General features: G+C 32.2%; 8 protein-coding genes across 10 annotated transcripts in view; 5 read left to right on the forward strand and 3 right to left on the reverse strand.

The window, feature by feature from the left end:
• LOC140834140 (ABC transporter B family member 11-like) overlaps positions 1 to 2498 on the forward strand; it is a 5605-nt gene extending 3107 nt beyond the window's left edge. For both annotated transcript variants that reach the window (XM_073198809.1, XM_073198810.1), the window contains 5 exons: positions 1 to 609; positions 691 to 957; positions 1049 to 1312; positions 1398 to 1691; positions 2013 to 2498. The exon at positions 1 to 609 is cut by the window's left edge and continues 281 nt beyond it. In XM_073198809.1, coding sequence (XP_073054910.1) covers positions 1 to 609; positions 691 to 957; positions 1049 to 1312; positions 1398 to 1691; positions 2013 to 2363 — 1785 coding nt within the window. In that variant the 3' untranslated portion in view covers positions 2364 to 2498. The remainder of the gene's footprint in view (positions 610 to 690; positions 958 to 1048; positions 1313 to 1397; positions 1692 to 2012) is intronic.
• A 3873-nt stretch (positions 2499 to 6371) lies between these two features.
• LOC140833449 (glucan endo-1,3-beta-glucosidase-like) lies at positions 6372 to 7829 on the reverse strand. Its single transcript, XM_073197782.1, has 2 exons — positions 7561 to 7829; positions 6372 to 7430 (listed from the first exon to the last, which is right to left on the reverse strand). The coding sequence occupies exons 1-2, from the start codon at positions 7652 to 7654 to the stop codon at positions 6484 to 6486; spliced, it is 1041 nt and encodes a 346-aa protein (XP_073053883.1). The 5' UTR covers positions 7655 to 7829; the 3' UTR covers positions 6372 to 6483.
• Positions 7830 to 15086: 7257 nt separating this feature from the next.
• LOC140834141 (ABC transporter G family member 12-like) lies at positions 15087 to 24670 on the forward strand. Its single transcript, XM_073198811.1, has 9 exons — positions 15087 to 15496; positions 20989 to 21071; positions 22016 to 22477; positions 22573 to 22695; positions 22925 to 23044; positions 23296 to 23580; positions 23683 to 23955; positions 24051 to 24158; positions 24241 to 24670. The coding sequence occupies exons 1-9, from the start codon at positions 15247 to 15249 to the stop codon at positions 24601 to 24603; spliced, it is 2067 nt and encodes a 688-aa protein (XP_073054912.1). The 5' UTR covers positions 15087 to 15246; the 3' UTR covers positions 24604 to 24670.
• Positions 24671 to 30012: 5342 nt separating this feature from the next.
• Positions 30013 to 34709, forward strand: LOC140833450 (uncharacterized). The gene is made up of 3 exons (XM_073197783.1): positions 30013 to 30983; positions 33730 to 34272; positions 34556 to 34709. The coding sequence occupies exons 1-3, from the start codon at positions 30168 to 30170 to the stop codon at positions 34649 to 34651; spliced, it is 1455 nt and encodes a 484-aa protein (XP_073053884.1). The 5' UTR covers positions 30013 to 30167; the 3' UTR covers positions 34652 to 34709.
• A 6588-nt stretch (positions 34710 to 41297) lies between these two features.
• Positions 41298 to 44609, forward strand: LOC140833452 (uncharacterized). 2 transcript variants are annotated; one of them, XM_073197785.1, is made up of 3 exons: positions 41298 to 42284; positions 43180 to 43326; positions 44364 to 44609. In XM_073197785.1, the coding sequence occupies exons 1-3, from the start codon at positions 41439 to 41441 to the stop codon at positions 44457 to 44459; spliced, it is 1089 nt and encodes a 362-aa protein (XP_073053886.1). In that variant the 5' UTR covers positions 41298 to 41438; the 3' UTR covers positions 44460 to 44609. The 2 variants fall into 2 exon arrangements, with proteins under 2 accessions (XP_073053886.1, XP_073053885.1); XM_073197784.1 differs by having other exon boundaries at positions 41306 to 42284; positions 42787 to 43326; positions 44364 to 44595.
• Positions 44610 to 52658: 8049 nt separating this feature from the next.
• LOC140833453 (uncharacterized) lies at positions 52659 to 56247 on the forward strand. The gene is made up of 3 exons (XM_073197786.1): positions 52659 to 53649; positions 55076 to 55615; positions 55943 to 56247. Exons 1-3 carry the CDS (start codon positions 52831 to 52833, stop codon positions 56036 to 56038), a joined length of 1455 nt encoding a protein of 484 aa, XP_073053887.1. The 5' UTR covers positions 52659 to 52830; the 3' UTR covers positions 56039 to 56247.
• A 6012-nt stretch (positions 56248 to 62259) lies between these two features.
• Positions 62260 to 66074, reverse strand: LOC140834142 (protein RETICULATA-RELATED 4, chloroplastic-like). The gene is made up of 8 exons (XM_073198812.1): positions 65340 to 66074; positions 64272 to 64340; positions 63700 to 63831; positions 63561 to 63614; positions 63424 to 63468; positions 62928 to 63067; positions 62624 to 62749; positions 62260 to 62538 (listed from the first exon to the last, which is right to left on the reverse strand). The coding sequence occupies exons 1-8, from the start codon at positions 65916 to 65918 to the stop codon at positions 62481 to 62483; spliced, it is 1203 nt and encodes a 400-aa protein (XP_073054913.1). The 5' UTR covers positions 65919 to 66074; the 3' UTR covers positions 62260 to 62480.
• A 5710-nt stretch (positions 66075 to 71784) lies between these two features.
• The window catches only part of LOC140834143 (sulfite reductase 1 [ferredoxin], chloroplastic-like), a 4396-nt gene continuing 4091 nt past the window's right edge, over positions 71785 to 72089 (reverse strand). The window contains exon 8 of the mRNA XM_073198813.1: positions 71785 to 72089. This exon is cut by the window's right edge and continues 212 nt beyond it. The gene's annotated coding sequence lies outside the window, so the exon portion shown is untranslated.

Raw genomic sequence — 72089 nt, forward strand, 5'->3', positions numbered from 1 at the left:
AATCTAACTTCATCACAACACAAAGTGGAGCATAAAATCCCACTATGCCGGTTGGCTCGTCTTAATAAACCCGAAATTCCGGAGTTACTACTTGGTTCTTTAGCTGCAGGTGTCAATGGTGCCATATTACCACTCTTTGGGTTCCTATTCTCCAGTGTGGTAACAACATTCTATGAGCCGGCTCACAAGCTTCGGAAGGAATCTAAATTTTGGGCTTTCATGTTTGTTCTTCTCGGTTTGGTGTCTCTTCTGGCGACCCCTCTAAAGACGTACTTCTTCTCCGTGGCAGGGTGTAAGTTGATTAAACGAATAAGACTAATGTGCTTTGAAAAAGTCGTTCACATGGAAATAAGTTGGTTCGATAAAATGGAGAACTCGAGCAGTTTAATAAGCTCACGGCTCTCAACAGACGCAACATCTGTTAGAAGTTTAGTTGGGGATTCGCTTGGATTACTTGTACAAAATATTGCAACAGCTGCAGTTGGTTTGATCATTAGTTTCACGGCGAGCTGGCAACTGTCTCTCATAGTTTTGTTCCTGCTACCTCTTATTGGGCTCAATGGATATTTTCACATGAAATTTATTGCAGGATTTAGTGCTGATGCTAAGGTCAATGTTCTGCCAGAACTTTTGAACCTTGAAATTTTTAATCCAAAAACTACTCATTCAAGTCATTCATTCTTTCCACAGAAATCGTACGAGGAAGCGACTCAAGTTGCAGGTGATGCTATTGGAAGTATACGGACTGTTGCTTCATTTTGTGCAGAAGTAAAAATACTAGAGCTACACAAGGAAAAATGTGAAGTTCCCTTGAGACTAGGAACCCAACAAGGCCTATTAAGTGGAGCAGGTTTGGGGATATCCTTGTTTTTTCTTTATTCAGTTTATGCTGTAAGTTACTATGCTGGAGCTCGATTAGTTGACGCTGGAAAGATAACGTTTGGTCACGTTTTTCGGGTAAGTGGAGGTTTTTTTTTTTTTTTTTTTTTTTTTCATTATATGCAATTTTTTTGGTTCGAAGCAGATACTGATTTTTAATAGTTGGCAGGTTTTTCTTGGTCTTAGTATGACAGCTGTGGCAATATCTCAGTCAGGGGCCCTCGCACCGGACTCCGGCAAAGCCAGGGCTGGTGCTGCTTCTATATTTACATTTCTCGACCAGCAATTGAAAATAGACTCTTTGGACAACTCTGGGATGATTTTGGAAAATGTGAAGGGTGACATTGAGTTTCGTAATGTTAGTTTTAAGTATCCAAGCAGACCTGATGTTCAGATTTTCAAAGATTTGTGCTTGGCAATTCACTCAGGCAAGGTAAGTAGGAAAACAAGCCCATTTTTGTATCCAACAGAAAGTATTATCAAAATAAAGGCTATCAAGCTGATATTTTTTTTATCAGACTGTTGCGCTCGTCGGTGAAAGTGGTTGCGGAAAATCGACCATCCTATCTTTGCTGCAACGATTTTATGATCCAGATGCAGGACAAATCACTCTAGATGGCGTCGAAGTTCAAACTCTGAAGTTGAAGTGGTTAAGAAAACAGATGGGGCTAGTAAGCCAAGAGCCTGTTCTATTCAATGACACAATTCGGGCCAACATTGCCTATGGAAAGGAAGGCAGCGCCACGGAGACTGAAATTTTTGCTGCTGCGGAGTTGGCTAATGCACATAAATTCATCAGTAGTTTACAAGAGGTATGTTATCTATTTGAAATCTATACGAAAATCGAATAGCTTTCATCTGTGCGGATGATAAGACAATAATTGATCGCAAATCATTATTTGATCCAAAGTTTGACTCAAATTCTACCAAATATTAAAGCCATAAATCATTCTTCATCGTCCCATCCTTCGAACCAAATGGTCATATGCAGGATGCTGATCAGTTATAGATCACCACATGTTCATGATCTAAATGAGACCATATTTACATGTAGTATTAAACCTGAATCGTTATTACAAATTATTACAACTCAAAGTGTTGCATAACATGTTTCCTAAATCTTGAAATAATAGGGATACAACACGATGGTCGGAGAGAGGGGGATTCAATTATCCGGAGGACAGAAGCAACGAGTGGCCATTGCACGAGCTATGCTAAAGGGACCACGGATATTGCTACTCGATGAAGCCACGAGTGCCCTTGATGCCGAATCAGAGAGAGTGGTTCAAGATGCTTTAGACCGAGTCATACTGAACCGAACCACTATTATCGTTGCACACAGGCTATCCACAATAACGAATGCTGATGTTATAGCGGTTTTGAACGACGGAGTCATCGCTGAGGAGGGGAAACACGAAGATTTGATCCATAAGAAAGATGGCATTTATGCCTCTTTAGTTGCATTACAGGCTGCTGGTGCTTAAGGAAGCGCATATATTATGTTAATTTGAAAGGAGAAATAATTACGTGACCATGTTTTATTATGTCATGTAAAACTGATTGAATTGTACGAGTATTGCTTTCAAAATAATTAAGTCACCATTTCTCTCTTTATCTTCAAAAAAACCATTACTAAAACATACCCAAATTTATTGCTTTCAAAATCTATATCTTTCAATAAATTTTGTCCGTATATTTCGATGGAAAAATTGCAATTTTAGTCATGTAAGATGAATTGTTTTGAATTTTAGTTTTATAACTTATTAAAATTTGGTTTTCATCTCGTAACTTAGATTTTCTTTTAATTTTTGTTTTTTTTTTAATTTTTTTTTCGATACCACTAAATCCATCGAATGTGATTTATTTGTGTTCGATGCTCTAGACTTGGCACACATATATGTGGCGAGAGTAATGTCACGTCCCGAGACCAAGACATATGACATCGGCGTATTTTCACAATCAAATAATTGTAAAACAACAAGCTCCAGAAGTACATAATTTCCAAACCAATCTATTTATTCATAAATAGAAAACATTGTCTTTACAAGTTCGAATAATCACAGAATGTTTTATAGAAGCAGAGGTAAAACATTAACTATGGTACAGAAGCATATAACTTGAAATAAACTGATAACAAAATGAAAATTAAACATTGACATCAGTCTTCTCTTTCCTAATAACCCGAAACAATAGTTGATCAATTTATTTTGAATTTAAATTAATAGACAATTCACAACATATAATTATTCACATATAAGCTCATATAAATAAAAATGATTCAAGAGTGAAGACATCGATAACCTTTGTGCATCTCACTGTATACCAAAAGACACGAGAGAAGGAGCGAGCATGAAATTTGTTAGTTGTATACCTGCAAAGATATGGATAGAAACAAGAGCCAAGTGCTCGAAGAATGTGGTAATAATGAATTATATCATAAACATCCTGATTCAGAAAACGGCCTTCTTCTGGAAATCCATGTTGTCACTACCACAATCATTGGGGGACTCATTCAACAATTCCCCATCCATTCGAACATAGGACCAGCTGCTGATTTGACATCCTTCTACTCTGTCCTACACAAACTTGCCATTCGCAACTGGATGCCGTCGATGAACTCCATAGTTGTGACGAGACAATAGGCCACAACTCTCTACTCCATTGGCAATAATCGAGCCTTTAACTTTGGGAAGCTGGTCTTCCACACGGTAATGCAATTTGCCGAAGGGGGACTCAAATCCTCAAAGCTTCCTTTTTCCTCGTTGCTGTATGGGATTCTCGAATCTCAAGGTTTTGTGCGAGATGTTAATTAACTATAGGGACCCATTGTGCAGCCACGCAGGACCGGGCCCGAGCTCAGGGCGTGACAGAATGGTATCAGAGACGGTCACGGGCAAGGAACACCGTGAAAATAAGTGCTATGTGGAGCAAAGTGATACGTTCATGGGAGCCACCTCTTGAACCTACGGGGCAAAGTGCTACATGACGAGAGCCACCTCTTGAACCTGTAGGAGTCACCTTTAGATTCTCGACGCTGGTGAATCAAGGGGTCAGGGGGAGACGAGGATGTCGCATTCTGAAGCAGAGGTGATTGTGATATTCCTTGTCCGATATTGTAAAAATTTAAGATTTAAAATGATTTTTTTATGGGATTACAATGGACTTTTATAGCAACTTGGGTTAATCATTTTCGTAAAGTGAGAACGCATACGAAGTATTTGCTATAGAGACCCATTGTCCAGTCATGCAGGTGCGGGCCTGGGCTCGGGGCATGACCTCTTGGTATCAAAGTCGGTCAACAGCAAGGAACACCGGGAAATAAGTGCTATGTGGGGCAGAGTTCTACGTGCATAGGAGTCATCTCTTAAACCTGTCGGGGCAAAGTGCTACATGACGAGAGCTATCTCTTGAACCTGTAGAAGCCATCTCTAGATTCTCAGTGATGGTGGATCAAAGGATCAGTCCGCGACGAGGACGTCGTGTTCCAAAGGAGGTGTGATTGTGATACCCATTGTCCCGCATCTTAAAAATTAAATATTTAAAATAAGTATATAATGAACTGCTATATAAACTTGGGCTAGTCATTTTCGTAAAGTGAGGATGAATACGAAGTAGTTTCTATAGGATCCCATTGTGCAGTCACGCAGGCGCGGGCCGGGCTCGGGTCATGACATATATGATATCAATGAGGTGTTTAAGATTGCACCTACCCTTTTCAAAGTAAACAGGAAAATCGACCTATGTTGGTCTGAGTCTCGTGCTACATCTACTATCTTTGATGTCCCTCAAGACACTCCTGATATTAACGCACCCACATGATATGTGATGATTTTCACTGCTGCCATCCAAGCACAGATAGATCATGCCCTTGCAAAGATTCTTCAAGCCAAGGATGATCTGGCCTACTATGAGAATCTCATTGAAGACTATAAGCTGTCATTGGAGGTAGTTGTCCATTCTAGACAAAAAGAAGGAGATCACATTGGAGCACAAACTGAGGAGGCCAGTCCATCTGGAACAAGAGAAGGAGATGACACTAATATAGCTGACATTGATAGTGATCATGATTAGTCACAGTTTTGTCATGTCAATATGAAGAACTCATGAAGTCTAAGGGTTTCTTCTACTAGATCAGAGCACTTCATGAGAGTAGAAAACTATGAAATAACAAAAGATCAATTGAAGAAATCAGAGAAGAGTTTCAGATGTATTGTGTCAGATAGACTGACTCAACAGAGCACCTAATCAGATATGCAACTAGCTAGTCTCTCAAGTCTTCAGAAGATCAAGAGTTCTGTGATTCCAAATCAGAACAATGAAGTCATCAGATCAAAGCACTAGAGTTAAGAAAAGTTAGAAGATTGCTTCTGTTCAAGATCTCTCAAGACAGACAAGAGTACTAGATCAGAATGCAGAAGGGTTGCAGATAAGAAAAGTCTCTCAGAAGACTCGTTATATAGCTTGAAGATATATTATTGAGTGAAAATTGGCCTAAAGCTTAGAATTTTTCTTTTCAAGATCAGATCAGATCAGAGCAAATCATGATCATCGAAGATTCCTTAGAGATGATTGTGCTTAGAATGAGACTTGCAACGTCTCTAAGCTATAAGAAGATGATCAACATATCACTAGAATACAAAATTTGTCAGCCTTATGAAGTTACAATACGACACGAGGACGCCAACAACTACTTTTGCACTAATAATACGGGGAATTCATTGTTAGTTGTATGGTTGGAATATCGCTGATAATTGGAATGAATGCTATAAACACTCATCATCGGGAAGATTTTTGGAATTCAAGAGCATTAAAAGCACTTCAAGATAAACTCAATGTTTTGCTAATTTGTCCATTGTGCCGATCCAAAAGAAAAATACTTGGAATCTTTCTTTGTATTTGCCTAACTGCAAGCCATTTCTTACACAATCTTTTGCTGCAAATCTTGTGTTTTTCTCCTTGTAAATCGTCATGCTTAATAATCTGGACGTGTAGTTGAGTGAACTGTAGATCGTCATGTTGTGTGATCTGGATGTTGATTTTGTATTTTTGTTTCATGTAAATCGTCTAAATGATAATTGATAAGTACTTGTATTGTTTCCTGCTATGTGACTTGGACATGTGCTATTAATACCTTCCATGGAATTAGTAAGAAAGAAAGACGTAGAAGCTTTCTAACTGCGAAATTCAAAAAAAAAAAAAAAACAACAAAAAACTCTTTAACATTTACTGTTCCACACTCACATTTCAGCAACTTACATTAAGCATTTATTTACTGCATTTGGCTACATTGATTCTTTAACCCATATTTATTTTCACATTCTTTAAAATCTTTAACACTTCAATTTTATATCAAATAAATTCGAAGATATACAACGTTGAGCCAATTTAATTTGTGGTCAAAACAGCTTGTAAACTTAGTAAAATTCGACAATCTATTTCTTGCTTATTCGATCCTAACAAATCGTAAAAAAATTATTATAATGTACCCGATACCCAACCCGTGTTTGGTTATAAAATTAATCACATAAAGATAACATAAATTTTTATATTTGAGTCAACTAATAGCTAAATTCTGGTACATGCATTGTCCATCAGACCTAGGAATTAAAAGTCTACTTGATATTTGATCTGCATATTCGGATGGAACAGCCCAAAATGCTGCTCGCTCTGAGCTCCAGGCTTCTGATTCTCGTCAAACATGGCAAACAGGTACGTTTCTATCTCATTGCCTGGCCTCCTTGGCGTCCCATTCCCCACATGATTCACCAAATTCCGATAATAAACATCTGCATTCGCCATATTCGCCGCAACTCCCCCATCAGATGGCCACCCACTTTCCGAGACCACGATTTCGACATTCGGCCCTCCAGCTCTTTCCGTGGCATAATACATGGAATCAAGCATGGCATCGAAGAGATTCCGGTATCCATATACACCATCCTGGACAACAATTCCAGGAGCAGTGAACAAGGCGTAAGGGAGTGGAACGTTTCGAGTGTCACCAATGTGAGCAAAATATGGGTATATATTGGCAAGAAGTGGAGCATCCGTTTGCTCCAAGAACCGAACGATGGGCTCCATAAACGACATGTTCCTGAAGCTCGAACTCGACGGAGGACTAGTGTTCATCAAGAGGGCAGAAAATGTAGCTGTGGAGATCTTGATTCGGTCTTGTAAACTGAATACAGAGAGTGCATCGTAGATGTTTCGCATGGCGGGGAGAACAAGTGGGACGAAACGCGAGGTCTCGGGGTTCTCGGGGTCTACTTCGTTTCCAACCGCGATGTAGCGTATTCTTGTGTTGGGGAAGTGTGGGACGACATTGGTTCGAACCCAATCAGTTGCGTCGGATTGGAGGGATTGAAGGTCTACGTTGGGGACCCCGAGCATGAGTTCTATGCCGGATCCTTGAAGGGCTCGGAGGGTAGCCTGATTCGGTTCGTAAATTCGCATTCTTTGAATTCCATTGGCTCTGTAGAATTCCACGACCTGCTGTTCAGATGGTAGATTGGAACCAAGTCGCCCATTGCACACTCCAATGGCTCCTTCACCTGCAAATTTCCATGACAATATAGTTAGTCTTGGAATAATAGATTAAATTTAGTAAAAATTGTAAATATCATCTACTGCTCCATAAGTTATCTTGAATTAATATCAACTAATAAAATTATCCGCAATTACCTCTATCAAAGACCAATGTTCCCGACAGAAACAACAGAAATACGAAGAAACAATTCATGGGTGCTGCAGATAAAGAATATCTAATCGTAGACATGCCGACGACAACTATAACAGTATTTACGAAGTTTGGAGAAATGAAAATGGACCAAAAACTTGAAAAACTGCTGGAAAACAATGAGTTAATCAGAATTTATAGCCAGTGAGATAATCAAGATGCGCGTACGAGTAGCTCTCCACTAGTATTATTAGTTTAAACTAATTGACGACTTCCCAGAAAGCCAATAATTTAGAGTTGGGTTTGATGCTGTCAAAACATTTCAATATTGTTCATTTGAATAAAGGTTCATGCATTCGTACGTTTTTGGAATAATAATAATAATAATAATAATAATAATAATAATAATAATAATAATAATAATAATAATAATAATTTTAGAAGAACATATGCATGTAGTGGTGCGGTGGTGCCCAAATTGCTGAACTACTAATTTTAATATAGGATAAGATTAAACTCTACTGTTTGAAATAGTTTAGATATTTACAATATCAAGTTGGGTTGAAGAAAATACAAGTAGATGAAAAAACAAAGAATAAAATTGCCTTATTAATTTTACATATCTAATTTTTTTATATTCAGGACAATTGGGATGTCTCGTTCTGTGTCTCAACTGGGGCAAAAGACTCGGTTCACTGTGTCAATTTGACAATTTCAAATGGATAAATTTTTTCCCATCCTTAATATATATATATATATATATATATATATATATATATATATATATATATATATATATATATATATATATATATATAATATTTTATAATTGTTTAGCCCATAATAGAAATTCTTTTGTGCTTTGTATAGTTTTTAAACCCGATCCAGATATTGACCCAGTCAAACAATGGGTCACCCACGGGTTACTGGTTCCACCAATTAACCGGTGGTTCAACCAGTGAGTAAATTCCCATCAAATATAAAAATTAAATATATTGTTGTATAAGAAAATAGTCATGATAAGTAATACTTACCATGTCAAAAAACTAATGAGTAGGTCTCTTGTGAGGCAGTCTCACGAATCTTTATCTGTGAGTGGGTCTTATGTGAGATCGTCTCACGGATCATAATCTGTGAAACGGGTCAACCCTACGCATATTCACAATAAAAAGTAATAATCTTAGCATAAATAGTAATACTTTTGCATGAGTGACCCAAATAAGAGATCCGTCTCACAAATACGACCCGTGAGATCGTCTCACACAAATTTTTGCCCTATTTCTTTTACGATAAGTTTATATAACTGACATTAATAATAATAACTTGGACACACAATGTGTGTGGAAAATAAAATTTGATTTTTTATATAGTAAGAAATTTAAATAAATTTAAAAGATAATGAATTATTTAAATATAATTCTAAAAATAAATGTTAATGTTATATCCTTAAAATAATGATAGAGTTAAATGTTTTGATGGAAATAATTCTAATAAATCAGAATATCAGTATATAACATTAATCGGTTCAAATCACAAGATCAAACAATCCATAACCGATTAGCCAGTGATGTAGTTTTTGACACAAAATGACAAGTATTTAATGCAGCCATAGTCAATGACAAAGTAGATCAAGCTTTTTTAGACGATGGTACAAATTTTCATAAATATAAAAATATGATTGTCATAAGAAATGTATATAAAAGGGAGAATCCAATAAGAACAAAGAAGAAGGTGATTTGAAAGGAGCAGGGCCGATCCTAATAATATTTGGGTCTGAGTCTAACTTTTAAAAAGATGCTTCCGAATCATAATGTGTGTTTATATTTTTTTTCGTCTCATAGCTATTTTTCAAATTAAATCAATACGTCAAAAGATAATATAAAAAATTAAAAGAATAAATATATCAAATATGTCCAAAATGATCCCTAAAAAAACAACCCGCCTAATAGTTTTAGAACTAAAAATACTAATCAAGTCAGTATAATCAAGTTGTTCAGTAATTTCTTTCTCAATCGATAACATAGCCAATCCATTTAATCTTTCTCGTGACATAGTTGATCGGAAAAAAGTTTTGATGAGCTTTATCTTTGAGAAACTTCGCTCGGCACTTGCTACTATGACCGGGATAGTCAACAATATTTTATAAGCAATATGAGCATTTGAAAGCCGGATAAGCATTACATCCACCAAAATTTCAGTCAAAAAACGTAGATTATAGATACCACATAAAGCCCCGAAGAAAGTAAAAAACTACAATAAAAAATTAGAAGCTCGAACAAAGCAAACACAAGAAAATAGACTTACAGCTCCTCGTGGATCTTTCAATCAAACCTAGAGACGACGCAACGACTGGAGTCGATTAAGGCTTGTCTGCAGATGAATATTGGGGAAGATTGGAGAATAAATCGATAATATGCTAAGCAAGTTCTATTTAATAAATACTTGGTTTTGGACTATCTAATAACTAGTATTATATAATAATTTTTTAAAAAAAATTTTGGGCCCCAAAAAAGAGATGGGCCTGAGTCATTGGACTCATTTGCCTCCTAATAGGCACGGCCCTGGAAAGGAGCACAAGAATGTGTATGAACATCGTTTAAAAATATTCAAAGCTCTTGGAGCACCATGGATGTCCAACCTCTTAACATATTTATGCTCACACTTCACTGTCAGCTCAGTTCTGGAGGATCTTTTAGCATTAGAGCATAACTTCATCGCCACATCAAATCAATAAATGATCATATATAAGTGATCGCTTTGAAACAACTTGTTGCGTATCATATCAACTTCCACACCAGTTCTATTCATACAGATGAAGTAGAGTGATTGTAGAAGTTAGAGTGGAACTCTAGACTTGTCGTCTGGATGTTCAAGTGTAGATCAGTTGGGGATTGTTGTTTTGACTGATTGAGTAAGAGTTTCAATTGATATTCTGACTTCAATTGTGATTTGTTTGAAAAATATTCTAGTGAAATTTCCGACAATGGAATAATAAGAGACATAGAAGGATCTGGTTATCAAACTTCTAGAAATAAATTTTTGTGTTCATTTATCTGTTTTTACAAAATCATTCTAACGCACACCTTTATCGGTTCACATCATCTGTTATCAGTTTGGCAAAGATATTTGCTGCATCAATTAGAGTAGTTTTCGTACTTTTATATAAAGTTATTTGACTGATAAGTTTTAGTTCCAAAGTTGTTTCATCAGTTGCAAATCCAATCGTGAGACACTTTTTGGAAAAACTCACTACCAACAACAATTTATGAATTTGAATGCATATATACCAAAAAAACAAATAAAAGTCATTCATGGATTCACCAGGCTTCATGTTAATGTTGTCAAAATTTGGTATAGCCACATAAAATTTGTTTTGCTAGTTTGATCGTTCGTTTTGCAAAGTTAAATCATTCCAAATTTATTTGGCAGTCGAACACATATTGTTATTGCTAAAACTATTTTTGTATAAAATCTTGTAGAATATGTCATTTGCCACATTATCTAAGTTTGCTTTCTTCTTATATTGATTATTCTATTCCATTCTGGGTCAACCAAATGTGGTGCTTCTTATGATAGAGCTAAGGCTCCATTTGGCTTCATGATTTTTATTGGCCTATTCATTGTAACATACCACATTTCATCATCTTGACAGTTAGGTGAACTTGCATTCTAATCTTCTAGTAATCAAAATCTTCTTTTGAGAAAACAAAAAATTTGTTTATGGAATTTCAAAGGTGGTGTAACATTTCTATTTATCTTCTTCTTTTGTTTCCGAAAAGATATTACTAAAAGAGCTTTGGTAGTTACAAGAAATTTACAATAATTCATTTCTACAACACTTATCTATGTCCTAGTGTAACTCCTAGATATCACTCAACTTAACAATTTGATCATAAAGACTCTTTCTGTCGGTTATAAGTAGTTCTTAAAGAAATAATCTAGCACAAGTTGAATAAAAATTTAAGTGTGTGCTACAACAACTATAGATTAGTTGGACTTTCAATAACTTAGTAATTCAATAGCTTTTTAAGACTGAGATTGTCTAATATGATAAATTTTAAAAATAGTCATTTTATAAAAGAATTTCAACTTTCAAATCTGAGGACTCTTTTTTATAAAATCGGTCTTAGTCATTTTCAAAAATGGAATTTTTCAGCCGCGTGTCATCGTTCTTTATAAAAATAGTACATATAGATAATGTACATGGAATCTGACTATTAACGGTTCCAAAATTTTGTACCCACACCATTGACGATATATTTATTATTATATTTTGAATATTTTATATCAAAATTATTTTATTTTTTACAACGTGAATGTTTGAAACTTTATATAAGATTAATAAAATACACATGAAAAAAATTGTATAAATGCACAAAAATATGTTAAAAAAATTATGGAAATGCAAATTATTTTTACAAAAATAAATGCTTGTAATAAAATATGATTAGAATTTAGGAGTTCCATTTGAAACTCTTAAAAATTGATATATAAATAAAATTTAATATTTTACAAAATCTCCAAAAAAATTATAAATATTAAAAACAATTGTGGAATATGATAAATTTCTTAAGGATACAAATCAAATTGTAACTTTAAATCATTAACAAAAAATCGAAACATAAAAAAATATATGTCCATATTTTTTCTAGCTTTTGGTTAAAAATACAGAATTTGAAGCAGAAATGGACATTCACAAACATCCCAAAAAACTTTCACTCAACTAGAATATAAGAAGTGCTTCATAGAAGCTCCTCTAAACACTCTGTATAGCCCACTACAGACCTTGGGAAGATACGTCCCTGATTGCTAATGTGTCTAATACTTCGTTAGCATTATGACGAAAAATAATAAAATAAAAATAATGATCAACTTATCGTACTAATACCACATTTTGACGTAACAAAAAAACGAAAACATAGGACTAAGAGAATGTCTGGGAGAGCTTTTTGCTTATTTTAAAGTTATATTTCTAAAAGATTATATTGAAGTCGATTATAATACCTTTTGTCCCACATGAAAAAAATTAAAGATTTAAAATGAGTTTATTTTGTGCTACAATGAACTTCTATATCAACTTGGGTTGATCACTTCCGTAAAAGCGATGACGAATACGAAGTTAGGAGCCCATTGTGCAGTCATGCAGGCGTGGCCCGTGCTCGAAGCGTGACAGAATGATATCAAAAACGGTCACCAGAAAATAAGTGCTATTCGGGACAAAGTGATACATGCATGAGAGCTTTTTCTTGAACCTGCGAGACAAAGTGCTACATGATTGGATACCTCTTGAACCTATAGGAGCCACCTCTAGATTTTCGACGCTGGTGGATCGAGGGTGTAAAGATTATATTGTGTTGTTCGACAGATAATAAAATATATCTAATATAACCAAATCAGTATAAGATGCAAATTCGTGTTTTATTAGAACTAAATGTTGTGTCAGATGTTACAACATCTTGGACAATATGCAGCGGAAAATTGAAGTTTGTAACACAAATTCACTTAACATAAACAGATGGACGAGATTAAATTTGCACAAGTATAAATACTTGTGCGGTGTCTTATGACAAAAATTAATCACTAAAAAACCAAAAACGTTTACATAAAAATCAATCACTAGTGATTATCACCAAAATCAATTTCATCAAGAAGTTGAGAAAGTAAATGCTTTCTAAAAACAAATAACCAGAATAAAAACTAAAACAAGAAAGCAAAACTTGATGCCAAAAGGAGAGCCACAAAAAACAATCTTCAGCCAACTTCGTTACGGATGTTGTCTGTAGATGTCCCCAATATTCAAGGCAACACGCGATCACCACTCTTCAAAACAGCACGATCCTTGATGACTTATTTCTCTGATATTCACGTCGATTACAAGTGCGTATATATATGTTCGTGTGGGAAAAAAAAGCCTTTTACCAATGTCTTTGATCTCTTATTTATAGGTGTAGATTTTTTCTCTTCAAGAAAACCTATTGCACAAGGAAAATAAGAGTTTAATTAGAAATAAACTATTTTTAAACATTAATACCATATCTCATTAAGGCAAAAACTTGTGTAAGACGGTCTCACGGGTCGAATTTGTGAGACGGATATCTTATTTGGGTCATCCATGAAAAATTATTATTTTTTATGCCTAAAGTATTACTTTTTATTGTGAATATAGGTAAGGTTGACCCGTCTCACAGATTAGTATCTGTGAGACGGTCTCACATGAGACTCACTCTCTCATTAAATTATTATCATAAATATTATATCTTGAAGATCTTTATCATAAAGATAATATCTAGAACGGTAAAGCTCAATATTCCACATAATCTTATCAAGAAAGAAATTAAATTTAAGAAAGATATTATATCACAATAAAATCTTAACTATCTAGAAAGCAAAATCATAATTAAATATTATACTCAATCAAATCAACAAATAAAAGATAATATTAGGGAAATCAATTTACTATGGAAATTATATTTCCCTTCAGAGGGGTTAGACCGCGACGAGGACGTCGCGTTCTGAAGGAGAGGTGATTGTGATAACCCTTGTCCCATATGGTGAATATTAAAGATTTAAAATGAGTTTGTAATGGACAAAAATGGACTTCTATAGCAACTTGGGTTAATCATTTTTATAAAAGCGAGAACGAATACGAAGTAGTTATTATAGGAGCCCATTGTGCAGTCACGCAGGCACGATCCCGAGCTCGGGGCGTGACAGAATGATATCAGAGACGGTCAGCGGCAAGGAACACCGGGAAACAAGTGCTATGCAGGGCAAAGTGCTACGTGCATGTGAGCCACCTCTTGAACCTGTAAGAGTCACCTCTAGATTCTCGGTGCTGGTGGATCGAGGGGTCAGGCCTAGACGAGGACGTCGCATTTTGAAGGAGGGGTGATTGTGATACCCCTTGTCCCACATGCTAAAAATTAAGATTTAAAATGAATTCATAAATAGGTTATAATGGACTTCTATATCAACGTTGGTTAATAATTTTCGTAAAAACGAGGAAGAATACGAAGTAGTGATAAAAAATTAAATATTTAAAATGAGTTTATAATAGGCTACAATGAACTTCTATAACAATTTGAGTTAATCATTTTCGTAAAACAATTAAAAATACGAATTAGTTGCTATATGGACTCATTGTGCAGTTACACGCGCGGGCTCTGGGCGTGAGATCGATAAGAAGTAAAAGTATGAAGTGTTTGAAAATAAAATTCTAAAGCTAATATAAGCTAAAATTTGAGTGTTGGGAGAAAATTTATTCCGGGCTTAATTTTTAGTGAAGCAACAATAATATCCTTAATATATACATCATTTATCTTTTTGATTATTTAAATTTTGATACTCACACAATTGAAAATGCATTTATATAGTTATTATTACATTTTGAATATTATGTATCAAAATTATTAAAATCGAAGCACAAAGAAATCGAAGCAAATAACATTCACTGAACAAATTTTAGTAATTTATTTACCCACATGAAAGATTGCTGCATGTTATTAAAATCTCTGTTCACCCAACCCCCACACTGCGGCGCAATTTATGGCAGCATTCAAGTGTGCCCGCAGAACAGCATTTTTCCCCAGTTTAATTTTTGGAAAGTCTCTCGTTCCACTGCATTATATAAACAGCATAGCATCGAATTCGTTTTTCTGGTTCTTAACCATAAAACTAAACCAGATTATAACATGGACATAGAGATATCTCCGCCTCCTCCGCCCACGTTCAATGGCGGACAAGATCTTGAAAGCGGCGGAGTTGGAGGAGGAGAGACCTGTTTGGCATGGCAAGATTTAACAGTGATGCTCCCGAATTTCGGAAGCGGGCCGACGAAGAAGTTGCTGAATGGGTTGACGGGTTATGCTGTTTCGGGGAGGATCATGGCGGTCATGGGTCCTTCCGGTTCCGGCAAGTCTACGTTTCTTGATTCTTTAGCAGGTTAGGTGCATCTTCCCCTCTACTCGTGCTTTTTCTTGTCCTACAGTCCTAGTGCTTGCATACATTGTGTTACACCATTTCGGTGATTCCGACCAAAAAAGGATTAATTTTTTTCCCGAAAAAAGGTTGATTCGTTAAGATTTAATATTGACTAATTAGATAATAAAAATCAAATTTAGAGTTCGTAAATAATCGTTTCTTCTAAGTTTCCATGCATTTTTATTGAGATCTCACCTTTTTCCAACAAAAAAACTCTGATATTATCTCATCTCATAGATTAATTTTCTGAGACAGATTTCTGATCATATCAATACATGAAAAATATAAATTTTTTTATATCAAAATTATTATATAATTATAGATCAAATCAACTCATGTCACCAATAATAAGCTTTTGAATGAATTTGTCTCATGTATGTGGTTAGCAGATATGTTTTGTTATGTATATATATATATTAAGATAGTTTGTTAATAAAAATATAGAATTTATGTTAGTATCTCAAAAGTAATTCGTGTCGGTCTCAATAAAAGTCAATCCACAACTTTCCATCATATATAAATGGGAAAATTGCAAAGATTGTCATAGCATTAATCTGTCTTATTTGTTTTTGTCATCTAACTAATAAAAATTAGATTTTGATTATTTAATCCTTTTTTCATGTCTTTTGATATTTGTTTCGAGTGTTACTGTGATACTATACACATTAATATTTTTCAGTATCACGTACTTATTTACGGAGTCGTCTCATCATTCCGTGTACCTTTTCAACGTTTAAAATATTCGAAAATGTAAAATATTCTAAAAAATTATATATATGTAAAATATAAAATCTTAAATTTATACTTTATTTCGAATAAATTGACAATTAATGATTTTCACAACGCTCATTTCAAGAAAATGTTAAATTTATCAAAATCTCGAATCTCGTTAAAAAGCAAAAGACTAAAACACCACTCTTATCTTTTATAATATGAAATAATAAATAAACAATATATAAATAAAGATGAAGACATTAATTGCAGTATCCAACATAACATAAATTCTACCAATATAAAATTTAGAATAGTTCTCATGTGAGACTCTCACGAATCATAGTCTGTGAGACGAGTCAATTTTACCTATATTTACACTAAAAAGTAATACTTTTAGCATAAAAAGTAATACTTTTTCATGTGTAACTCAAATAAGAGACATGTATTACAAATACGACCCGTGAGACCGTCTCACACAAGTTTTTGCTTAAAATTTATACTCTCTCCATTTTAATTATATTCGTTCTTTTTCGGTTACCTATATATATATATATATATATAATATATATATATATTATACACACACACACACACTCTCCAATTTTTATATTTAGTATTTTTTTATTTTAATTTTTTACAATTCTAGGTGTGTATTTAATGCACGAACAAATTCCTTATTTGGTATCCAAACCTATATATATAGTAGACATCATAATTCATACACACATGGTCGATTTAAACTTATGTCAGAATAGATAGAGAAAATTGACAATAAATATAATACCAACTTTTGTTTATTCGATTCCATCAATAAATAAATAAATCTATTAATTTCATTTTCATTAATTTCATGTCTAACTCCCATTTTCATTTTCATCCTTTAAAATATATTATTTATTTTTATTTTTATCAATTTACTTTTATCATTAAACATATTAACTACTTCCAACAATTTTTTATCCTATTAAAACATTAATTAAATAAAGGTAAAATAGATTTTTTTTCTAAAATTTAATTTTTTAATAACTCTGTAAATGTGCTTGAAAACAAACACAAACTTAAACATACATATGAGACATAGAGAAACATTTTTTGATATATTGTCACTTTTCATATCTAGCCATCGTACCCACCGCTGATGTGATACTCACTTATTATATTGATAAATCATATCAAAATTATACATTCAATAGATTAATGTCATTTTAGTGGTGAGTACGTCAAAACTTCAGAGCAAATACCATAAGAAATCTCATCAATTAATTAAAAGCGAATGAGCAACCTCCAAGCTAGTACTGATTAATTATGTTTAGATATCAACCAAACAAAATTATCGAAAACCAATAATTTCATAAAACAGAAATTAACTTTAATTTTTTTTTTCTAAGACGAATTAATTTTCTGAAATCCGAATAAACCAAACGGATTTAAAATTAATTATTTCAATTGGGTCATCGAAACAATTGAAAATTTTGGCAAAGCATTTAAAATTAATTATTTCAATTGGGTCATCGAAACAATCCGAATAAATTCAAATTAAATAGATCGGTCCGTGTCATGTGTATTTATAAACAAAATTAAATGCTACAGCCCACTAGTTGGAATAATAGTCGCAACTGTGCTCTACGTATAGTGATGTTTCATCGCCATAATTAATGATATAAGATTTTGGCAAAGCATTTAAATTTCATACCGTATATAAATTATGTTATATGCTACATATAGTATGCGCAATATAGTCACAATGAGGTCCCAAGGGTATCCAAATTGATGGATTATATGCATGTTTAACCAGTGATAAGTAGTTTGATTTCTCTGCCAATATTTTTGTGGACGACTCTGTCACACAAGACTTGTCCAATGCCACGGAAAGGTAGCGACTGAGGGTTCTCACGACATAAAAAATATATAGCTACATTGAGCTCCCAAAAATTATAGCTATATTGAGCTCCCAAAGCAGTTTTAACATCCATCTGCTGAATCTCCAAGTAAAAATTGGCCGATAAACCAAGCACAACATAGATAGAGGACATTTTAACCACCAGAGAGAAAATATCCTCAAAATCAAAACATTTCTTTTGACTCGAACCCTTACCAACCAATCTAGCTTTGAACCCAATATTTATTCTCCAAAGCTCATATTAGGATTTCATCTCATTTTGCATGGCATCAATCCTTCATTTTTGTGCACATCTTCCATTGCTTCTTCATGCTATTTAATTAGGTTCTCCCCCATCATTCAATAAAACAAACTCAGTGGCAGGATAGGTGTTCGAAGGTATACGAATTCTGGAAGATATTCTAACTAGAACCCGAATTTCTGATCCTAGATCTGCCTCAACCTCTACATGAACATCAATAACAGTTGAGTCAATCTAATTAACACCTTCAGCTTATACCGGCACTCGGTTCTTAGGTACTGTGTCAAATCTCAATCAAATTATCACTAAGCTTGCTTGATGTTTTGTCTGCCTCTCAATATCCTTTAGATTCTCATGATTTTCAACAAATACAACATATCGAAATCTGATGAGTTTCTTTTCCTCTGGATCATAAAACATGTCACCATACTCATCATGGCTAGCTGTAGCCAAGAAATACAACCTCTCACGTCTTAGCGTCAAGCTTGGACCTTTCATCTTTGGGACTATGGAAGAAAACCTTGCATTCAAAAACACACAAGCGTTTATAAAAAAATATCTTTTTGGGACCAAACCCTGTCTAGAATGTCAAAACTTAAAAGGCACATAGACCCACAACTTCCTCGAGTGATCATCTATAAAAGTTGAAAAATAAAAGGCATCACCCAGAGTTTTTGTTTTCATAGAGCCACAAACATCAAAATGAATAAAATCAAGTACACCTGGCTTTCTTGATGGAGTAGACATCTTTAAAGCAACTCAGTTTTGTTTTTCGACCAAACAATGAGAGCACTTTTTCGAAGTCTCATTCTTTATTTCAGGAATCATATTTTTCTTGATCAAAATCACAAAGCTCTTCTCATCAATGTGACTAAGCCTGCAATGCTACAATTAGACATTATTTTCAACTTCCACTGCATTTATGGATCGATCAGCCTGCTTTGCTTGCACCAAATACAATGAATTTCACTTCTTTCCTCTAGTCACAACCGTAGTAAGCTTCCACTCATGACTATTAAAGAAGATATTGCAGAAACCCTCATCATCAATTTTTCGAACAGAAATCAGATTCAAGCGAAGATATGGTACATGTTTAACATATTTCAAAAGTAGTATTGTACCATTATTAGTCTCCAAACATACATCACCCACACCAATAGCTTTAGATAAGCCATTATCACCTATTCTAACATTTACACAGTCAAATGATGTATAGGATATAAAGAAATCTCTTTGTGATGTAACATGAATGGATGTACCATTGTCCACTACCCAAACTAGCTAGTCTCATCATATACAAAATTAACAGAATCATAATCATGAATGATAAGAAAATCATCAGTAATAGTAGAAACCTGATCGTCACCAAAATAATCTCCGCTATATTAATAAAGAGATTACAACCAGTCCACAACCAAAGTCAACCAATACACAATCACAAATAACTATATATCAAGATATCACAACCTTGAAACAACAAGACAATTAGAAAGATCTCACCCAAAAAGCCTATTGTCCAGAATCTATTCCCATCAATACAGAGCTCCAAATCCAATCTACACGGTCCTGAACGTACCCCACGAATTTCTAAATATTATGTCCAAACTTGAGCTAAATCCAATAGTTATATTTCCGCATTATGTGCGAGAAACCAACAACCTCTATTCATCCTCCAGAAACTGATCTTAACGACCATAAAACTCGATATCCACTGTTCACAATTTAGTTACTTCTTTATGAACAAGTTGACCAAATTTCAGCTTGATCCCAACGGTTTAATAAGTCGAAAATGCTTGTTGATTGATTTGCAGGGATATGTGCAAATCGAAAATTCTCTCTTTCTCTCTATATTTTGTGTATTATTTTTGACGGCTCATGTTTTTAACTAGGGTAAGACACATGCACTTTTTTATTCTTCGTATGAGCTAGATTTATTGGGTTTTGGCCATCTTTACATGAAGAAAACCATCCAACATTTAAAACTTCTAAAATACGAGTTTAAGCAGATTAATTTGTTGTTTGCAAATGTTTGAAAAAAACGATTATGAAAATTTTCTTGCAAATTTATAAAGGAATCATAATCAGTTTTTTTTTAAAAAAAATATTGCAAAACCCTACCTAATTACCAGAAGAGAATAAAACATAACAATCTGGTTAAAGAGAAAAAATAGATCGAATCCATGGTTGATTGTTTCAAATGTACTTCAATGCAAAATACAATTTCCATTTTTATTTACTAATCAGTTCGTGATAATAAAAAATTTTATTTTAAGAATTAAATTTTTCACGTCTATAATGCTTGACTTCGTTATTGATTTTTACATGATATTTAAATCTTTGCTAAATATAATTAACATTTTTTTAATATATGATTTATATTTAGAGACGGTCTCATTTCACGGATGTTACTACGGGTCAACCTTAACATTTTCACAATAAAAAATAATATTTTTCATGGATGACCCAAATAAGATATCTGTCTCACAAATACGACCCGTGAGATCTTATCACACAAGTTTTTGCCTTATATTTATGGAGACAACTAGGATTTCTTAATTTTCGTTTGCATTGTAATAATATAAAATGTTTGGCTCGCAGGCAGACTATCGGCGAATTTGGTGACGACGGGAAATGTTTATATTAATGGAAGCAAAAGGAGAACTCATGATTACGGTATTCTTGTAAGTATATACAAACTCAAACTTATTATAATTAATTTACTAAAATATACTATTAAAATTTTAATATTTTTAATTTTAATATAATCTTTATATATTGTTTTTACACAAAATTGTTTAATAGCATACTTTTTTAATATCACGTGCTAATTGATATCAGTACTGCCCGAGGATACGAGACACAATTTTGGTTCGATAGTATTGATATTCAAACAAATATTATTTTAAATATTAATAAAGTACTATAAACTTTCACACTTTGTTATTGTAATATATATAAACTGAATAAATTTATAAATAGCTCTTTTTTTATTGGACTTTTCTTTTTCAATTTTTATTTTTTAAAAAATAAAAAAATAAAATTTGATAAAGGCCATTTTTATTAACATAATAAATTTATCCACTCATTTTGTTTTTTTTTTTTAAAAATTTAATATGAAAATTATTGGAATGAGTTCTTTTGATAAAAAACGCAAAAACTCTTATAAGATCGTCTCTCGGGTCAATTTTTAAGATGAATCATCTATCTGATCCGACTCATGAAAATGTATTACTTAGTATGCCAAAAAAATTATTTTTGATTTCATATATGGATTAGGTCGATCTACCTCACAAATATAAATATTTTAGACCGTTTCAAAAAGAAAAATTGGTAGGACTCTTTACATCACTTGAGAGCAAAACATGTGTTTCCATCTCTTGACCTTGGTGGCCGTCTTCGGATTTCTCGAGTTTTTTCATTCAATCATGTGAACAGTGAACCTCTCGTATTTTATGAGTTCGAAATGCCATGATTATGCAAGAAAACCAGTGCTTGACATAGTAATATTTGATCAAATCCCAAAACAGTGAAATTTAATTTTTATTTTTCTTAAAAAAACTATGAATATTTATATAGTTTCTTAAAATATTCATCATCACAAGTACTCTGATGTGTTATCTGTCAGGCTTATGTAACTCAAGAAGATACATTCTTGGGGACACTTACAGTTCGAGAAACCATCACATACTCAGCTTTGTTAAGGCTGCCAAGAAACACAACAAAACAAGAGATCAATGAGACTATAGAAAACACAATCACAGAAACGGGACTTCAAGATTGTGCTGATCATACCATTGGAAACTGGTTTTCGCGAGGAATAAGCGGTGGGGAGAAGAAGAGGTTAAGCATCGCCTTAGAGCTCGTAACACAACCACGTCTCTTGGTTCTTGATGAACCAACAAGTGGCCTGGACAGTGCATCGGCTTTCTTTGTGATTCAGGCGCTTAAGAACACTGCCTGCAATGACAGAACGGTTTTGTCGTCGATTCATCAGCCTAGCAGTGAAGTTTTTGCACTTTTTGATGATCTTTTACTGCTGTCAAACGGAGAAACGGTTTACTTTGGAGAAGCTAAAATGGCGGTAAAGGTATATATGAATAAAGGATGAAGTAAAATTTGTGTGTTATTTTACTTGAATTTTCAATTGTTCCTGATATGGGATTCTTGAATATCATTTTACAGTTCTTTGCTGATGCTGGATTCCCTTGTCCCAGTAAAAGGAACCCGTCGGATCATTTTCTTCAATGCATTAATTCGGACTTTGATTGTATAAACAACATTACAAAGAAATCTGGAGAAGAAAGTGTGAGTAAATTATATATGAATGTTTCACTGTCCTAATAGTAAGTATGATCCAGGCTCATAAGAAATCAGAGGACTCTCCTTTGAGGAAACTTTTTAGTGATGTATCGGTAGAGTCTAAGCTGAATTACTGTTGATAGGCGGATCATATTTTTCCTTTTTTTTTGTGATGCAATATGAAAAAAAAACACAGAAACTGACATTATTTAAGGTTTTTTTTTTCCCTTAACAGGACACAAAGAAAGTTCCTTGTTTAATGTCAGCAGAGATCAGAGCAAAGCTCCTTCACAACTATCAAAGATCGACAATCGCATCAAGAACACGAGCCACAATTCGAGAGATCCCAATCACTGTGAGAATTTTGTCCATATTTCTTGCAGAGAGTGAGTATTGATTATCTGGTTATGATTAGCTCGATAGGAACAACAGATCCATGTAAAGATTTGGAACTATTGTGAGTTGATTTATGAGAGTTTTTTTTTTCTAATAAGAAAGAAAGAAGCATGCATTACGCCGGTAACGTCTCTGCAAAGTCTAGTATGTACATGCTCTTGTAAGAAACATGTTTTTTTCCCTCTGATCCTGAGTTTTTGGTTCATGCAGGAAAGACATTTCTTGTGGAAAACTAGTGAGAGCAAAGCAAGCTGGTGGAAGCAACTTTCAACGCTAACAAAGCGATCTTTCACAAACATGTCCAGGGATTTTGGATACTATTGGCTAAGAATCATAGTGTATATTGTAGTATCGATTTGTGTTGGTTCAGTCTTCCACAACCTGGGGAACGGCTACAATTCACTCTTAGCACGGGGATCTTGTGGTGGATTTGTATCAGGTTTCATGACATTCATGACCATTGGAGGCCTCCCATCATTCATTGAAGAAATGAAGGTAAATCAAAATCCCAGTTTGAAATATAAGTAATAAAGATTACATTAGAACAAGTATAAAATCAAGATTTTGATGTATAATTTCTGTTATTAAATGGAACAGGTATTTTACAAAGAAAGGCAGAATGGACACTATGGAGTTGGAGTATTTATTCTTTCAAACTTCATCTCGTCATTCCCTTTCTTAGTAACATTGTCTTTTAGCTCAGTATCCATCACATATCTGATGGTGAAGTACCATCCCGGCATCTCACATTTCATGTACGCTGCACTCGACCTACTTTTAGCCATGGCAGTGGTCGAGAGCTGCATGATGGTCGTGGCTGCCGTCGTTCCTAATTTCCTGATGGGAGTCATGATCGGGGCTGGTTTTCTAGTAAGTCATTTACCTGCCCATAAACACTTTAAAAGAGATGTAGACCTGCAGAAGGTCACACATAACCTTCATGATTATGTTGTATGTTACTGCAGGGGATTATGATGGCTACAGCTGGTTTTTTCCGATTCATTTACGACCTTCCAAAACCATTTTGGAGATACCCGATTTCATACATAAACTACATGGCATGGAGCCTGCAGGTAAAAGTTCAATACTCATAATCTTGAACTCCTACAAAGAAGTAATAATGTGTCTTTTCTTAACTGGGAAATACATACAAAGGGTGCATACAAAAACGAAATGATCGGACTGGAATTCGAACCTCGTGACCCCAGCCCTGGCTTACCAAAACTGAAAGGAGAAGACTTCCTCACATCCGTGCTTGGCGTTTCGTTAAAGTACTCAAAGTGGTGGGATCTAGCAGTGGTTTTCGGCATGCTGCTGGCTTACAGATTTCTCTTCTTTTCCATCCTCAAGTTCAAGGAGAGAGCTGGACCAATATTTCAAACATTTTATGTACAGAGAACCCTGAACCAACTCAAGAAGAGGCCATCATTTAGAAAGCCAGCCTCATTTTCTTCTAAACGTCACCAGTCTTTCCATTCACTGTCTTCTCAAGAGGGTCTCGACTCTTCATTAAATTGATATCATATACATACAGAATCTTGAAACATGATATTTCATATTGAATTTCATTATTATACACTGGCAATTTTGACTTTATAATATAAACCAAGAAAGAGCTGTCTGTCGTATGAACCAGAGGTACGCAAATACATGAAAGCGATAATAGTTTTGCTGATACTTTCAATCTTCCTCCACCCTCTTCTTTTATTCGGGTTGAGAGTAACACAAGAGAGAGAACATACAACGGACTGAGTTTTTTGCTGATCAGAATTCGTTCTTAATTACTACATTTACATTTAGAAGATTTTTTGCATTAAGATAGTTATGTTGGATAGATATTACCTGGATATGTTGGATGTCTTGAAACACGAGCAAAGCGCAGCAAGTTGAATCACGAACAAACTGCAGCAACAATAAGATCAAGTCGAGGTAAGGAAGATCCTTTCTCCGCAAGACGAAATTGCCCGTATAAAGTGCTATACGTTGCAGGAAATCGTCCCCAAGATACAACGACTTCAAGTCGAGGGTTTGCAGCACTACAAATCTCGAACACAGCAAACAAACTTATGCTAGAACTTTCAAGTATTTCGAAAATCAGAAGATGCAGCAATATGTGAAGAAGAAGTGCAGCGAAAAAATCAGCAACTTTGGACAATGGTTGGAGGGATTATTTATAGATGATCATTGGTTGCGTTGAGGAGACATGTTTCTCCAGACCGGATGCTTGCTTCGAAGAGACACAATTCTAGTCAAGGGATACAATGGTTGGTGCAAAATCAGCCAATAACCGATGTTTTGAAGCCAAGGGACGCGCATTGCGAGCTGCGCGCGCCTTGCATTGTCCAATGCATCATGGCCGTATGTGCACGTGCTTCTTTCTGACAATATTTTCCAACTAAATTTGGTCTAAAAAGATTAATACTTGTCAAAGACAGAACCAAACCGACCCAGGCCAAGCACGTACGTGTTTCACCAAGACACAACTTATTAGTGTCTTCTCCTTCTAAAAATTTTTAGTACCCCTTGGGGCCCAAACCCTATTTAAACTCGGAGTTTATAAGAAAAACATCATTTGACTATTTTCTCCATATGGGACAACTCTCACTCCCTTTCTTTTCACAACTCTTCTTATTCATTTATCCAACAAGTTATTGTACAATTTTAAAACAAAGCGCACTTGTTAAGTTGCATAAAACATAATTGATTATACGAGATGAAACAACTATGACAAAACACTTATCAATTGAAGACAATGGTATAAGCTTGCAAAAATTAACTGAAATTCGAAAATCATTTGGCGAGAAGATTGTTGCACTTGGAGGTAACTCCATGTGAGTTTACCATTTATTCCAAAAACAATAAATCAAGAAACAACTAATACGAGTTTAGTAAAATCACAATTGTTCCGATATATGCCTCATTTCATTTTATATATCTTGGTAGTCAAGTCTGAATCAAGATGGTTAGAAAAAAAATATTATTAAATTACTGCTGTTCTAGAGGACCATTATCATATGTGCACACTTTTAATTTATATTGAATGTTATCATTAGAAATTTTTTAGAGTAAATTATTTCTATAGTTTGGAAAATCAACACAACAAATCATAGTATAAAAAGAGAGAGGAGTAACAAATACTGTTTAATCATAAAAGAACCTAGATGGTGCAACTTATTTTAATCTTATTTTTTTACGATGTGATAACTGCAACCGCTATCATTTGGTGAGCATTTAGTAAATTGTTGGGCTAACGCAGGGCCGAGCCAGTCTTAGGCTCTTTAGGGTCTAGTGCGAAAAAAATCCGAGCCTTTTATAATTATATAAAAATAATAAAATCAATGTTATAAAGATAATTAAGTAAATTTGCTTTAAATCCACACGACCTAACTTAAATGTGCATTCAATCACTAGTAGAAAAACTATATGTTTGCACTATTTGATCCACAAAAAAAGCATTTGCATTCTCTGAGTACGCATGTATTTTATTTGATGAAAATCAGTACAAAAAATAAATAATATGATATTAATATATTATATATAAGTACCATCTGTTTCAAATTTTATACTAATATATGATTTTTGAGTACTCAAATATGTATAACAAGTATTAATATTAATAAAATTTTATTTTTTAGGATGAAAATCGGTATAAAATATTGAAAGTATGAAACTAACATGTGATACAAAGAAATAGATATTTATGTAAAAAAAAAAAAAAAAAAACCGTTTAGACACTGCCTAAGTTCTTAGTCGTTAGGTGGTGAGTGGCTGCCCCCACCTATCACTTTTTAAACAATAGATTTGGGAAGCTTAATTATAACTTTTGTTTTAGTTTTTGTGTGATATTAACAACTCAAGTCTATTAATTATTTGAGAAATAGTTGATGAAAATTTGTTAACTCCGGCGGAGGCCCTATGCTGCGGCACCGCTTTGATTGCTCCAGGGCTGCTCCCGGACTAATTCAATACCTGCTAACCATGCTAGCTAGCCAAATAAACCATAAGGCATATGTTTGTTGGCACTCCACGGAACATATTGCACGCCGCGACGCACGCTGTAAAGTTGAAAGCCGTCTTAAGTTTGACACTATTGGCGACGTGCGATTTACGCTGCGGTTTAGTCTAATAACGGCGTGCAGAGTATGCTGTTGATAGTTAAACTATTGGTAGCGTGCATATGGACGCCGGTAATACACTATCTGCAACGTGCAATGTACGCCGTTAATGGTAAAAAAAACATCTAAATATTAGCGACGGTTTGTGACAAACCGTCGCTAAGTATTAGCGACGGTGTTTAAATTTAGCGACGGTTTTCAACTGTAACGACGATATTTAAATTTAGCGACAGTTTTATAAACCGTCGCTAAAATCTGCGTAAAAATAAAAAAAATTACTTATAATTTAGTAAATTTTTTTAAAAAATACAATACACTTAAGATAAATAAACACATGATCTTAATTAAAACACTTAAAAAATTAACCAAAAATTGAAACAAAAAAATTACCTAAATAGAAATTAAAATCGTATAAAAAAGAAAAAGTTTAAGAGTTATAATATAGTGTGTAGGAAAGTGTAAAGGAAATCCGAAATCGGATATTTATAGATAATTTGCGACTATTACCGACGGTTTCCAACAAACCGTTGCTATTAGCGACGGTTTAGATATAGTTGTCGCTGATTTACGGCAATTAGCGACGGTTTAATAAAAACTGTTGCTAAAAGCGACAGTGTTTTATTATACAGTCGCCGATTTAAAATGGCGACGGTTTAAATAGCGACAGTTATGGGAAACCGTCGCAATATTTAAATTAGCGACGGTTTCTATAAAACCGTTGCTAATTTAAAATTTCGCAACATTTTCCACGGCGTGCTATCAATGCATAGGGTATTAACGGCGCACATTATGGCACGCTGCGAATAGTACATAATATTACTTTCCGCAGCATTCTTTTAATGCACGCCGTTAATGTATATGTTATTAACGGCGCGCATTAAAAACACGCTGCGGAAAGTATATAATATTTACAACACACATAAATGCACGCTACAGATATTACTTTCCGCAGTGTGCTTTTGATGCATGCCGTTATTTCTGTCAAGTGCAACAATATTAACAGCGCACATATTGTTGCACGTCGTTAAAAGCACTATTCGCAGCGTGTTTTTAATGCACGATATTGATAACGTGCTGCGGAAAATCATTTTTCTTGTAGTGTGGAGAAAACAAGCCCTCACCTATTCCACTAACTCGGACATCTTTTACAACTTCTTGTAATATTTTTTTAGCCGGAAGTTATCATAAATGCAATAACTAAAATTATGACATTTTTTATTGTCATTATGTTCAATTATTTTTTTGTTAAAATTAGTATAACGAATGAGAAAATCTCTTTTGATCATCGAGATATGAAAACGTAACGTACATTGGAAGAGTGTCAATCTAAAACAATAGATGACATAAAAAACATAGAATTAACTACGTTGACATAAAAATATTTTTTTTTACGTGCAACACACGTCATATTTACTAGTTAACTAAAAGAAACTACCATGAGACTAAAAGTGGATAGTATAAGGATCCTATTTTTCTAATATATTATGGATATATTTTGTATATACAAGATAACATCGACCTAAAAATACTTTTAAAATTTAAAATTATTATATTAATTTCATAAATTTTTCGTAGTTAGCTTTTGTGTAGGACTCATTAATATGATTCCCCAATTTTTTGGCAACTAACATTTTAGTAGGAATCATTTAATTTTTCTTGGCTCCTTCCAATTTCCAAGAGCATTTGATGGTAGTTTTCTAATTTAAATTAGTTCATAACCATTTATTATATAACTTTCATTATACATATAAAAATTTTATTTTTAAAATATTATCAATAGAAAGGGTGGGGTGACTTCAGGTAAGCTGATTTGAGGTATTTTTGTAATTTAAAATTAATGTGTAACCTAGCCTTTATTATACATATATCATTTCACCTTAAAAAATATTAGTCCTACAAAATTGCTCATCATATATGCTGTAGTTTATATCTTTAATTAGTGGGAAAAAAAATACAGATAAAAGTTTTTAATTTTAAAGGAAGTTTATATTAAATGATATTTTTTTATAAAAAAAATAGAGGCAATACTATATTATGAAAGAAATTGCAATAGGAAGTTTAAGATGTTTGTGAATACAGAAATTCAAACATTTTTTCGTTCAAGTCTATGTATTCGGGCCAAAAATCTGAAAAAATCGAACATCTAGAGGCCAATGACTTGTAACCCATATAAGATCAAATTCCAAATTTGTAGAAGATATCGAGTTCGAGATCTAATTATAAAAAATATTTCCCAAAAATAGAAATATTTCCAAATTTTCACACAAAAAGAATTTGATATCTGAATGATATATGTGCATTTTGAGTTGAATTTTATCTGATAGATATGTGAAAAATTATTGATAGATAGATATATCCATAAAAACACGACAAACGATATAAAAATTCTAATCTCCTTTATTATTTTCTCGTTGCACATTTTTTTCTTCGATCGTAATCAACACTTCGGAGGGTCTGAAAGTGTAATAAAGATGGATTGATAAGATAGGGATCAATTGTATAACGAAAAATTTCACGATCGAGGATGTTAGTGGACGAGCTTGTTGATGCCTGAATAATTTCAGTTAGGAAAATTATAATTTTAGTCGTATAACTTACACGATTCATTCAATTTTAGTTGTGTTATCAATCAAATATTTTTTGTTTTAATCCACTAATTTTTATTTTTTTAAAATTTTAGTCATATTTCATATTTTTCTCCGAACATAACTAATTAATGTCATATGTTCCCCCAACTATAAAATGGCTTTTATACAGAAAGTAAGGGAGCAATTACCATTGGAACAATAAATTTTATGACTGCCAACACATCCATGTATTGCTCACTAACCTAAGACTTAAATAAAGATTTCGGTAATCAAATTTCTCCTTTGAAAAACTTTCACACCTATATATCTTGCAAACTTCCATATCCATAGCCTCAAAATCACTGGAAAATCTCCCCATTTTTTAATCCTTAATTCGGAGATGACAACTCCATCCTTATCTGCTAAAATCGACAATTTCATCTTCTCAAGAAATTTCTGCCAAACCCTAATAATCTCAGGCCTTGTTATGTATATAATCTTGACCTCCTTTTACCCCTCACAAAACCTTGATTTGATCTTGAAATGGTCTCCTCCTTCTGCGCCTTCGTCATCTTCTTCTTCGACATCGTCACAGATCCTCCATTCCGAGCCGACAAATCTGAACCACGTGGCCTTCGGGCTTCTGGGGTCAATAAAAATGTGGCCACACCGAAGGGCATATCTCGAAGCATGGTGGAGGCCGAACAAGACCCGTGGCTACGTTTACCTAGACCAACCTCCCCCGCCGGATTTCCTCCCATGGCCGGCTACCGCCCCGCCATATAGAATCGTGGATGACTTGTCGAAACTGTTTCAAGAAACCAAACCCCGGTTCGAGCTCATGCCAAGAATGGTACACGGGATACTCGAACTCTTCAGGGAAGAACATGAAAACGTGCGATGGATCGTGATGGGAGACGACGATTCTATCTTCTTCGTCGATAACATAGTCGACGTTCTTGCCGAATACGATCACACAAAGTATTTTTACTTGGGCTGGCATTCTGAGAGTGTGATCTCGAATTTCTGGTTCTCGTTCAAGCAAGCTTTTGGCGGTGGCGGGATCGTGCTGAGTTACCCTTTGGCGAGGGCTCTGGCGAAGGATATGGACAGTTGTCTGCTTAGGTATGCGCAGTTGAGCTCTGCAGATTTGATCACAATGGCGTGCATTGCGGATGTTGGAGTCAATCTCACTCCACACAAAGGGATTCATCAGGTCGGTAAAAATTTAATTACATCACATTTTTCGATTAAATAGACTTAGTAGAATCCCTCAAAATCTAAAATATAAGTATTTATAATTTATATCGAAAAGATTTTTTTTTATATGTATTTTTGAACTTACGATGCTAACTATTAACGAAAATACTTTTATGTGTGGTTAATAAAAACACACACATGTTATACATATCTACGACGATAAACAATCTATTTATTTCATATTTTAAAAGTTAATCGATCATAACGATTAAAAACTTCGTTTTGGTAATAATATATATTTTTATAAATATAGTTAATAGTAACACATTAATATCAATAGTTAATTAACCTCTTTTTATTCTCAAAAAATAAAATAATAACCTCTTGTTTTTGTTTATGTATTCTCTTACTAAATCAGATGTTGTTTTTTTATTTTTATTTAGTTATATTAACATTACTTAATATCACGACTGATTAATTTATCCTATTGGCTATTGGTCAACTTGTCTTGGTTTCCGGGTTCTATTATATATATTTGAACAGATTAATTTATTCTGGAGTCCACTGGTTGAAGTTTTTTTTAAAAAAAAAAAAAATATATATATATATATATATATATATATATATATATATATATATATATATATTTGTGTGCGTCTTATTACAGGTTTCTAAAATCAAATTCTCTGAGTCGAAATTGAATTTTCCTTAAAATATATATATATATATATATATATATATATATATATATATATATATATATATATTTGTGTGTGTCTTATTACAGGTTTCTAAAATCAAAGTCTCTGAGTCGAAATTGAATTTTCCTTTATATATTTTTTCATAGTTAGGCATATCTGATTCCAAAGTCAGCTCCTTTTCTTTTAAATGCTTTAAATGTCATTAATTAAAGGATTCTTACAATCCATTTCAAATTAATATAGTGAGTATTAAAATAATTTTTTTTCTAGGTGCACAAAGTTTATTTTTCCAATTTCTATATCAATGTTTCATGATTTTTATTTTCATGATATTAAGCTAATGGTTTTTAAAACTGATCACGGGTCAGGTCCAGACCTTGTTTGAAAACTTTTTTTTACGGTCAGACCAATCAGAACCGGTCGAATAGGTCAAGAAATTTTAAATCAGTTAAAAATTAGTACAACTGGTTAATCAATTTTAATTTTTTTAGAATTTAAAATATATATTTTAATATATTAAATTATTATTTTATATAATATAACATATTTCCGGTCCGACGTCCCATCAGTTAAACTGTTTTTATAAAGTAGATCGGTTCGATCACATGTTTGATTATGAAAACATTAATAATAAGTATGTATTTTTGTACTATAATTTTTGTTTTTTTTATGAACACTTTATAAGATGTTATGTATGTTACTCGTCAAATATTTTTGTTCATATCGATCTATAAAGCTACCAAGTACTAAATATTAATTGCGATTTGTCCAATGTGAAAAATAATTAAATATAATTTTAAAATTTTGTGCTCATTTAAATTTAATGAAAAGTCTATATTTTTTGTATTTGGGACATTCTTTTTTAAGAATATATATTTCTTTCTTATTTAATTTTATATTAATTTTCAAAGATGCACAAACAATTAATTTATAGATTAGGTCTTTTGTGAGATAGATTAACCCAATTCATACTTGCAATGAAAAGTAATACGTTAGATATAAAAAATAATATTTTTCATGAGTCGAGTCAGATCGGAGGTTAATCTCACAAAATTGTTCTCTAAGACAGACATATTTATTGGGGTATTTATGTTAAATTATTATATATTTGACAACTGTATTTTTTTTATTTTATTTTATTTTTGTGGAACAAATCTTTCTTATTATTTAAGTACATGCAACATTACTCGAACCATATCTTACTTTTAAAATTAATTAAAATCATATTTTGTGAATTTTTTTCTCATATACCTGTTAGCAAAATTAATTACGAATTTTATATTGTAATTTAAGATATTTGGATTGAATCATTTAAAATCCTAAGAATATTCATGATAATGTAGAATGAAAAAAAAATCTTGATATTGCAAATAATATGTGTGCTTATCTAATCTGAAAAGATTTAGTTGTATGAACGAAATTTGAAGTTTGTTTTACAAGTGAAAACATAATATGAATTCATATCATTTGAACTTAAAACGTATGATGTACTAGATTTTCAAAATTAATTGTACATTTTTGTAAAATTTTGGGAAAATGATTGATTGTTTTTGTCAATTGAGTGACTCTCATGTGAGACCGTCTCACAGATCATAATATGTGAGACGGGTCAACAATACCCATATTCACAATAAAAAGTAATAATCTTAGCATAAAAAGTAATATTTTTTTATGGGTGACCCAAATAAGAGATCCGTCTCACAAATAATACCCGTGAGACCGTCTCACATAATTTTTTGCCTGATCAATTAACTTGTCCATTTTTGGATGTTGATTCATTAAGTTGTCAAAATTTACTTTTAAAACGTTAATTTTTAATTTTCGATTATTTTAGTCAAATTGATGACATGCTATCTGACAAAGACAAGTCAACAATACATTAATATTTTTTGGTATCAACTAGATAAATATAGGAAAATTATAAGTTAAGAATACCAAAAGAAAATTTCGAAAATTTAGTGGACAAAAATTAAAAATCGAAGTTAACTTACCGGAAAATATTTTTGCTATAATTTTTTTTTTTTTTTTTTCATTCAAATTATTTTAGTCATTAATTTTCAGGTGGATTTGCATGGGGATTTCTCCGGCTTCCTCTCAGCGCACCCCAAAGTCCCTCTCATGACATTCCACCACTTCGATGCAATGGACCCCATTTTCCCTGGCAAGGACCGTTTCGAGTCCACGCGCCACCTCATGAAGGCGGCCGACGCTGACCAGTCTCGCCTCTTACAGCAATCCATCTGCTACCACCGTCAAAATCGGTGGTCTTTTTCGATCTCGTGGGGCTATTCTGCTGATATATACGAAAATATACTTCCTCGGAGCTACCTGCAGACTCCCATAGAGACTTTCTCGCCGTGGGCCAACGGACCCGAGCGGCCATTTTACATGTTCGATACGCGGCTGCCGTCGGAAAACCCCTGCGAAGCTCCCCATGTCTTCTTTTTTGATTCGGTACAAGAAAGTGATGTAGGCGATAAGTTTGTCACGAGATATGTTCGAGCTCGACCTCGAGGTTTCGGTGTTTGTCCCGTTGGGGGTAACCATTCTGCGGAATCGATCACAGAAATCAAAGTCTTCTCCCCAGCGAAGAAGCGTCTCCAGGTATATATGTCGATATTTCAGTTCATTACATAGTCCATTCGTTAATTCTATCTCCTTCGTATAAAAATTCCATTACTTTGAATCAAAATTTTTTAATTGCTTGAAAATCCTTTGTATTTTTGAATTATTATTTTTGCATAACAATATCGAAGTTGTCGCTTTACCAAACATATAGTCAGTGTTAAAAATTTACCAAAATAACAAATATTTAAACAATAAAATTTTCGATTCTTTCGTCGATTTTATAGTTTAACTATTTTTTCCTCTTCCGATTTTCACTTAGACGGATCGATGTGAATGTTGCGACGTTGTTCAAGTGGATGAGTCCAAGGCAGAGATCAACTATCGGGAGTGCAACATAGACGAGATTATTGCTTGATATTTTATATATATATATATATATATATATATATATATATATATATATATGTGTGTGTGTGTGTGTGTGTGTGTGTGTGTGTGTGTGCGCGCGCGCGTTTGTAACTGTAATGTTTCGTTATAATCGGGTACTTCTGTAATCTTATGCGGCAGAAATTTGAAGGACCATTTTTCGTATGATGCATTATGGAATATATATATTATAAAGTTTTTATGATGAGAGTGTAATTTACTCTCTAAGAATTTAGTTTTTTTTTTTTTTTTTGTGAAGTATATAATTCAGTATAAAATTTCATGTATCTAGCAACCGGTTAAAGATTGTATATTGCTAATTCGTGACAAAATTTTGCATACACTCCACTTTTTGTGCAAAATTTATTAACAAAGTGGAGAGCAAACAACATTAAATTGAGTACAAATAACAATTCTCTTTTATTATTTAGCAAAATTTTCTGCAACCACGTACCGTTTAGGGAAGAGGTGCTACATAGCTGGATTACAGTCAATCATAACAAATAATCTCTCCATCCCAAATATAATATAAATGTCAGATCTCATTTTTCTTTTGTTTTGAATATATAATCCAATATCTATATTTAGTATTATTTTTTTATTCTTTTGCCAATATATCTCATTCATTAAATATATTATTTACTTCCAACAGGTTTCTATACCATATTAAAGCTCTCATTAAATAAGTATAAAATGAAAATTTTCTCCATAAAAATTATTTTTCCAATATATTTTTTTAAATAATGTGAAAACACACGCACATAAATCTAAATATATGAAAAGAATGGTGTATAAAACATACCATAAAAATTTGTTTTCAGCCAAATTTAAGCAATTGAACTTTACACAAAAAGTGAGATAGTAACCCGAAGTTTAAAAAGTTAATAAAGATTGAGTCAAAATAATGTTCGATTTAACTATATCAATAAAAACAAAATAATATATTATTGAAGAAGTATATTGTTGGGATAGAAAATGTATTTAGAAAGAAGTAAACAAGCACTTTAAAAATTTCTTTAAAACTGGAGCTGACATTATTAATGTCTTATCATGAATGGCTAAAGATAGCTATACAACTTAAAAATGTTTTACAAGTGCAGAAACAGTCATGCTAGACTAGTGATGAAATATAATCAATGAAATTAATTAATATTTTAACACGACAGCTAAATGAATAAATCACGACATAAATAAAATAAGGCTTGAAATAAATGACACATAGTATTTATGGAAGTTCGAAAGTAATATATTTTTATGTCTATCATTCTTCCACTTAAGAAAGAATCTAGTAAATGACTTTGATTTATCCTTTATACAAACCCACTTTAGCTAGGACTTATCACTTCCTATACTGAAACTCTTACTATGACAATACAAACACAAAGGCATAGTTTGATACACATGATAGGATAAACATGTGATATATAATATAAGGATAAGTTAAGGATAAATAAGATATAGGATATTATATTTAATGTTTGGTATGATTTTAATAAGAGTGATTAAATTTATATATTAGATTGTAATGACAAAATTAACCTTATCATAATAAATTTTATAATTTCAAAGTTGTTGCTTGAGTTAATATTTTTTATCTGTTCATGTGTCGATAGTACTTGCATGATTTATTTATTTTTACCTAATTTTATATATTATATAATATGATAATTGAGCCCTTGATTTTGTGAGTCAAGTCAAATATCAATTTTTAAGATTAATCGAGTGATACTAATAATTTTATTGAGATTTATAAAAATTATTTATATAATAAACTCGAATTCATTTATATAATTATCATATTATATAATATATAAAAATAAATAAAATATTTGTTTGATTTTAGTTTCTAGCTACTAGCATAGATTTATAAAAAAATCATTTATAAATTGAGGGTAATTAAGTCATTTGTAGTGTATTTTATCATTGAATTAAAATTATCACACCTTCTATTATGGATATTTTATCCTTCTAAAAAATTATTTATCAAGGACCCATGATATTATCATTAGCTTTTTAAAAAAGTACCAAATATGGGATAAAGAGGATTATTTATCAATCTCCTTCTTATCTCATTTACCAAACTGTCTATTGAACCCTCGGTTCAGACAAATACACAATACAACTCTTCAAATGATAACTTTGAATGGATGGAGATGGTAAGGTTGCACTTATAGATCCTTGATGATATGTAGAATAAGCATGTGTCAAGGTGAGCACCTGGATATTGAAAGAATAAGGGTGCTCGATATGATAATGTGGATAGCAAATTATGAAAGTTTCTGTTTAGGTATCTCTCTTCTTGTTGAATATGCCTATATATTCTAAAATTCTTCCAACGTTAAGAAACTTTACAACGATCATAGGCATTAGCATATGACAATAAAGTATTTTCAATATGTATTTATAGTATGTCGCATTTAATGGCACATTAATGCACCTTGTAATAGACCGTTATGGTTTCTGAAAAGTTGATAGATATTTGAATTTATAAGGTACATTCTTGTCAATTTTGAGTTTTTTGGATATTGTACATGATCTATATATAGAATGTACTTGATATGATATATATGATCAACTAAGATCAATCTTAGGCTGAGCTTTTGATGCGGTCCAGTTCGAGTGCAGCTTGACTAAGGTGGTTCAACATTGAACTATGACGAGAACTCTGTCCGGTTTGACTTCATGGAATCTAGTTAGAAACCTGTAAATACATGCAAATAACAGCAAGATCCTCAAACAACTCGATACTATTTGTTATCTTCAAAAATTAAGATACTTTCAAAATAACAATTTATCTTTTTTTGTGATGACAAAACTAAGTTGCTAGAATAAATAGATCAATGATTAACAAGAATAATGAGAAGATCCCTAATAGCTTTAGAATTACAAATAGCTCGGTATTTCAAATTTGCGCATATTTGGTTGTAAATGTTTCATTCACAATAACGGTAAAACAAATTTAACCGGTTTTAATGTTAAATCTGATATTAGTGTGTTTCTATGTTACTTTTCTGCAGTAAAGTATATAGAGTTTATAATCATAGAACTCAAACCATAGAAAAGAGTCAATACATCTTGTATTCAATGAATCATCTATCTGTCATGATAATAATAGTAGCAACATACACGAATTAAGCAATAGATTGGATGCTACTAACCTCGATGCAATCAGTGATCATGAGATAGATTTGAGAAGAACGACTATAATCATTCATGAATCAAGTTCGGTCGTCCATGAAGAATATGTATACAATCAAGCCGTTGAAAAAATTGAGGCGGTGATTGATCACCAACCAGAAATACCTCAAGAGGAGAACCCATGTTTCAGCCACAATAATTAATTGATCCCATGATGATTTCTCCGTGTTCATCTGAAAATTTAGCTAAATAATCTTTCAACCTACAATCTGCAATTAAAATTTACACAAAAATTGAGATAGTCAACCCGATGCTTAACAACAAATCATAGAGGGCAAATCGAAATACTGTTTGAATTAACTAAAATCAATAAAAATAAATTAGTATATTACTGAAGAAATTTTGTGTTAATGCAATAATTATTTTTGCTAAAAAACATTGAACTGTAATGTATGGCTATTATACGATTTAAAAGGTTTGAGTTGTATCATTACTATCAATTATAGTTTTTTTGGAATGCGGTTAGTACTTGGTCTTACAATTGATATCATAATCAAAGTCACAGATTTATCCATGTTGATCGCAATGAATGCATTATTATTAGGGGATTATTGAGGTACAATAATTTTAGGTGTGTTCATCGGTCGGTTCGATTTTCGATTTTTTATTTCGGTTTTTTCGATTTTCGGTTTTAGAAATATATAATCCGATATCCGAACCATTTTTCTTCGGTTCGATTCGATTTTCTACCAAAACGGTTCGGTTATTTCGGTCGGTTATTTCGGTTTAGTATAATTATTTAAATTTAATAATATAAATATATTGTAAAATATAATATGTTAACTTTCTACATGTTTTCTTAGTAAAATATTTAAATATAAGGTCTAAATTAATAAACAAACAACACTCAACTAAAAATTGTTCAAAATAGTTTTTCATTCACTAAATATCATATTAATCAAAATATATAATATAAATAAAAATATTAAAAAATTATTAATTTAATGAAATTTCGGTTTTTTCGGTTTTGATATATATAATCCGAAACTGAACCAAATAAACATCAATTTTAACATTTATATCTGAATTATAAAATTCGGCTTTCGGTTCGGTTCGGTTCGGTTCGGTGTTCAGTTTTTTCGGTTTGGGTTTTCGATTTTTTTGGTTTTATCCGAAGTTTGAGCACCCGTAACATCTACCATGTATACAAGAAACATGTAAAGAAAATCCACCAAAATAAATATGATCCTAAATTAATAGGATCATAAATATCGAGCGTTCACCCTCCTCGGTCATTGTGCTAAGTCAACCCCTAGCTGGGTTCATTTCACCCTACCTTGTGAGGCACTGCCCCCATGAGGTGATCAAAGGCCCAGATTTAAACACACATACACCCCATGAAGTGATCAAAGGCCTAAATTTAATCACCATGTAAAATCAATGGCTGAGATCTTGTGAGGGCACTGCCCGTAAGGGTAGGGTCGAGTTAACCAAATTTTAAGTTGTTTTAATAATCATTTTGACAGGTCAAAATATCCAATTTTATGGATAACTATTTGATTAATAAAATTGGATCTTAAACCGGGTCAAAATGATTATTAAAACAACTTAAAATTTTAACGATAAATATTGGACTATTAATCTATCCTTATTTAATCCACTCAACCAAACACACCCTTAGGGATGCTTTTATGTATTATACGAGTAACTCATGTATATTATATTGAGAGAATTTATTTTTTCATCTTGTATATTTATATATCTACGATTTGGTCCGTTGCGTTTGAGTTTTAGTCATATGCATTTCATTTTCTCGAAATTTTATTTTTTTTGTTTTGCTATTTTAGTTATCTATACATGAAAATACTTATATGACACTAGACGTATGAGTTTGGCATATCAGGTCGACCCACCCACCATGAGAAAAGGGTTGGATTATGATTTTTTCAACCCATTTGGAAGTGGATCAAAATGGATCAACACATTTGAGTAGTACGTTGAGGCCAGCGATATTTATTTGATTTTTTTTTTATTAATTGTCAACAATGGATTTTCATCCTCCATTCTCAATATTTATAAATTATTAAAAAGATAATTTTATTTAAAAAAATTATCTAGTTATTTATTTATTTAGTTGATATATTAGTTTATTGAGATTTTAATTTTGAAGTTTATGTATTTCATATGTATAGTTAATAAAAATAGTGTAGATATTAAGAAAAATTTATCCGAGAGTTCAAATATTTTGAAAATTATTCATGAAGAAAAGAAAAGACATGGAAATAAAGATGAAATTTAAAAGATATAAAATTTATGGTTGATGAATTTTTAATAATATGTAGTTTAGATTTTGTTAAATTTTATATTTTATTTTGAGTAGGTCTCTTGTGAGACGGTATCAGAATCTTTATCTGTGAGAGAGGTCAATCCTACAGATATTCACAATAAAAAGTAATACTATTAGCATAAAAAATAATATTTTCATGGATGATCCAAATAAGAGTTGTGTCTCACAAAATACTACTTGTGAGACAGTCTCACACAAGTTTTTGCCATTTAATTTATATAATAATGATATTAAATGTTTGATCATTTGATTAGGTATAATAAATTATTATTAATGTCTCTTGTCATATGACATATGCATACATACTAAAATTATTTGTGTAAAAAATATATTATTTATTACAATATGATAGTTATAGATTAGATCCGATTTTATTAAGATAGTTTGAAGTTCGAGATAATGTACTGATGAGTTGGAGAAAAAAATTGGAAAAGTGAAATAGAGGTGCAAAAATTGTTAATAAGCCCGAGTGTACAACAATCAAAGTTACATAATAAATATGACAAATATTTGTGTGAGACAGTCTCACGGATCGTATTTGTGAGACGGATCTCTTATTTGGCTCATCCATGAAAAAATATTATTTTTATGTTAAGAGTATTACTTTTTATTGTGAACATGAGTGTTGACATGTCTCACAAATTAGGATCCGTGAGACGGTATCACATGAGACTCACTTAATAAATATTATGCGAGAGTAAAACTATATTAAAAAAAAAAACTTCAGTTTCATATTGACATATCAAAATTAGTTTGTATGAGTTGATCAAATATTGTATAATAGTAAAAAGTAATTATATATGAATTATTAAATATTGATATGATTGTTATTTTATTTAATTTCTTGCGGGTGGGCTAAGGCTGATTGGGCCAGGACGGGCGTCTATTTTTACATATTATAACTAAAATTTGATAATAGATAGAACTAAAATCACAAACATAAAATACAAAAATACATTTTTTTTCTTATTATATAATATAATATAATAATTGAGCGAATTCTTCTGCAAAATATATAGCGTATACTTGACGAATCCAAGTAGATACACAATGAAAATTACAAAACAATTATCTTAATCCCATAAATCTCCGCTGTTCGTAATCAGTCTTTGATTAGGAGTAGGACTCGTTAAAATTTCTTGGCTTTTTCATAGGACTTTATATGCATACATACATACATATAAATATATATATATATCATCTTCTGCATTAATTCTCCCATTAATTTTCTTTTCCATAACGTTTCTGATCACGAACCCGTGCAGTTTCAACCACAGTAATTGATCTCAAGATGATTTCTCCGTTTTCATCTGAGAAATTTGCTGTAAATAATCTCTGCAAAACCCTGTTAATCTTTGGTCTAGCCCTTTACTTCATCTCCATCTTTGTATCCAAACAAAATCCTAGCTGTTCATCCTCGGATTTCTTGTCTTTTTTCAAGAAAAAACCAGTAAACCAAAAACCTTTTTCACCGCCTCCTGTTTCCAACAGCTCTTCTCAAGAACAGTTCAATGAATCGCCAACAGGCTTGAACCACATCGTTTTCGGGCTTCTGGGGTCCGAAAACGCGTGGCACTGGAGAAAACCGTACATTGAATCATGGTGGAGACCGAACATAACTAGAGGGTTCCTGTTTCTGGACAAATCCCCCACAGAAGAACTCCTACCTTGGTCGAAAGCCTCGCCGCCTTACAAAGTTTCCGACGATCTCACAACTCTGTTGGCCGAAACAAAAGCTCGCGCGCCTATCATGATTCGAATGGTTCATGGAATAATGGAAGTTTTGAGGGAAGTAGAGAAAAGTGATCATAGAGAAATCCGATGGCTTGTAATGGGGGACGACGACTCGATATTCTTCGTGGACAACTTAGTTGATGTACTTGGTGAGTACGATCATACGAGGTATTATTACCTAGGAGGGCAGTCCGAGTTCGTCATGTCGAATTATTGGTTCCAATTTAACCAAGCTTTTGGCGGGGCTGGGATTATTATGAGTTACCCTTTGGCCAAAGCTCTTGCAAAAGATATGGAGAGTTGCTTGAGGAGATATGCACATTTGAGTTCTGCCGATTTGATAACAATGGCTTGTGTCGGAGATATTGGGGTCAATCTTTCTCCGAATAAAGGGATTCACCAGGTAAATTCATTATTATAATTAATGTATATTATAGAAGAAAAATAATACTAATAATCGTTTTTAAAATTAAATTTGAAACAAAGAAAAACTTGCAAGAGTCAAACAGGTGTAGCTAGTAATTATTAGTGTATTTATATTGAAATATTATTCAAGCCGCCTTAAAAATATGGCATAAAAAGTCCATTAAAAGGATAAAGAAAATCATCCAAATCGTTTTTGAAGTTGACTATTTGTCTTTCGAATAATCAAATTTAGTTTTATGTGACAAGTGGTTTCTTCTGCTCTTTTAGTTTTTTTTTATTTTTTTTTATTTTTGTTATATGATTCGACATAATGTTAGAAATCTAGAAAAAAAAAAGAAGAAAGAGTTGGAAGCTAAAAAATCTTATTACACTTTTTATATTTCATTAAATAATTCAATAAAATTAATTTCTAATTGATTCACAAATTAAATTGATAATATGTTGAGAGAGTAATTATATAACTTTTTATTATATTGCAGATTGATTTACGTGGTGATTTATCTGGTTTCTTATCATCTCACCCCAAATTCCCATTAATCTCCCTTCATCATTTCGATCACGTTGATCCCATATTCCCCTCCAAGGACCGGTTCGAGTCCACGCGCCACCTCATGAAGGCGGCGGACGCCGACCAATCCCGTCTCGTGCAGCAAACAATATGCTACGACAGGAACAAGGAGTGGTCATTCTCCATTTCTTGGGGATATTCTGCACAAATATACGAGAGAATCATGACTCGAAGTTACATACAAAACCCCATCGAAACGTTTAAGCCATGGCACGGCGATCCGCGGCCGCCGCCGTTGTATATGTTCAATACGAGGTTGCCTTCCAATGATCCTTGCGAAGCTCCTCATGGTTTTTTCTTGCAGGAAGTGAACAAGAGCACGTCCGGGACTCGGACAGTGTATTCACGAGCCGCGCCTCGTGGGCTCGGGCCGTGCGGGTTGACGGGCAATCGTTCCGCGGATTATGTCTCCGAGATTCATGTCTTGTCGCCGGCCACTAAGCGCGCTCAGGTATGTCACAATCGAATTTCGATTTTTATAGTTTAATTGAAATAGTTTTATTGCATATGATATCGTTATCGTCAGCGTCATCATTATTATCATGGTTTTCATTTTTAATATTTCACAATCGTAACAAAAATTTCAAAATGTTGGTAAATATTCAAACTAATATTCTGATTTATTATGCTTTGAATTTGGCAAATACTTGTGTGAGACGGTTTCACGGGTCGTATTTGTTGACGGATCTCTTACTTGGGTTATCCATGAAAAAATATTATTTTTTTATGTTAAGAGTATTAACTTTTATTGTGAATATGAGTAAGGTTGACCCGTCTCACAGATTAGGATCTGTGAGACGGTCTCAATGGGACTCACTCTTTGAATTTTCATGTTTTACCTTGTCAAATTTTAAAAAAAAAAATTAATTATATTTCGTCGAAATGTTGGCTTTTGTGACACGTAACAATATCCAGTGTCATATTAGAATTTTTCAGTGTTAGAATCAACAATTTTCACACAACAATAGGACTCCTACAAAATAATACTTTTACTTAAACACCCAATTTTGATTACTTGGATGATCAAAATCAATATATATATATAATACCTTAAAACATCGAAATCCGACTATTTGGCCTAAAACTTTTAAAATATTGATAAATTGGTTTATATTATGTAAAATAAATATTTTAGTAAGCTATAAAAGAAGAAAATAATATAACCAAGTATTAATTATCACAATTCACAAGTTTAATATTTTAGGATTCAATAAATCCTAATTTAGTCCAATTTTTGTTTAAAAAAATTTCCTAATCTTGTATTTCTTTTTCAATCTTTTAATTCTATATTTATCTATATTTTTATATTCAATCATATATTTATCTATATTTTTATATCTGGGGTGATGTCTACCAATTTAATATGATGAAATTGTACATTTAATAGGTAGACAGGCGTCTCGGCATTCATATAGATGCCCATAATGCATCTTCATAAGATCAATTCTATAATTTTATAACAAATTTATATTTTGTTTGATGTCTCAGATGGATCGATGTGAATGCTGCGACATCGTTCGTGTACAAGGTAGCAAGGCTGAACTCAAATTTAGAGAATGCATGATTGACGAAGTTATTGCGTGACGGATCAAAACTATCAGCAATGATGCATTCAATTCAGAATTTTAAGACTTTAGAGACACTTTAAAATGATAGCTTTTTGTGGAGTTGATTTTTATATTTTTTAAGAATTATTACATAATTGTAAAAAGAATTCGATGGATTCTTGTCTACTTTTCGCAAGATTGTTACTAACATTTTTTTATGGAATTCTATGGATTTTATAACTTGAATGATGTTGAAGATGATGATGGTCAATCTATTAACTAATATAAAAATTTGAACATTATAATATATCGACCAAAATTGATATCATATATAACTAACATAGCATGTTTAATTAAATTTTAATAAACAAAATATTATTTTTTTTAACAAATAAAATCATCAAAAAGGTATTTTCTATGAATCCAACAAGCAAACATACCATCAGTTTCAAGAAATTCATTAACATTGTTTGATTGAGAACAAAATGAATTTTTTTTAAAGAACTAACCAAATTATATAATGTTTAACATATATGAACATGATGTATTCATTGTAAAAATTTAATGATTTTTTTAAAATAATGTACTTGTGGGGAATTAATAGATTTTTATTGATTTCTATACAATTCCACGAAGTTGTAAAATATTTTCATAGAATTTTGTGGATTTATTTTGAAAGAATTGTATGGACATTAATAAAAAAAATTCACAGATTTTAATTGAATTGAATATTAATAATAAACTAACTATACCTGAAAACGAAGTTGTAAAATATTTTCATGGACATTTGTGGATTTATTTTGAAAGAATTATATGGACATTCATAAAAAATGTCAGATGTTAATTGAATTTGAATATTAAAATAACTAAATATACCTGCAATCAAAATTAATTACATAGTGAAATATCTAATTAATATCATTTAAGAAAGTTTTTTTTTTTATATTTATTCCATATAATTATTTGTATATGTATAATATGTTTGTGTTTTGTATTGATGTACACTTTTAAAATACATTTCAAAACTTGAGTTGGTTTTAACAATTATTAGCAGTTAAAGCCCTTTTTTGAACGATTAAACTTAACTGAGATTACTAAAAAATGTCAAGTGCGGAAACGGTCCGGCTAGACTAGTGATAATAATTATCAAGCAATCAATTAGTAAAACAACTAGATAAGTAAATGCATAATTTAAATGGACCCAATATTATAGATGTTCGGGTATAACAACTCATAAATCATCTCTTTTCCTACTTAGAAAGAAATTTACTAAAATACTTTGATTTATGCAATTTATACAATCTTTGTACAAATCCACTTCGAATAGATTTATCGCATTGCCTAAGTCGAAACTCTTAGCAATATCTCAACACAACAAGTTTTGACTATATAAGAACCCTCAGTTCACCATAATCAACAAACTTTCCAACGGTTAGCTTTAAACGACAAAATTGGTGGGGTAACACTAGTTGATCCTTGATTATCTGATATTGTGAACAAAAAGACAGTGTGGTAGGTGAGCGGTTTTATATATGAATAATAAGTGTGCTCTATATCTTGTGTATTGTATATTGTGAAAGCTTGAATCTTGTTGATTTCTCTTAACATTTTTGAAGTTTAAAATCTGAATATTTATACTCAAAGTCTTCTAATGGTCCAAAAACAGTTTCAATGATCATTTGTACAATCTCCCGACAATTTTGGTATTGTCATCCTCTCTTCATTATACAATTCATTAAATGTTCATTTAATGCCTCTTTGCTTTTTACCATTATCTTTTTTTAGCTTTTGAAAAACTGATTGACTATTGACACTTTAGGAAACATTCATGTTATTCGGGAATTGGAAGGATAATGTACATTACAATTTATCTCATATCATTTAACATATTGAGTTTGTTCTATCCATCTTGATTTGTTCATGTCTCACCAGTTAGAGTTGAAAGGTCAAACTCTCATTATTTCTTTGATAGAGGTGTCCGGTTATAAACAGATAGGTGATCATCTTCTGATGATGTCTGCAACTTGAATGTTCATTTTGAGCTGGTCTGAACTAATATTGTGGCAAAGTTTCCCAATAAAGATGATGTACTTTATAATTTGTGACTTGGATTTGTCGAATGACATTGTATGAGCAAAATATTGATATCCAAGTTCCCGATAGACTTAGATACATCTTGCAACTGATTCAGTATTTGTTAGGGCATTGAGTCTTCATCACTTTCTTCATCAGTCTCAAATTGTCAATCTTAGTAACCAAAAATTGGTCTCGTATTTACCTAACATTGAATTTACAAAAGATTGGGTTTTTATGCATGCCAATTAGTAAACTGGTCAGATCAACAATCAAGAACCAAGGAAGTAACTCAATGGCTCGATGTCTCAAAATTCTACATAAGGACTAAACTGATCCAATACCCATGATGAGTATAAGGGGAAAGAAGTATACCCTAGTAATCAATGATGATTTTTCCAGAAACACATGGGCCATCTTCATAAGTTCTCAAAATCATACCGTCGTCCAAAAAATCAAGATTCCTAAAAGACTTCAGAATGAGATATCCTCATTGGTGGATAGGATAAGAAGTGACAGAGGAACTGAGTTCATCAACAGTCTCCTTTCAACCTGTCTGGATGATAATGGAATAAAGCATGAGCTTTCAGTCGCAAGATTACTTCAGAAAATAGTATTGCTGAGAGAAGAAACAGAACACTAAAAGAAGCAGCTCGAAACATGATAGATGAATCTGGTATCTCTCAAAGGTTTTTGGAATAAGCTGTGAACACTACATGGTCATACACATAACAGATCAATGATAAAAAAGAATCATGAAAAGAGGCTCTACAAGATATGGAATGGAAAACAACCAGAAATATCTTATTTCTTCATATTTGGTTGTAAGTGTTTCATTTACAATAATTGTAATACGTATTTAATCGCTTTTGATGTTAAATCTGACACTGATTCGTTTCTAGGTTATTCTTCAGTTAGTAAATCTTATATGGTTTACACTAGAACTCTAACCATTGAAGAATCTGTATATGTTGTCCTTGATGAGTCTTCCTTTTGTCATGATAATAACAACAATAATATACATTATTTAAGAAAAAGATTGGATGTTGCAAACCTTGATTCTATCAGTTATAATGAGATAGATTTATGAAAAATGGCTAGAATCTTTCCTGAAAAAATTCCAATCGGCAATGAAGAAACTACATGATCAAGATGCTGAAGAAGTTGAGCTGGTAAACAACCACCAACTAGATATACCTTAAGAAGAGGATGTTGCAGAAACTAATGAAGATACAACATTCCAACAGATGCCCGAAGAAAAAGATGATGTGGCAGTGGCGGATCAAGTTTTAAAAGATAGGATTTACATACTTTAGTAGGTGTATTAGGATTTTTTTTACAAATGTTATTCATTATCTTAATGAAATGAAGAAATGTTTGCATCCTTAGTATTTCCTTATCGCTTTAATCGTTTTATATAACTTTTGTAAATCTTGTAGCTTGGTTTCATCATCATCAAAAAGGTAAAAATTGTTAAATATTTATTTTACCCTAAGTAAAGGAGGAGATATATTTTCCACTAAGTTTTGGTGATTAAAAAATAAGAACATCGAGTAATTTCAGGATGTAGCATAGTATTGTTTGAAATTTCAGGTTTTCCAATGGCTGGATCAAGTCCAACTGCACTGCAATCATTCAGATACGAGAAAATTGAGGAGTGTATATTGAACTCAAGCTGTTTCAGTTCAATCATTATGGTACAATATCCTACCAACTCCGAATGACATAATGTTTCCCAATTAATACAAAAAGTGTAGTAGATTTTGATATTTGATTTTAAAAAATTCAGTTACTAAAAAATTCAGTTACTGATTTACAGAAAGTAATATGAATGGGTTTGCACATTCATGATGTGTTTAGGTATAATATGATATTTCAGCTATGAAAATTCACAATTTACTACATTTGTAAGCCCTGAAGGTTTAAAGGTGGAAAAGATGTATACACAAACACACACACACACACACATATATTCTCATTTGCAAAAGATTTAGCTATTTGTCTGAGAACTGATTTAGTTAATCGAATCAAGTAATCTGATTATTATTTTTTGCTCGAAGCTATTTATTTTGATTGGAAAAAACGAAAAACAGTTAGTGAGAAATAAAAAAAAAATTTATATACTAAATTATAATACAAAACAATGCTCACCTGCATATAAAATAACACGAACACCAGTACAAAAAATGAAACTAGGACAGTCTGCTGCGGATTTGTCAGAATCCGACGAATCCACGGCAGATTTTCCCGGATTGCACCATTTTGCATCAATTTTGTAAAATTTTATTATTTTATATTATTTTTAAAAAAAAAACCCATCAAAATCTATAAACCAACATTATTAGATTAGATGATTAGTAAATAAAGTTCCAGCACAACTATATATATTACTGTTTAAATCCATACAATACAATATCCTAAATATTGAGAAACTAGCTAACCAAAGCATTCTGTCCAAGCCTCAATGTTAGGATGCTATTTTTAAGTTTTAAGATAATACTTGATACTTAATTTGGAAATAATCTCTTCTAACACAAAATATCAATTATTTAAACCTTGAACATTTGTATATACGTAATTGAATTTTTTAAAAAAAAAAACATGGTTAACATTAAAATTAATCATTCGATTAATTAGTAATATTTGTCTCACAAATTCAGTAACCCATTTCCTTCTTCCATAGAATCGACCAGCTATCAAGACATCACCTAACCCCAACAATGATTTTTAACAAACCTCGATAAATTATATTTTATGATCGAAAAATCTTAAGATTCCAAAATTCATTTGCTATCCTCTTTCAAATATTTTCCTACTTACGATAACACCACAATCCAGAAGATAATAATTAAACTTACCTTAAAACAGTAGAAATTAGATGAGAATAGAAGATGAGCAATCCACTATTTTTGCCTACACTGATGGAAGACGGCTACTGTGTGAGGGGTTTTTTTTTTTTTTGGCCCTCATTTTATGTTTAAACCACTAATGGGCCAAATTAAATTATTTAATGTTTTATTTTAAAGCCCGTTAACTATTATTAGTATCGAAATTAAATATATCTAACTAAGATTTGAGGCGTTACATGTGATAATTCAGTTATAGTTTTTATGACTAATTTGAAAGTCGAATTAAATATATAGACATAAAGTATTTTAGTCTCTGAAAATGTGTTAAGAAAAATAAAGTGGTCACTGAACACGATAGCATTGAAGAGTGGGTCTCATGTGAGACTGTCTCGCGGATCTTAATATTTGAGACGGGTCAACTCTACGGATATTCACAATAAAAAATAGTACTCTTAGCATAAAAAGTAATACTTTTTCATTATTAACCCAAATAAGAGACTCGTCTCACAAATACGACCCGTGAGACCGTCTCACACAAGTTTTTGCCAGCACTGAATTAATGATATTTTGACTTAAAGACAAGCAAATTAAAATGTTTAAGAATCATGTGGTAATGATGGACTTGGTTCCATGATGATTTTATGGTATATATGTGGTAATGATGGACTTGGTTCCATGATGAAAGAAATTAAAAACCGGTTATTTAATGGAATTAAACATGTCAAAATATTGAAAATCTGAAAAATAGTGCTATATATAAAAATGCACTCCACTTAAAAAAGTTTCAATTATTTTGGGTTATTCAATTTCTTTAAAAAAATAACAAGAATCGAACAAAAGAAACAAAATTTCCATTTTTATGAAATAAAAACAAAATTTCCAAATTAAACACCAAATTTCCAAATTAACTTCGTTCCGTTAGTTATTTTAGTTTAAGTGAAATTCTCTCGACCTTAAATCTAATCAAACAAACAAAATCATAAAGTGCGTGGGCCCTAACGTGTTCGATGTCATGTTAGCATTTTTTTGGAAAAAATATTAAATTAAAAAAATATGCGAGTTAGTAGACTAAAATCATGAATTGACTGATAAAATAACAAAAAAAGTTTGTTCCTTGATTCTAATATTATTTAAAACTTTCGTCAAATATAAAATAATTAATTGCAGAATTGAATTTAATAGAGTAGTTCCATTGAATACATCCCTCGGCCATTGTACTAAGTCAACCCCTAATAGTAAAGTACCATAGTTTACCTAACGCTCGTAATGCTAATTGCGTATTTTATACGTAACGTTTATACTTCCATTCAAGAGGGGAATTCAATACTTTTTATTTTATATTTTGTATCTTTAATATTTTTATTTTATTTTAAGAGTAATAAGCTTTTGTCATTTGATGGGCATGGATAGAATTTCTAAGAGTATGTCTCCTATGCTATGATATCACAGATTTATATCAATGACACGGGTCGACGCACTCTATATCTGCAGTGAAAAATAAAATTTTTTAACTAAAATTATCCAACTCAAATAAACATCTTCCCAAAAACCAAATTACAGGTGGATCAAAACGCATCCTCTCTCGTTGGTAATCGGTAATCCTTAGCACCTCTCAAAACCAAAGACAATTGATTAGTCAACATATGCATATTGTTGTCTTCATCTCTCAATTAGAACCTAAGAAAATAGATGAATCTCTTACTGATTCTAGTTAGATACAGGCTATGAAAGATGAACTTAATCGATTTAAGACGAATAATATCTAGTATTTAGTTCCTAGACCTCATCATCAAGGGGATGATGCCAAGAGGATACTAGGAATGGAAATCAATCGAGACAGGAAAGGATAAAATGATGTTCATTTCTCAGAAGGGATACTTGTTAAAGATCTTGGACTAACAGATCAAAAAGTCTGGCAAGCGTATTCATGTCTAATCCAGGCAAGGATCATTGGTCAGCTATTAAATGGATCCTAAAGTACCTTAGAGTAACTTTGGATGTTGGATTAAGGTTCAAAAGTACCGTGAAACATATGAAATATTGGTAAGGGGTTATGTGGTTTCTGACTATGCAGGGAGCATTGATACAAGAAAATCAATGACTGGATATATATTCACCATTTGTGGTACTAAAGCAACCTTGACAATCAGTTCTAGAATCATCGGTTAGCTAAGGGCGTCGAAACTAAGAAACTAATTTGTAAAAGTGATGCAGACTAGATGGAAAATGCAATAAATGACAAGAGAACTAACTTTGTCATTCGAAGTGGGAGTGCACATAATTTTGCTACTAATATGAGATAAAAACAGGAAATCTTGAAGGAAACTAGACAAATAGAGATGATGATCTAAAGTTTACAATGAAAATATGAAATAGAGCTAAGATTTCGAACTAGAAAATTTGCGTAAGTTGCAGATATTTGTTCTTTGTTGATGATTGTTGTCGGTGAGCCTGGTTTATGTTACATTTATGCTCTTTTAACTTAACGGACGTTCGTCACACGAATTGATCTTGCAAATTACCATCAAAATACATCACCCAAGCTCAGCATTTCCAATGTAATTGTTATATCTTACTATATTATTATAGTAGAGGCCATTTAATTCAACACTACATTTTTTCAATTTTACCATTCTTTTTTTTTCGTTTTTGTTAAAAAAAGAATTGTACAAGCACGTAACGCGTACATCAGAGCACTAGTTAATTAATAAAAGAGCACCCAAAATTGACAGTTTTTAAGTCCAAACACTTTCTTTCACTTTTTAAAAATTTTCTATTGCTAGTTGAATGGTTGGAAAAAGTACTTTAAAAAAATTAAATATATTCATACATCTGATAAACCATATATTCATACATATGACTGAAAACACATGACGGAACTAATTGGACAATGCTTACTTTCATATTGGAATAGGTTACTCCCAACCCCTAGAAGAATAATAATAATATTAATATATGTACTATTGGAACGAGAATGGGTATATATCCCAGCAGAGATGGGGTTTTTTCAAGTAAAAATTTGGGTACGAGAGCGGAGATGGAACTTAGTCCCCGTAGGAACGGGGATGGGGAATCTTCGAATAAAAAAAAAAGGGATCGGGGCTGGGATGAAGATGAGTTTTTGATTTGGAGACGGAAATAGGATGAGCAAGACATCTTGTCTAGCCCCATTGTCATCCCTTATAAGTTCAATGAACAAATAAAGATTTGCGGGACTTTTGACCAACTTCGATACACATATATTTGCTAGTATCGCCCACCCTATTTGATTCCCTCCCTATAAAATTATGGCGAGGTCAAAATGTTTTGTGCTCATAAAGTTCATTTAAAACTAATACACACACATGTATGTACTAATCTCAAAAATTAACGTAAACAGCTTCTGAGTAAGACTCAATTTTCTTGGCTAGCTCATTCCAGTTATCTTCTTCTTTAATTTCTTTCGTTGTTTTAATTTTCTATCCAACGGTTGTAATTGAACCAAGAATGATTTCTTCACTTTCATCCGCAAATTTTGCTGTAAGTAATCTCTGCAAAGCCCTGTTAGTCTTAGGGCTAGCCCTTTACTTCATCTCTATCTTCGTATCCAATGATCAAAACCCTACTTGTTCATCGTCATATTTCCTTTCTTATTTCAAGAAAAAACCATCATCACTGAGCTCTCTTGAAGAAAAATTCGAGCAGTCGCCAACAAATTTGAATCACATCGTTTTCGGGCTTCTGGGGTCCGAGGGTGCATGCCACCATCGAAAAGCGTACATGGAATCATGGTGGAGGCCGAACATAACTCGAGGTTTTCTGTTTCTGGACAAATCCCCGACAGAAGAGCTCCTACCTTGGTCGAAAGCCTTGCCGCCTTACAAAGTTTCCGACGATCTCACCGCATTCTTGAATGAAACGAGAGCTGCGGCACCTATCATGATCCGAATGGTTCATGGAATATTGGAGGTTTTGAGGGAAGAAGAGGAAGTTGATCATGGACAGATCCGATGGCTGGTGATGGGGGACGACGATTCGATATTTTTCATTGAGAATTTAGTTGATGTACTAGGTGAATACGATCACACGAGGTACTATTACCTAGGAGCGCAATCCGAGTTCATCATGTCGCATTTTTGGTTCTCGTTTAACCAAGCTTTTGGCGGGGCTGGGATTATCATGAGTTACCCTTTGGCTAAAGCACTCGCAAAATATATGGAGAGTTGCTTGACGAGATATGCACAAATGAATTCTGCTGATTTGATAACAATGGCTTGTATTGCTGATATTGGAGTCAGTCTTTCTCCTCACAAAGGGCTTCACCAGGTAAATTCATTATAATTCTCCTACACTCTGAAAATGTGTTCAATTATAAGTTTAGTTCTTCATCCTATCGTTTATAAGCTGTTGGCTCTAAAAAAATGTAAGATAAATGCTCGACTCTACAATTGGTATCAAATATAAGATAATGTGTGTTGACTTTTATGGATTGAAAGGAGGGCAATTTATTGAGATGACGATTATTGATGGGAGCGATAATTATTTTGCAGGAAGAGTGAACGAAATGTGGCGCTTAGCATGCTAGTTGTAAGGTTTTAAAGATTAGGTTTACAGTGTTAACATACATGACGAAAGCATGTATATTTGACATAAAAAGTAATATTTTTCACGAGTCGAGTCAGGTCTCCCCCAAAAACATGTTCTTTTTTACCGATGCACAAAGAAAATATTTTGTTGCGAATGAACAAAAATTGACATGACAAAAGTATTACATTTTCACGGGTCAGGTCGGTGATCCGTTTCACAAAATTTACACTTGAAACGATTTCATAGGAGTTTTGTGTACAAGCTATATTTTTTGATAAAACGACAAATATAGTTTTATAATTGTAGCAGTGTAACTCTGGTATTTTAAAATTCATATAAAAATTTATAGGTTTTGGTAAAACAACGAACGTTCGATGCTAAAAAAATATATCTGGTTAAAAATAAGCTTTTGACATAAAAAAAAATTGGATCATACATATTTTTTCGGATCTTATTTCAGTAATTGAAAACCAAAATATCCACATAATTTTTTTATATTCCAAATATCTTTACAAATTTCGATTACAAGGATCCAAAATATGTTTTGAAATATTTATTTTATTATTTTCATTGTAGCACACCTATATTGTAGTTGTAATGAAAAAAAGATCTTATTATAGAGTGGGTCTCATATAAGACCGTCTCACGGATCTTAATCTATGAGACGGGTCAACCCTACTGATATTCACAAGAAAAAATAAAACTTTTAGCATAAAAAGTAATACTTTTTCATGGATGACCCAAATAAGAGATCCGTCTCACAAAATACGACCCGTGAGACCGTTACAAATTTTTACCTTATAATATTAAGGCAAAAACTTGTGTGAGACGGTCTCATGGGTCATATTTGTGAGACGGATCTCTTATTGGGTTATCTATGAAAAAGTATTATTTTTTATGCTAAGAGTATTACTTTTTATTGTGAATATGGGTAGGGTTGATCCGTCTCACAGATTATGATTATCCATGAAAAAGTATTATTTTTTATGCTAAGAGTATTACTTTTTATTGTGAATATGGATAGGGTTGATCCGTCTCACAGATTATGATCCGTGAGACGGTCTCACATGAGACACATTAAAAAAATACACTAGCAAAGTTAGTTAACTAATATCATGGAGGATAAAACTGAAGATATATTACCAGTCTTTTTTTTAAACTGCAGATTGACTTACGTGGTGATGTGTCTGGATTTTTATCATATCACCCACAATTTCCATTAATCTCCCTTCATCATTTCGACAATTTGGAATCCATATTCCCCTCTAAGGACCGGTTCGAATCCACGCGCCACCTCATGAAGGCGGCGGACGCGGACCAATCCCGTCTGTTACAGCAAACCATATGCTATGACAGGAAAAAAGAGTGGACATTTTCCATATCTTGGGGATATTCTGCACACATATATGAGAGAATTATGTCTCGGAGTTACATAAACAAACCCATTGAAACGTTCGACATATGGGTCGGCCAACCTCGGCCGCCACCGCAGTATATGTTCAATACGAGGTTGCCTTCCAATGATCCTTGCGAAGCTCCTCATGTTCTCTTCCTCCAGGATGTGAATAAGAGCTCGTCGGGGATTCGGACGGTATATTCGAGCGCCGCGCCTCGTGGTTTGGGGACGTGTGGGCCGCCAGACAATCGGTCGGCGAGTGTTGTCACTGAGATTCATGTCTTGTCACCGGCGACCAAGCGGGCTAAGGTATGTCACGATTACATTATATTTTTAGAAGTATAATTTGCCTTATGGTATTGTTGATATCCTACACACTACCGTGCACACTTTTGTGAGCACCGATGAGGTGTCACTCACCTATTGGATGCACAATTTTTCTATATTTCATCATATCCAATAGGTGGGTGACACCTCATCGGTACTCACAAAGGTGTGCACGATAGCAGGATATCAAAACTTTATATATATATATATATATATATATATATATATATATATATATATATATATATATTAAATTATAAATCTATAATTTTTTCATGGCACGTTTACGTATTTTTTTTACCATATCAGATGGATCGATGTGAATGCTGCGACGTCCTTGATGTACAAGGCACGATGGTTGAACTCAAGTATAGAGAATGCGAGGTTGATGAAATTATTGCATGATGGATGGAAACTATTTCAGAAATTCGCGATGGGTGACGGGTTTGATTTGAGAATGAATTTCAAATTCGGGTGTCGATGTATACTAAAATGAGATATATTTGAAATAAATTGTCGTGATGCATGTTATCTATATTATATTAGTGTTGAAAGTTCAAAACTTGAAGCCGTGGTGTGTATTTTATAGGGAGTAGGTCGGTCTTCCGTATCTTTTTCCATGAGACATATCAATTTTACTTATATTTATAATAACTAGAAAAATGCACGTGCGTTGCACGACTTAAACTGCTGAAAATATATGTGCGAAATTTTGATAATATTTAAATGAATTAAAACATGACTAATAACATTTATCAACTGAAACAAACTAAGCCATAAAAAATAAAAAAAATCATGACCATAGACGGTATATGAATAAGAGAAATTATCTTATCCACTTGACACACTTTCAAATATTCTTCTTGGTTGATTTTGAGAACTCAACAACTTTTTGTCGTAGTTTGTTATAATATGCATATAACTATTTTGATATGCTCAGCAAATATCTGATCGTCTTTAACATATATTATGTTATTTACAATCCTTATCCGGGATCTGACATGCTCATAGTTTGCTTCTATATCACGACATTTTTTCGGTTTTCTACATTGTTTTTATCTGATAATCTTATTTTTCTGGCTATTTTTTTGTTGTTAAATGATTTTTCAGCTTTTGATAATCATCAACTATAACAACTAAGAAAAAATGCTTTTATTCGCGATAAGTTTTCACTGTGACTAAAAGTATGTATAACTTATATATTCTTCAACAACATAACGAATGAATGGTGTTGCACCTTCTTCAAATATTGTGATATTTGTGATATCATTTTTATATATTTAGTATCAATATTATAAATATATAGCTATAAGGTTAATAAATTTTTAACAACTATTTCTCAATCACTGTGAGAAAAATACTTGAAATCTCTTCAAATGGTTATATCTTTAAATTGTGTCCTCATTTAATTTGACGCAATTCAAGAATGTCATCTTCATCGTCATTTTTTGGAAGCTTTGAAATAATGATTGCGTGCATCATGTCATGAGGATGATATAGTTTCAATCTCATTTGTTGCGTTTAGAACGTAATATTATATTATTCATTGAAACAAAATAAATTTTCTTCTATCGAGTTTATATTTTGTTTTATAATATTTTATATCTCGTGGAACGATATACAAACTTAATTATTGTATTTTAAAAATCTTGAGAAGAGATACGAATAATGTAATTAAGATATGCATATGAGATATCATTCAAATATATGTCAAAGTATTTGTCTTATTCAATATCTCATCTAATAATAAAATCATTTAGATTTCATGGACGAGGAGTTTTCTATGCTACCATCATATATGTTATAAATTAGTGGTTAGACACTTTGACTAAAAAAAAAAGACAAAAACAATCTCGTAGTCACATCGAAATATATCGAGATAATATTGAAGGAAATAAAGTGAAACTGGCTTAATGTCTCAATAAAATGCACAAAATTGATCTATTATATTGTGTCAACAAAGTTTTAGAATTGTTCTCATACCATTATAAATAGAATGAGAATTATGCACAATTTGTTTTTTATGTATTTTTTTCTGAATTAAGAATTTTTTCTTTTTGAAAAACTATTTTATTGAGAAATATTGACATTTTATATGATATTCATATGTCGGACAACCATGAAGTAACAAAATAATCATTATATAACACTTAATGTACACATACAATTCTTCAATTTCTTCTTCATTGTGCTTCGTTTAAATTTAAATTTGAATCATTCTTGATCTTAATATTTTGCTTTAAATATGATTTAATATATATGTATATGTTTCATGTTATTTAGTTGAACCTAATTTCAAATATCTATAAAAAAAATGTGCTTGAAATATAACATACAGAAATTAAGACATAGTATGTAGGACCGGGCGCTTGCCGCTTTACCAAAATCTATAGTTAGTAGTAATGGTGCAACTCAAATCTTTTAAACTGCACAGCAGCTCAAGCACCACGGTTCGGCCGCTCTACCAAGCAGTAACAATTATTGCACCCAACAATCTCCCTCTCAATAATTGCACTATTCGCAATCAATGGGAATCGAACCCGTGACCTTGGCTCTGATACCAATTGTAGGGCCGAGCGCTTGCCGCTTTACCAAAAGCTATAGCTAGTAGTAGTGGTGCAACTCAAATCTTTTAAACCGCACAGTAGCTCAAGCACCACGGTTCGACCGCTCTACCAAGCATGGACAATTATTGCACCCAACATAGTAATACACAACATTATTTTTTTTATTTAACATGTCTATTTTTTTTCATTCACTATGTTTGTCTTAACTTTTTTGTTCAAAATTTGACGCATTTCGTAGACTATATGTATGAAAAACAAAAAAATTATATAATTCACAGAAACCATTTATTAATCTCTTCGTAGAACAGAAGACCCAAAATACGTGGCTTTGATTGGTATACTCTCATACTTATTTTTATAAACAACAAGACACATCATATAATATCAGAAAAATCAATTACCACCAACAATACTAACCAAAACGAATAAAAAAATCATAACACAAACAACCTCGATAAGGAAAAAATGATAACTCAAAGTTTAAAAATAATTTATTTAGTACAATAACAAAGAAATTGAAGTATATACGAGCAATAAAAAGCATAAATCAATCTCAAATTAAATATTAACTCATATTATTCATAATTTGTATAAATTTTCCAATTTTTTTTTCAAATAAAGAGAAGACGCCTTATTAATGTCATCGTTTTATAGATATTAATTCCACTTCTTTAAAAAAACAAAAATGAAAAATGGTGCCTTGAAATCATAAGAAAACCATTTAGAAAAGGAGCCGTAAAAATATAATACAAAGTCACACAATTTTTCTTAAACCATAGAAAAATATTATACTATTGACAAAATATATCTAGCAACAACAAAGCATGTGTTAACTTGTGATATAATTAAAACTTGGAATCATGCATAATCATTGAATTAGAACAAAATTGCATGCCAAAAATCTACTGGATATTATATATTTTAATAATTTATCCATATTTGTCGTTCATCAGAGGACTCTTAGACCTACCAAATTTTGTAGTTCACCTATTATTTTCATAATAAATAATATTACAAAAATAATATAAGCAAGAACATAAAAACTCAAATTAAAATGTCTTCTATCAATCTAAGTAAAAAAAAATTGATTAGAGAATATAATAATGTCGTAAAAAAATTAAATATTGATTTATGGACAGAAGTTTGGAAATACAATTGTCTCAATAAATAAAAAATATTATCTCTTGATATTCTGAGACAGAACGTAAAAACGAAGAAATATTTCAATTTTTTTAATATTTTATAAGTCACTTCAAACGAAGTAATCTAAGCAAACAGAAAACATGCATTATGTGTTTAAAAATTAACAAAATATCTCAACAATGAAAAATTGAAAAATAACCATTTTTGTTGGATATTTGATTTTGTTTCTCTTTTCTTCGTGCAAACAACAAATCACATAAACAATCCAAAAACAATTACATGATCAATACAAATGACATATAACAATCAAACATGTTAACGCTATGGTAAAAAAAACTCTTCATTGCAAGAATACAAAATGATCAAATGGAGCATATTATTTAGTAATATTTATTTAGCAGCATTTATAAAAAAATTGACTAAATAACTTAAAAACAGTGTTTGAAATCACTTACATACAAACATTTCTCTCAATCACATATCTATATTGACACATAAAGAGTTTAAAAATATTTTTATTCTAAATGAGAGAAAGAAATTTTGTATGACATTAATATTTATTAATAATTTATTTTTATTCAGTCCGACTCATCTCCCTTTGTCTTCCTATTATTATTTGACGGCAATATATAAATTTAAATAATTAAAATTAAATTTAAAAGTAAATTAAAATAATAATTAGTTTGATTGAGTTAAATACACTATTAATGATCTTATTAAACTAAGATAAAAAATGACTTAAATAACAACATTAACATGACAAATTGTAAAACAAAAAAAATAATATAATAGTAAGCTTACAAATAAAAGTCATATATTTAATAGATTAATTAATAGATATTATATTATTTAGTAATATGTATTTAGCATCATATATTGAAAATTGATTAAATAACTTAAATGTTTGCAATGAAATCACTTACATACAAACATTTTCTCTCAATCACGTATTTTGTTAATACATAAGTAATCTATATATATCTACCTTCTAAATGAGAAAAAAATGTTTTATATGACCTTAATATTTATTAATAATTTAATTTTATTCAATCACACTCATCTCTATTTGTTTTCCCATTATTACATTAATGTTCGTAACATTAACAATTTATTTAAATTTATAATATTATGATAGTGATTTTCTGTGAATTTGATGTCAATGTAAATATTAAAGTAAATAATTAAATTTAAAAATAAAAACATATTAATGATTATTATTAAATGAATAGATGAAAAAAAAATAAATATGTAATTATGATAGTGATTTTATGTGAATTTGATGTGAATGTAAATATTAAAGTATTTAATTTTAAATTTAAAAATAAAAATATATTAATGATTATTATTAAAAGAATATATGAAAAAGAAAATATGTAGTAATTAATTTTAAATTTTAAAATAAAAATATATTAATGATTATTATAAAATGAATAGATGAAAAACAAACAAAAAAAATAAACATGTATTTATGACAGTGATTTTCTGTGAATTTGATGTCAATGTAAATATTAAAGTAATTAATTTTAAATTTAAAAATAAAAATGTATTAATGAAATGATTATTATTAAAAGAATATATGAAAAAGAAAACATGTATCAATTATTATTATTAAATGAAGGTAAGAATATTTAATTAAATTATTATTATTAAATGAAGGTAAGGATATTTATATAAATTCACAATTCACATTCATATATTTATATTAGTATATATATAGATATAAATATAGATTAAACATCGACATATAAATTTATAATTTCTTATTTTCTGTTTTGTTAAACATAAATTTTTTTTTGTATTATTTGTAAAAAAAACTAAGATTATGAAAAATATAATTAATACATAAATTGTAAAAATAAGTTCGAAACCTCTGTTAGCATAATTTTTTGTATTATTTATTTTAATAAAAGAATGTATAACACTATTACTATTATTTGTAAGGTATTTTCACAAAATCAATTAATTTTATAAATAATATTATTACATATTGTTTCGAATCATTAGTTGTTGAATAAATACTTTGATATTATTTGTAGTCATGCCATGAAAGTGAGTGAAAGAGTAATAAATAATAATCAGTCAATGGATTAATAATTAACTAATTACATAAAAGGAAGAAAAAATATCATCAGAGTACAATTTTAATGAGGATAATAGAAGAAATTCACAATTCAATCCGTATATTTATATAGATATAGATATATATTATAACATTATGATAGTGATTTTTTGTGAATTAGTATAGATTAATAATTTATTTAAATTTTTAACATTATGATAGTGATTTTTTGTGAAATTGATGTCAATGTAAATATTAAAGTAAATAATTTGAAATTAACAATAAAAATATATTAATGATTATTGTTAAATGAGTAGATGAAAAAATAAATAACCATGTATTTATTTATAATAGTGATTTTCTTGAAAAAGTGAGTGAAAGAGTAATAAATAATAATTAGTCAATGGATTAATAATAATAATTAACTAATTACATAAAAGGAAGATAAAGTGTCATTAAAATACAATTTTAATAGGGACAATAGATGAAATTTACAATTCAATCCATATATTTATATAGATATAGATAAAAAAAAAAGTAAAAGCTTTTGTAAGACGATCTCACGAGTCGTATTTGTGAGATGGATCTATTATTTAGATCATCAATGAAAAAATATTACTTTTTATGCTAGGAGTATTAGTTTTTATTGTTAATATCGGTAGGGTTGACCCGTCTCACAGATTAAGATCCGTGAGACAGTTTCACACGAAACCCACTCATAAAAAATAATACTTTTGATATGAAAATTTAGATTACTCAAATAAAAAATATGTCTCACTATTTATCCGTAACCACTTCAATACAATCCAGTTCAATCTCAAGTTCATTGAAATCAAATCATTTAACTTCTACTACAACAAGTTATGAACAGACTAAGCACCTTATTTATTTTAAAAAGAAAAATATTCAAGATTACATGAAATAAAAATGAATGTTTTACCATAATGATGAAGAACAATATTCAGCGTAACGATCGGAACGTGCACTATTATCCAACAGCATACAGCTACACAGAGCTATAATCAATCACGTAAACTACTCACACCTTGAAATGTCAACTGATGATAAATTTTTCCAGTTATGATTCTGCCTCGTGAGCTTTCTGGATACCGATAAAACGAGCATAATCGACCCACCTGCAAAACGTTTTGGAGTAAAATCAAATCGTTAAGGCAAAGGAGAACAGACGAAAGGGTGGAAGAATTAGGTGAAGAATCTCACAGCAATGAACCAAGAAACGTGTTCCCCGTTCGAACAGCAAAGCAGATGGCACTCAAGATCAACTTGTGTTGATGAAGCAATGGCTCTAAAAATCTCTGTTCGATAACACCAGCCAAGACCTGGTATCTGTTGAATAAACATAGAAGTTTACAGCAGAAATTTTGCTCATACAGTGGCAGTCGTCCTATTTTCTGTCCACATTTTCTAAAGAATTTTTGGCCATGATAAAAAACATGGAAGTAGATACAAGTATAAAAAGATAGGACCGAGGACAAGTAAAGGAGCATATAATTAGTTTGCATACCGAAGATTGCTGGATATGGCCATATAAACACCATAACCAACGCTTGTTGATAATACCGGAACATTCTCCACCTCATCGGCAGTCGAGTGGTCAACTGCCTTTCGGGCATTTATTAATGCATTTGTCACGACGGTACCAACCTACAAATCAACGAAGTGTAATTGTTTTAAGCTTTCACCAGATCCAGCACCAAAAAAGTAGAATCTAATATAAAATTGACACAAAATGGGGAAGCATGGACTAACAGTCATAAGATCTGAGAAACGCCAGCCAAAAAACTAGATCCATTGCAAATAAATTAATGTTGGGAAGCAACAACTAGTGCCATGATTTTCTTTTCTGCCTGTTCTGATATGACTGTCCATGGTATCTATGGAGATCCAAACATAGCATCTAGACTACCGTACAAGCTTTAAATAATGATATTGAACGGTTACCACCAACGATAATTTTTTATACATTTTGGTCCTGCCATTAATGTGAAAAAGGGAATTACCAAAGATGAAGTAGTGCCAACAGCAAATAGCTTAGCCCCGTTTCGCTGCAGAAAAGGCCGTGAAAATATGAGATGCGAGTTCAAAGTATTTAAGTTTACTATTCTTTTTCGTAACCAATTGAGAGAGATCTCCTTACAATTATAGCACCTAATCTCTGTAACAATGAGAATGAGGTTCCAGTCCAAGCAACCTGCAATGAGATTGAACAAGATTTTCACCACTTGGTTCATATTTTATGCGATAATGAAGCAATAATTGTATATGAGTAAACTGACCTGAAAAGCATTGTCGGGACAGCTGTAAAAGAATTTAGTAAGGCGTCCAGCATTCAGAGCCAGAGGAGGCCGGAGCGAAACTGTGGGAGCGGGAAGATAGACAAGCATAAAATCTGCTATAATGGCCATCACCTGACCAAAAGCAAACAAAAGAGTTGGGACAGTAACTCAGGTCTCCATAAATTTAAGTTTTCTACACCTATTTATTAACCTAAATTAACTTAGTGCCAACTGGTATGCCACCAAAAAGAAAACAAATATCTTAATTTTTATAAATAAGTATTTTTTATACGAAAAAAATACATTTCAAATCCTGAATAATTTGAATTAAATGCTTCAATCTACAGAAAATCTTATTTTTAAATAATCTATTAATTGGGATAATATTAACTATCAAGTATTAGATTTATTATTATGATGATCTATACATTTGTGCGGTACACATAGCTGAAAATGAGCCGATTTCATTAGTAAAAAAACACACATCAGGCAGGAACAGGAACAAGCAATACACTAAAATTAGTAGAATATAGGAAATTGAATATGGATAAAAATGAGAAGTAACTACATACCACATCAGCAAAAACAATTTCCAGTTCATTGAAAAAGTTTTCCTTGCGACGCTGGTATTCTGCAGCAGTCTGAACAAAAAAATAACCAGTAGCGAGGAGGCAAACCAAGCACATTACAAAACCAACACGAAAGTCCAGGAGTAAAACTAAAGAGAAGACTGAAACAAAGAGATGACACCAAGATCAAGAAACTCTACGTCTGAATTCTTGAGGCGTATCAAAAGAAAGTGCAAAACATAAACTAAGTCCCGTTCTGTTTCCTTTCAGTTCCCTTAATGTGACAAGATTCCACAAAATAGCCTGCAGAGGGGAAGAAATTTACTAAGAAAGAAGAAATTTGAGTTGAAAGAGCCAGGCCAAGTTACAAAAAGGTATAGGGTGTTTGTGCGTTTATGTTGTCTTGCTACCAGTGACAACTCTGAATCTTTCCATCATCGGCCTAAAAATTGACGTGCCAATTAAATATGAACTGAGATACATCCTGTCCACATTCAAAATGACAAACGACAATAAAATAGTAATTATTTACTAAATAGCTTTGTTGAATAAATAAAAGGAAAGAAGGTCAAGATCTATCTTTAGACGAACAGTCATATTTGAATATCGTGATACAACCTTCGAAGAGACATCCTTCAACAAACAAAAGCTGGCCCACATACATCCATCCTTTGCTTTACCTACCCTTGGCCCTTGCACTCAGTTTCGTGACATGGGATTCATCACCTTCTTCAACTATGAAAAAGGGTGTGGGGTGGCGCCCGGAGGACCAGCTAGCTTAACACATAGCATCACCCCGACTAAAAGAATTTCAAATTCACATAGTTTTTCAATTACCCGAAACCCATCAACTGGACCCTCGTCTAACTTCTTGGATTTCCCTATGGGTAGTCAGCTATTAACAGAAGTAAACAGAACACATATCGCAATAAAAATATCCTACTTCGACATACATAATATAAAGAGAAAAACCCAGATCATGATCATGTGCTTAAATTGAGGATTAAAGCAACCAACACTGAATGATTTGAAAAAAAGATTGTTTTTTGCTTGTCTTATTATTTAGAGTACCTTAGTGAATATTCCCACGCCGCATTCCATACCAACTTTGGCCAAGAACAGATCATCCGCCAACAACCGTTCCTTAAATCCCCCGAACTTCATAAGCCACGACATAAACCCCGATCTTTCAAGATCAAAGTATTTCAAAACTATCGATCCGGGTATTCTGCCGTCTTCTATGGCAGCCTTCAGATCCTTCGGCAAACTCTCGATACTCCTCCCAGCCTCCGTCAACGCCATCAAAGCTTCGTCTTTGTTCTTCTTCTTGTCCATATCATCATTCCCTTCATTTTTATCGCCTCCGCCCCCGCCTCCCCCTCCACCTCCGCCGCCTCCGCCAACTCCGGCCTTTCCGTTGCCTCCGCCGCCTATGATCAATTCAGAATCAGTCCCGTAGCTGGTGGTGGCGGCATTGGTAGAGAAGGCAATGAACAGCGGGCGCTGAATACTTGCGGTTAAGGAAAGAGAGAAGATGTTGGGTTTCAGTGAAACGGTGAAGGATGGTGGTGGAAAGGAGCTGGGTTGGTGGCTTAGACAGAGATGGCGCGGTAGTGATGGGGTGTGTCTAAGGGTGGCGGATATCGGCATCTCGGCGTCAGTGGTTCACTGCGGCTGTCGGTGCAGCTATATGGAGATTGTTGTGTTGGCGCGGCGGACACTTACGGGTGTGCGTTGTCTGCGAACGAACGTTGTTTGTAAGTAGGTTGGTGGAGTTTTAGGGATAGAAATTATACATTGCGGAAGGTGCAGCTGCACCAACTTTCCCAACTACCATTTTACCATGGTTAATCAAGCTTACGTCCAATCCTTCGATAGGTTTGTAGGATGAGTCGATAAAATGACATGAATAAGTCATACTAGTGTGTGATGTTTGGAATATGAGTTGATTGTGGTAAAATTACGGTTTTGTTTTGTAAGTCGACTTGTTTCGAATTTTAATCTTAAGTTTGGATTTCATCGACTAATTTGGATTAATATTTTTGTTTTTGTCTTTTTTTCTCCCTGAGCCATTAAATCTACCGAATGTTTATTTTGCATGGATGATCTTTTACGTAGCTTACGCGACAAGAACAAAGTTCGTATTAAACACATTAAGATTTATCTAAACAAAAAAAATTAGAAAAAAGACAAAATTTTCTAATATTTTGAAAAATTAGATGACGTTTTGGTTTATGTTTTCCCAATATTTTTTCTTACATTGATTTTAATATGGATAACATAGGTTTTATTCTCGCCACATGAGTTATGTAGGAGATGAACGGTGGCTGTTAAATAAGCAAATATTCGGTATATTTAATGACTTTGGGAAAAAATCAAAACCCAAAAACAAATCAAGTTAGTAGATGAAAATCAAATTTGGACTAATTACAAGACTAAAATCCAAAACAAACCAATTTACATGACTAAAATTGATTTAATCAACGATTTTTCTATTTTTTTCCGTTGATTTTGGTTGAATGATTCTTATATTATCACACACACCAAATAATAATGGCATAAATATATATACAATTGGTTTTAATTTTTTTTTCACTTTTTACTTCTTTTTTTTTTTTTTGAGCAACAATATATTGGCGAGGAGAAACTTATCCAAACAGAAACAATCTGGGAAAAAAAAAATCAAATCAAATCAAACTCTCGGTTTGGATTAGTTTTTACTCAATGATGCTTTGAAATGGTTTTAAAAAATAAAATTAAATTAATTGTATTATTTAATTAGATAAAATAAATCAAACCAAACGATTTTTGTAATTATTATGCTAAATTTGTTATTCAAAGCTCATGCATTAAATCTTTAAATGCTTTAATTGTGTGTGAATTGATATTTCATTTAGAAAATTAAAAGTTTGTTTAAAAATAATCAAAATATTTTATTTAAAAAAAATAGAATCCATTAGCTAAACCCAATCGAAATCTAGAATTAATGTGGTATTAATCATTTTGTTTGGTGTTTTATTCAATAAAACCGAAAAACTTGGTTTGATTTGAATTTATGGTAATAGATGATCTCCGTTGGACTATCTCATTATCTTTTTTTGAAAGACAGGTCGACTCGATTCATGTATAAAGTGAAATGTATACTTTTGGTGTAAAAATTGATAATTTTTCATGTGTTGAAGCAGGTTGGAGACCTGTCTTATAAAATTGACCCGTGAGAAGATGTAATAAAAAAAAATTTGTGTTTTGTCCAAAACCAAACAGAATTGCATTTGCTTACCCCTAGTATGTGGAGAAATTTCAGTTTTCGAAATAACTAGTGTTATATCAATCTTGTAATGAAAAACAATTAAAATGTGAAAGTAGTCAAATCTAATTTAATAAAGATCAAATTTTGATTAATCATATTGAAGCATTTAAGTTTTGGTGATGAGTACTGATATCATAAAAATTCTGTAAGGCCATGTAAATTAATTATTCGATAATCTGACATAATCAGAATAAATATTGAGTTGTTAAATTTTGTGTGCAACTCAACCAAAATGCAATCAATCTAAGGTTCTAGTTCTTTATGTCATAAGCGGTTATATTACTTTGTTGTTTTTGCAAAGTCGAGTATGCTAGTAGTTTATGTTGTAGGTGATGTTAATCAATGTGAAGGATCTTCAACCCATTTTTTGGGTTCAAATTTCAATATATATTTTTGAATTTAACTTCAGTTAAATTTCCTTGAATTATAATAAATGCACTTTACACATTTGATATTTCCAAGGTTTGTAGATGTTTATGAGTTTAATTTGGATTTAATGTGAATTTTTATTTACAGATTTCTCAGCTCCTTTCAAGTATCAATAGGCGAAGGCTCTATTCCGAAGAATTTTCTGGATCTCTCTTTCAAGTTCCACGGCTTTATTGCATTCTTAGATATTGTTATAGCAAGTGTCCAGCAAGTCAACTTATGTCTTGAACTTTATTGACTCTAATATAAACATGATATTTATTTTAATAATATTTTATGATTTTATCTAATTATGACATTTACTTTATATGTTTACCCATGCAAGCTGCATAGATAAATATCATGAGGTATGTCTCTCAATATAAAGCCATGAAACTCATAAGGAAATGCATATATTCTAAACAAGTTCTTAGTAGAATCACCCGCTTAAAACAAGGATAAAAGTCTTTTGAGCTTGAGAATAGCATCTATGATATAAACGTCATATTTCATTGGTGAGGGTATGGAGATGTTCATTCATAAAAATGGGTGATCATTTGATGATTCACTAAATAACTTTCCTTTGGACTGTCCAAATGGTTATTACTTATTAAGTAGAATAGTTCGCGGTTATGGTTGTACACCATTAGTCCTTTGACCCGTGATAATGTAGACCGGCTCCACGTATTAGCATGCACTTTTATCCATTTACCGATTCCATTGAGGGTCATCAGGTGGCTAGGTTGAGTGAGTTTCAAAATACATATGAGCATATGCATTATAATCGGTAATTTACCATTTGCCTATGAATGAAGATATCCTATGTGAAAAGATTAACTGCTAATTGAAGAAAAATAGTGGAACAGTCTTTTTTGGTGAACGAGTTCACAAAACTGGCAGCGGTCAAAAATGGACAGTGAAAATTTTGATCTTCAAAATGTCAATTTGCATTATATTATTAAGATTTGTATCATGGTACATTGACGTTGTCGGATCGTCGATCAAGATTATAATGATTTCACAATTATTTATTTAATGAATTTAAAATTTACTAATTAAATAATATTTTTAGTATTAATGACTACTAATATTTACAAAATTCACATAAAATATTCCATAGGTGTCTAATATTAATTAACTAGTAAGTTAATTAAAGAAATTAAATAATAGTTATTGATTTTAATTAATGTGTTTATGCATTATTATTTGTATATGTGTAGATGTGTTAATATATATACACATATATTTTATACGGAGATAGAAAAACACGTATATAAATATATCATGTATTATCAATAGTTGATTAATACTTGATATTATAAACATTATAAATTTATTTAATGAAAATAATGAATCTTGGTGGGAGTCGTATTATGAATCCTAATATGAGAAGGACTCCCGATGTGATCAGAAATCAACATCTATAAATATTTCATTGAGGGTCATATGAAATAAAACTTATTGCACACAAAATTTTGTCCATAAGTATTTCTCTCCTCTCCCTTTCAACAATTTTCGGCCATCACAAACATTGGAAAAAAAAATTCGTCCTTAAGTCCTCCATCGCGCCACCGTCCGCCGCCGCTACACCACATCTGAATTTTGGAAATTTGGAAGATTTGGTCTCAACAGAGAAATTGTTTGCGATTGCTAGTGTAATCTAAATGAAGAATACAGTATCTGATCGTGTACTTAATTTGACAATCAAAAGCGGGACATCTGTTCGAAGGGATATACAAGAGGGCCAACTATGTTAATCTCGGACTAGTTTGGTGTATTTTACGCGAAAGTAACAATACTAAACACCTTATAGATGGTTAAATACATACAATGCCCAATGAAAATTTTGAGCGTTAAAAATAAAAAATTTTAAACTTCCAATGCACGTTGAGTGTGAAAAACGGTGTCCCAACAAATAGATCGTGATTATTTTGGTGTGCTTTGTTTAGATTTGATGGATTTCCCTTTTAATTATTTGGAATTTGGTTGTTTGCTTTGTTTAGAATTTGTTGTGCCGATCCTTTTTGTTTTATTGAAATTTGATGTTTTTTTTTAAAAAAAAAATTGGGATTTGAGGACTCATGTTTCTACTCAAATTTATAATGCAGAAAATTGAATATCATGCACTTTATTCCTAAATCGAGCTTTTCGAGCTCAGGCTCTAAAAATAATACTTGATCGAGATTAAGCTCGAGCATACTAAATTTATATCAAGTAGAGTCGAGCGCGACTCGAGTAGATTGCACCCCTATTCGAGGCGCTTTCGGAGTGGGTGGCAACTTGAGGAATGGTTATGTGATGCATATTTCTGTCATGTTATTATATTGTATTGCATATCACGTTAAGCATGTTATCTATAATAATAAACCTTGTTTATTGGAGTCGTTTAGCCATTTTCTTGGATGATTGGGTACTGAGAGTCACCCATCGATGCTACACTGCTGAGTGCTATTGTAACTCAAGACACTGCAGGTCCAAGATATGATTAATTGTGGGAGCCACCCATTGGTGCTACGTCATATAGTGTTACACATTAAGTATCTCTAGACTGAACACGAGATTTTAGACTTGATGCTTGATCACTTAAGCATACTTGCATACACTTGTTTCATAGAGGTTTGTATGCTTGTATTTTTCGTATTGGTTAGTTCGCTCACGTCCTTGTTTTTGTCTTGAACACCTCATTCCTATTGGACAGGTCTTAGTGTATCGAGTACAAGATTTAGCACGCTTTCAGAAAGCTATTGGCATGTCTAAATCAAGATTGGGGATGGATGTCCTGATTCTTTACATGGGTCCACTGTCAGTTCATTCTCTTGACAACGAATAGGATTCAAGATCACTGGGGCATTTTTCCTCCTCGAGTATACCTATAACTCTTGTTGTCAAGGGAGCTGTAATGTTGAATTATCTGCTGTTTCCAAACCACTGTCAGAAGAATGTGGTGGCTGGTCAACAAATGAGTAGGTACCAATGCAGTGGGTAAAGGAAGATCCAGAACATCCCAGGAACAAGATTCATCTTTCTTCTTCACATGAATCGAAGTGGATGAAAAGTGAAGTGTTCCCTCAGAGAGGATAACATCATGAGAGATGTGTGCTTTTCTGGTATGGGGACAATAACGCCTATAGCCTTTTTGGGTGGGTGAGTAGCCCAAAAAAGACAGTTTTGGTGGCCCGTGAACAAGATTCATCTTTCCAAACCTCTGTTTTGATCGTGAACGTGAAGGAAAGTTGTGCATGCAGCCAAAGGTTCGCAAAGCAAGATCATTCGTCTTTTCCATATGTGGATAGTGATTCATGAGAAGTGAGAACAGACAATGCAGTTTTAAAATTAAGAGGACGACAGGGAATAGAACAAGACATAAAGCTTCTTTGGCCGTCTTAAACCATAAATATCGCCGGTTCATTTATGAGCCACACAAGAACAATTGGATTCTCTACCACCCATGTTTTGTATGAGGGGTCACTACTCACTACATTGTAGAGTAGGTAATTCTCCAGTAACGTAACCAAGCTTCCCCCGCTCACAAATCACGATTTTTTTACGGATTGTGCTCACTGGAGATCAATGGAGAGGGATGTGTGATCGACTGTTGGAAAAGCAATCGGAACGCTGTATTGTGTGGCGGCCGGAAGAACGTCCAGAAATCGAATTTCAACATCCGTATACTTGGCTTAAACTTTACACTGCTTGGAGTTTAAAAAATAGCTCTTATAATTATATTTTCATTTTTCATGGTATCATTTATCATTACATCTCACGAGTTAAAAATATATTAACAAAGAATGATGCAAGTTAAATTAACTAAATTCAACTTCCCAATCCAAATTTAATATATGTTTCACGCAGAAGATGCATTAACTTACACCAATTCCAAACATTAAAAAAAAGGGCAGGAAAAGAAACCCTCAAGGCTAATCCAAAATTCATATACTCGAGAAAACTGAACGCAAAAATAAGGTTCACATACAGGTTAGAAACTCTGCTGCTGGATACCGAATGGTGTTCCATCGGTGTTTTAGCTGTTACCGACAAGTAACAAGTAAGATTTCGCGCATCTTCATGTACCCTTGCAAGAGTAGATTGAACCGTATTGTGGA

Source organism: Primulina eburnea, chromosome 6 (assembly GCF_022965805.1).
Source record: "Primulina eburnea isolate SZY01 chromosome 6, ASM2296580v1, whole genome shotgun sequence".
NCBI classification, from domain to species: domain Eukaryota; kingdom Viridiplantae; phylum Streptophyta; class Magnoliopsida; order Lamiales; family Gesneriaceae; genus Primulina; species Primulina eburnea.

What these genes read in the sequence shown, in the direction of transcription:
- LOC140833449 (XM_073197782.1), bottom strand. Translation starts at nt 7,654, where the DNA reads ATGTCTACGATTAGATATTCTTTATCTGCAGCACCCATGAATTGTTTC. An exon ending in AACATTGGTCTTTGATAGAG is followed by an intron (nt 7,431 to 7,560) that starts GTAATTGCGGAT and finishes GGAAATTTGCAG; the next exon opens with GTGAAGGAGCCATTGGAGTG.
- LOC140834141 (XM_073198811.1), top strand. Translation starts at nt 15,247, where the DNA reads ATGGACATAGAGATATCTCCGCCTCCTCCGCCCACGTTCAATGGCGGA. An exon ending in AAGCTAAAATGGCGGTAAAG is followed by an intron (nt 22,478 to 22,572) that starts GTATATATGAAT and finishes ATCATTTTACAG; the next exon opens with TTCTTTGCTGATGCTGGATT. An exon ending in CATTCATTGAAGAAATGAAG is followed by an intron (nt 23,581 to 23,682) that starts GTAAATCAAAAT and finishes TAAATGGAACAG; the next exon opens with GTATTTTACAAAGAAAGGCA.
- LOC140833450 (XM_073197783.1), top strand. Translation starts at nt 30,168, where the DNA reads ATGACAACTCCATCCTTATCTGCTAAAATCGACAATTTCATCTTCTCA. An exon ending in CACACAAAGGGATTCATCAG is followed by an intron (nt 30,984 to 33,729) that starts GTCGGTAAAAAT and finishes ATTAATTTTCAG; the next exon opens with GTGGATTTGCATGGGGATTT. An exon ending in CAGCGAAGAAGCGTCTCCAG is followed by an intron (nt 34,273 to 34,555) that starts GTATATATGTCG and finishes ATTTTCACTTAG; the next exon opens with ACGGATCGATGTGAATGTTG.
- LOC140833452 (XM_073197784.1), top strand. Translation starts at nt 41,439, where the DNA reads ATGATTTCTCCGTTTTCATCTGAGAAATTTGCTGTAAATAATCTCTGC. An exon ending in CGAATAAAGGGATTCACCAG is followed by an intron (nt 42,285 to 42,786) that starts GTAAATTCATTA and finishes ATTATATTGCAG; the next exon opens with ATTGATTTACGTGGTGATTT. An exon ending in CGGCCACTAAGCGCGCTCAG is followed by an intron (nt 43,327 to 44,363) that starts GTATGTCACAAT and finishes TTGATGTCTCAG; the next exon opens with ATGGATCGATGTGAATGCTG.
- LOC140833453 (XM_073197786.1), top strand. Translation starts at nt 52,831, where the DNA reads ATGATTTCTTCACTTTCATCCGCAAATTTTGCTGTAAGTAATCTCTGC. An exon ending in CTCACAAAGGGCTTCACCAG is followed by an intron (nt 53,650 to 55,075) that starts GTAAATTCATTA and finishes TTTAAACTGCAG; the next exon opens with ATTGACTTACGTGGTGATGT. An exon ending in CGGCGACCAAGCGGGCTAAG is followed by an intron (nt 55,616 to 55,942) that starts GTATGTCACGAT and finishes TTACCATATCAG; the next exon opens with ATGGATCGATGTGAATGCTG.
- LOC140834142 (XM_073198812.1), bottom strand. Translation starts at nt 65,918, where the DNA reads ATGCCGATATCCGCCACCCTTAGACACACCCCATCACTACCGCGCCAT. An exon ending in AAATTGTTTTTGCTGATGTG is followed by an intron (nt 63,832 to 64,271) that starts GTATGTAGTTAC and finishes GCTTTTGGTCAG; the next exon opens with GTGATGGCCATTATAGCAGA. An exon ending in TTGGCACTACTTCATCTTTG is followed by an intron (nt 63,068 to 63,423) that starts GTAATTCCCTTT and finishes GTTGATTTGTAG; the next exon opens with GTTGGTACCGTCGTGACAAA.